The sequence below is a fragment of the Schistocerca cancellata genome, chromosome 2 (assembly GCF_023864275.1).
Source record: "Schistocerca cancellata isolate TAMUIC-IGC-003103 chromosome 2, iqSchCanc2.1, whole genome shotgun sequence".
In the NCBI taxonomy this organism is placed as follows: Eukaryota; Metazoa; Arthropoda; class Insecta; order Orthoptera; family Acrididae; genus Schistocerca; species Schistocerca cancellata.
The window spans coordinates 456890060-456962148 of record NC_064627.1 but is presented as its reverse complement, the minus strand read 5'-3'; positions in this window follow the sequence as shown (position 1 = coordinate 456962148).

Below are 72089 nucleotides of genomic sequence, written 5' to 3'. Positions count from 1 at the left end.
AGGGCAGCCGTCGAACATTTCCCATATCCAGAAAGGCCCGTACAGGACCTGCAACATGTGGTCGTGAATTATCCTGCTGAAATGTAGGGTTTAGCAGGGATCGAATGAAGGGTAGAGCCACGAGTCGTAACACATCTGAAATGTAACGTCCACTGTTCAAAGTGCCGTCAATGCGAACAAGGGGTGACCGAGGCGTGTAACCAATGGCACCCCATACCATCACGCCGGGTGACACGCCAGTATGGCGATGACGAATACACGCTACCAATTGCGTTTACCGCGATGTCGTCAAACACGGATGCGACCATCATGATGCTGTAAACAGAAGCTGGATTCATCCGAAAAAATGACGTTTTACCATTCGTGCACACAGGTTCGTCGTTTATACCATCGCAGGCGCTCCTGTCTGTGATGCAGCGTCAAGGGTAACCGCAGCCATGGTCTCCGAACTGACAGTCCATGCTGCTGCAAACGTCGTCGAACTGTTCGTGCAGATGGTTGTTGTCATGAAAACGTCCCCATCTGTTGACTCAGGGATCGAGAAGTGGCTGCACGATCCGTTACAGCCATGTGATGAATAAGATGCCTGTCATCTCGACTGCTAGTGATACGAGGCCGTTGGGATCCAGCATGACGTTCCGTATTACCCTCCTGAGCCCACCGATTCCATATTCTGCTAAGAGTCATTGGATCTCGACCAACGCGAGCAGCAATGTCGCGATACGATAAACCTCAATCGCGATAGGCTACAATCCGACCTTTATCAAAGTCGGAAACGTGATGGTACGCATTTCTCCTCCTTATACGATGCATCACAACAAAGTTTCACCAGGCAACGGCGGTCATCTGCTGTTTGTGTATGAGAAATCAGTTGGTAACTGTTCTCATGTCAGCACGTTGTAGGTGTCGCCACCGGCGCCAACCTTGTGCGAATGCTCTGAAAAGCTAATCATTTGCATATGACAGCATCTTCTCCCTTTCGGTTAAATTTCGCGTCTGTAGCACGTCATCTTCGTGGTGTAGCAATTTCAGTGGCCAGTAGTGTAGCAGCGCGCCTCTTCCTTTATCCGACCTGGTGCGGATCCGAAACACTCGAGAAGTAATCAAAAATACGTCGCACCATCTGCTATACGAGGTCTCCTTTACAGATAAACCAGACTTTCTCAAAATTATCTCAATAAACCAAAGTCAACCATTCGCCTTTGTTACCACAATATTCATATGCTCGTTCTATTTCAAACTGTTTTGCAGCGTTACGCCCAGACATTTTAACGAAGTCACTGTCCCAAGCAGAACACTGCCAAAGCTATGTCTCAACGGTACAGGTTTGTTTTGGCTAGTCATCCACATTACATTTTTCTACATTTAGACCCAACTGCCACTGATCACATCAACTAGAAATTTTTTTGTAAGTCATTTATATCCTCCTACAGACACTCAACTTCGACGCCTTATCGTACACCACAGCTTCACCAGCGAACAACCGCAGAATGCAGCCAACCCTGTCCGCCAGGTCAGTTATGATATACAAAACTACAGTGATCTTATAACATTTCCCTGGGACACTCCTGACGATACGCTTCTCTCTGATGAACACTCGCCGTCGAGAACGACGTAATAGGTTCTAATACTTAATAAGTCTTCGAGCCACTCGTATGTCTGGGAACCTATTGGTATGCTCGTACATTCGCTAAAAGTCTCTAGCGGGGCACCGTGTCCTTTCCCTTCATCAATAGTTCGAAAGATATCATGTAAGAAAAAGGTAAGCTGAGTTTCACACGAGCGATGATTTCCAACACCGTGTTGACTAGTGGACGTAAGCATCTCGGTCTCACGGAAATTTATCATATTCGAACTCAGAATATGTTCAAGAATTCTGCAACAAACTGATATTAAGGGTATTACTCTTTTATTTTGCCCTTCTTGTACACAGGAGTCACCTGCGGTTTTATTTTATTTTATTTTTTTTCAGTCGCCTGAGTCTTTTCGCTGGGAGAGTAAGGAGCCAGTGCCGCAGAAACCAGTTGGGATTCCATCCGCATTTGGTGACTTATTTGTTTTCAAATTTTTCAGTTTTTTCTCTAAGATAGGGATGCTTATTACTATGTCTTACATACGGGAGTCTGTTCGAGGGTCAAACGACGTTATGCCTGTGCGATTCTCTTGCGCGAACGATCTCTTAAACGCGAAATTTAAAACTTCGGATTTACTTTTTCTATCTTAAACTGCAACACCAGACTCGTCAACGAATGACTGGGTGGAAGATTCGACCCGCTTAGCGATTTCAGAACCAGAGGACAATGCGTACATATTTTCTTGGCATCCCTTCATCGTAGTACTGAGTCGATGGGGGTCACTGGAATCCGAGCTGTTATTGTAGAGAACGAATCACAGTTATGTGAACACTATGGGATAGAAAGCATATACTCAGAGTTTGCATTGTACAGTTCCTCAACCCAACCACCAGAGCGACAAATGAAATCAAACCTGTGGTGTCACCGCCAGACACCACACTTGCTATGTGGTAGCCTTTAAATCGGCCGCGGTCCGCTAGTATACGACGGACCCGCGTGTCGCCACTGTCAGTGATTGCAGACCGAGCGCCGCCACACGGCAGGTCTAGAGAGACGTCCTAGCACTCGCCCCAGTTGTACAGCAGACTTTGCTAGCGATGCTACACTGACAAATACGCTCTCATTTGCCGAGACGATAGTTAGCATAGCCTTCAGCTACGTCATTTGCTACGACCTAGCAAGGAGCCATTACCAGTTTATATTGAGATTGTTAGCAAATGTATCAACAAGAGCGATGTTCACCAATTATGGAATAAAGTTAAGTATTACATCAACTACCTACTTTATTTGCTATATTCATTACATTGTAATGTTCCAGACCTCACGCCAGTCTGCGTGAGCTTAACGCGTGCCTTTCGGCTACCCGTCACTGTGGATTGGCTATCTTGCCAGTCCACAACAAAACCAACGTTCAACAGTATAATTTAATGCCAGAACACACATTTCCGTGGAAATGTTGGGTGCTACACCTCTTCTTCTGTTCAAGACTTTTTCCTGGTCTCCCATTTTTGTTCTATATGTCAGCTCCTTTTTCATACCCCACAATCACAAGTCACAGGGTGTGAGATCCAGAAATTGGGGAGAAAATAACAACGGTCTGTCGTGACGAATCGAACGGTTTGGGAAAGTTTGATCAACGAAAGCAAGGATGAAACGAGCAAAATGGGGTGGTGTACCATCATGTTATAAATACCCTTCTCATACAAGCTTTGGGGGCATGTTATCAATGGCAAAACCTTTCATCATTTGGAAGTAGTCATGTGCGTTTGACCTTTGGGGTTGTGAAGAAAAATCGACCAAGTACACCAGTAGCGGCCACGGCACACCAAACATTTACGTTCAAGGAAGCACTTTCATGCTCAAGAACGATACGTGGATTTTCAGTACCCCCACAAAATTGTGTTGCGACGCTTAATATGACCACTGACACGAAAGATAGCTTTATCACTGAAAATCACTTTCCCAACACTGCCCTGCTGCATCCGTGACATTTCTGTCGGAATCTCACTGCGATCTACTTGTGACTGTTTCTGCCTAGTATTCAAACCTTGAACGATTTGTAGGTGATATGGTCGCATGTCAAGATCCTTGAATAGAATTCATTTCACTGCCCCCCGTAGAATGCCTTTCTCCAGACTGCACTGTCTCATCGATTTCGATGTACTCTATAGAATTGTCTCCTGCACTATAGCAATGTTTACACCACTTCTACCTGTTCCATATCGTCCCGAATTTCCTCTACTGCTACTAATCCAATTGCTAAAAACTTCTGGTATATGCGATAAATTGTTAATCGAGTTAGTGGCCGATTATATGCAAATCATTCTGTAAACTTTCGACGCACTTCTGTCGCCGACTGCATAACTTTCAATAAGCTTGCAACCACTCTCCTCTGCTCCAGTGTGATACTAACATGGATACTAACAACCTGGAACAGAAAAAGAAACCAAAATAAGATTTTTCACTTAATTTTGACTCACACTGTATCTGTATAATGTGTATTTCGTTGGTAATGATCAAGAATTTTTCCTGATATTGGGCTTTACGCAGGAGTAAATTATCAGTTAGTAAGAAGAATTAACATATTTTATGTGAAAATGTCGTGCCTAATCACATAGTAGTACTATGTGTAAAAGTAATGGATGTCAGATCAAATAAAAGAAAACGTAGGAGTTGCACTGAGCTGCCAACAGATATTAAAGGAACAAACGAGGTGCTTTTGCTGTGTATCAATACGAGCTTCTCGTCCAGGCCCTGAAGGCCCAAGGGATGTCGGCCGGCTACCGTGTCACCCTTTGCCTAGCGGCATTAAGCGGTTGCGGTATGGAAGGGAATCCCGTCAGCTCACTACCCTCTCGGCCCTTCTGCCGACTTTCAGGAGGATGGAGCCACTGCTGCTCAGTCAGGTAGGTCATTAGCTGGCATCACGAGTCTGAGTGCTCCCCGCACCATTCTTTCCATGACTGAAAAGTCCTTGGCACCACCGCAATCGAGGCTGGGCCCTTCGCATGATATCCATCTACGCCAACCACTCAGCTGCTCAGGCGGACTGCATCAGTAGGGAGTGTCTCAATCCTAGCCATATCTCGGCGAGTTCCCCGTGGTAGTGGTTAACCAAATGCACGTTCCCGCTACTTCGGAGGACACCATAAGTAATATGAAGCGGCTACATTCTGAAAAAGGTGTGACTTTTGAATTCAGCTATGAATGCCAAGCAAAGAACTCTTCTATAGCAGTAATGTCGAGTATAGCTAACAGAAGACTGTAATCATTGCACAATAACAAGAAGTCATGATATCAGCAGCTGTTTTCCAATTATGAACGTGTTAAAATGCGTACTCTGTATTGTGTTTTCCGTTAAGCAAACAAGAATGCACGTCGTGAACAAACACTAGCGTGAGAGAAATAAAAAAAGAAATCGCTCATGATTGCTAGATATTTAGCTAGAAAATCAGTGTTCACTCTAGGACAACAAAAGTGAATAGTTAACGTAATCCAGGTGCGTTGTCATAGAGACCCAATAAACTCAACATATGAGTATGTACTGATTTTAAATTCCTCATACCAGGGGATCCATGCAAAATTTTCGCACTTTTACAGTTTTAAATAATGACAGTATCTGGAATAAGTGTAGTCGATGGGATAAGGGTAGTTGTGGGAATAAAGATAAAACAGCTTTAAAAATGAAGAAAACCACGTGACATAATAATAATCATGAATTTATGATACATACATGTATTTATGTTTCCATGCACGCAATTTGAAATAAAATTCCTTACTGACCATTAGGCTCAAATATGGCTCTGAGCACTATGGGACTTAACATCTATGGTCATCAGTCCCCTAGAACTTAGAAGTACTTAAACCTAACTAACATAAGGACATCACACAACACCCAGTCATCACGAGGCAGAGAAAATCCCTGACCCCGTCGGGAATCGAACCCGGAAACCCGAGCGCGGGAAGCGAGAACGCTACCGCACGACCACGAGCTGCGGACTACTGACCATTAGAATACCTTGGCGTAAACCATATTTGACGTAAGAATTTAATCTTAGTGTGCTTCTGGTTTTTCATTTTCTTTAAGGGATTCAAATATATTAGTTGATTTAGTTAGCCTTGATACGGCTACATACAATTTTCCGTGAGTAATGCCAGGATTTGGTAAACACAATCTTGCTATTTGAAGCGTTTCTCCCTGAGACTTATTTATAGTGATGACAAATGCAATTCTAATAGGCGACTGCCTTCTTGTCAGTTGAAAAGGTGTCCGCAGCTCGTGGTCGTGCGGTAGCGTTCTCGCTTCCCATGCCCGGGTTCGATTCCCGGCGGGGTCAGGGATTTTCTCTGCCTCGTGATGACTGGGTGTTGTGTGATGTCCTTATGTTAGTTAGGTTTAAGTACTTCTAAGTTCTAGGGGACTGATGACCATAGATGTTAAGTCCCATAGTGCTCAGAGCCATCTGAGTTGAAAAGGCATGTGAAATATGTAGGTTAGAACGTAATGTTCACTTCTTACCTGATGTATCGCTAAACCTACAATGACCAATAATTTTATTTTGAAATTTTAACTGCATTTCATAGTTAATGTAAGCTGGTTAGGCCGTAGTAGCAATAGGTAAATCAGAATTCCAGGCGGGAGACAAATATGTTTGTCAACGGGTTTGTTTCTAAATAATTCTTCTGCTACCTGTCACGGCTTTTCTTTATTTTCTTTTTCATGTGACATCTTTCGGGAAATGATTCTCATTTTCAAGTGCGTTTTTGTGTGTATTATGTCTTTTGTAGGTAATGTCGATATGTGAGAGTCTGCTTCATTTCCTTGACTTTACTGCGATATATAAGAAACACGCGAGATTTAGTGGGTAATGGATCTTTTTGTGAAGTTAGTGGCGAAATTTAGAAGAATTTGTACTTACAGTTTTCTTATGCTCCATTTGTGCAGAGAGTCACACAAACTAAACATTACAGACAACTTTCTGCATACTTTAAACACCGAAAATATCTTACATAAAGAAAGTAGTTACAAAGAGATTCCTACAATAAGTAAACAGAGACACTACACACAAAAAAGGGCACTTGAAAATGGGAATCATTTTCTGAAACGCATCGTGTGAAAGGTAAAAAAAAGGAAAATCGTGACCGGTAGCAGAAGAATTATTTATAAACAAGCCTATTGTTTTCACAGTCGCAGGCTTTCAAAACAATTTATAATAGATCAAATCGGAATACGTCTGTCGTTCTGGAAAATAAATTCATTTATACAAGTCAGCTTGTGCGACGGGCAGAGATAATGGACCGCGACATGATCTCGGTTATTATCTATGACAATGCTGTACACAAATTATCCAGTTATTAAGTACTTTAAAGCAAATAAAACTGCATTTGTTGTAAGATAATATGAAAAGAGAGCCTCTTACTCGTGATTAATAAGTTAGCTTCATAAAGGTTCAAATGGCTCAGATGGCTCTGAGCATTATGGGACTTAACTTCTGAGGTCATCAGTCCCCTAGAACGTAGAACTACTTAGAACTAACTAAGCTAAGGACATCAGACAGATCCATGCCCGAGGCAGGATTCGAACCTGCGACCGCAGCGTTCGCGCGGTTCCAGACTGTAGCGCCTAGAACCGCTCGGCCACTCCGGCCGGCGCTTCGTAAAGTATAGATATAAAGTAGGGCACCCATGATGCCCTTTTTGCGTTTGGCACAGTGCGTCCGCAAAGTCTCTCAGCAGCGGCGAGCTCCGCGTGTCTCGGGGTTCAACGTCATCAAAATTAAAACAATGAAATTAATTAAGTATATTAATCACAATTAAATAGACTGCACTCACCAATATCACAGTAGGTACTGGAAATGTTTTCCTCTTTCTTGAAGGATTAGTACAACACATTTACGTTTTTTGCTATCCCTTTACTAATATTTCACATATAATCGGAAACAGTTAATCAATTATCGCTGTCTTCACTTCATCTGTTACCTTTTGGTTATTTTGATAGACAAATGTTTTAGCCACACCCCAAAGGAAAGAGTCGGACGGTGACAGATCCAGTGAGCTCAAGGCCAGACATCTTTCGTAATTACTCTCTTTCCAAAGATTTCATCTGAAAGTTGTAGGGACTGGTATGCTGCATGAGCAGTAGCTTTATCCTACTGAAAAAATGAATGACTGGTCTCATTTTCATTCAGCAGTGCAATAAACGGATCAATTATCTGGGAACAATATACATTGGAAGTGGCCGTAATATCAACGAAGATCGGCCCCACAATTCGCGCTAGAGTTACGGCAGCCAACACACCGATCTTCTGTGCGTGCAATGGCGTTTCTATTAAGGCATGTGGATTTTCTGATGACCAAATCCGTGATTTTGGAAATTAATATAGCCAGATAGGTGAAACCAAGCCTCACCAGTGAAAAGGTTCGATCTAAAACACCAGCTCCATGTCGGTTAACAACTCGCTGAAACCATTCACAACACGCTATTCGTTTCGCAAGGTCCATACAATGTAACTGTGGCACATCAGGAATTTTATACGGATACAAACAAAGTTTTGTTTACGGTCTTATGAACTGTCGTACGGGACACTTTAGCCCCTTGCGATAGTTCCCTCACTGATTTCGTCGGACTCGGCAACGTGATGTCCGAAATGTCTTCAAGCTTCCGTTCTCTTAAAATTGTGGGCCTACAATTCGTGCTGCAACACGAACTGAATGTGTTGTCTGGAATTTGCTACAGTGTCACCATGTGACACCCCGAAATAGGAAAATGCAATCTAAATTGCCGCCGCACCTGTTCCGCTAAGTTTCCTCCTCCACGGAAAATCTCATCCCTTACAACAATAACACAGCTAAGAGTTGCAACGCACACTCAACACTACTACGCCCACCCTACCACTGCAGGTCCAGGGAACACGCGCAGGCAAAATTTGAATGTGCTGTCGACCTCACGCGCCCCAAAAGGCGAGGCAAGCAAGACTCGCCGATGCGGAGAGCCTTCGCGGACGCGCGGTACTTAAAACACTCTTTTGCGTTAAAATTTCCTACAAACAGTAAATTTTAGGGCAAAATCGGTATGCAACGTCAGAAGCAGACTAAAACACTTTTCTAACGTTATCTCATACATCTCTGCACGATTAGTACCTGTGGAGAAAAAGGGACGTTGACTTTAGGTGTAATGTATGTCATAATGGCTGAAAAATTTCAGTAAGTAGTTTGCCTTATAGTTGAAGAAGAACTTCCAGAAACGTAAACACGGAATCATGAAAACCATTTAGACCTTTGCAATCGTTGTGAATTTCGTACTGGGACAAGTTGAATCATTAATCATTCCTCCATTTAGAGACTCTAAATTCTCATAAAGGGTACTTGGTTTCCCTTTGAGGTGGCAGGCTGAAATTGTATTAAGCAGGACAATGCAGTGGTAGTGGCCTGAAAAATACTGTTTGATGTTTTTCACGTGCGAGACAACCAGAACTATTTCCGTTCGTAGAACGCTGTCCTACGTCTAATGATTACTCTTCTATGTCAAGCACATCAAATTGTTGCGAGTGTAAGAGCGTGCAGGAATAGGTTCGAACTACACTGTCCGTCTGTCATCTAACGGTGGTATTCTTACTAAGCAGGCCATATTTTATCAAACGAAAAGTTTCAGCCTTCGAAATATCTTCTCTCAGTGTAACAACATTTTACATGACTAAGCTAAAACAAAAAAATGGCTCTGAGCACTATGGGACTCAACTGCTGAGGTCATTAGTCCCCTAGAACTTAGAACTAGTTAAACCTAACTAACCTAAGGACATCACAAACATCCATGCCCGAGGCAGGATTCGAACCTGCGACCGTAGCGGCCTTGCAGTCAAGCTAAAACATTAACAGCTGAAATTCCATCAGATGATGATGGGAATATGTTATGCATATCACATATCTTTGATAACGTGCCGCAGTGATAGTAATGCAACTATCACTGACAGCAGCTATTACGTGACGTAAACCTGGTTTACGCATAAAACAAGAAAACTAGATCATTAACAGGTTTCTTATACGCTGCTCAACAAAAGTTTGTAATAGTATCACAAAATGTAGGCCACGATACTATAGGCAATTCATGCATAATCTATTTAGAACCTATATACCGGACGGACGGTGCTTGCAACGGGCATGCTTTGTGGCCGTTTCCCAGTAGTGTAAACGTACCGCTGCCGCAGCGATACGCGGCGAGCAGTCGAATATCAACAACAGCTTCACTCACTTTGGGTTCAGCACTGCAGCAACACGCACTCAGTTTGTGTTCAGCACTGCAGTAACACGCCAAGTAGAGTCGTACAACAGTTCGATAGAGTCAGGATAGTGGCTTTAGTTTCAGCAGGTCATACATGGCAAGATGTTGCCGATTGATTACTTGTCACTGCAAATCGTGTGTCTAAGCCGTGGAGAAAGTGCACAGAGAAAGAAAATGTGAACGATACACCTCACATTGATCGTCCACGTATGATAGTCCCGGCCGGTGTGGCCGTGCGGTTCTAAGCGCTTCAGTTTGGAACCGCGTGACCGCTACGGTCGCAGGTTCGAATCTTGCCTCGGGCATGGATGTGTGTGATGTCCTTAGGTTAGTTAGGTTTAAGTAGTTCTGAGTTCTAGGGGACTGATGACCTCAGAGAAGTTAAGTCCCATAGTGCTCAGAGCCATTTGAACCATTTGAACGTATGATAGCACCAATGCAGAATCGTTTATTCCAACTGTCGGCTAGGAGGCGCCCAACATCACCTGTCAGAAATACCGGAAATGACTTTTCCCGGGTAACAGGGATTCGTATCTCAGACCAAACAGTGCGTCGAAGATTGCACCAGGATGGTCTTCATTGCAGAAGACCGATGAGGAGTTTTACACTGAATCAGCGGAACCGGCGCAGTCGAAGGCTTGGGCTCTTGCACATCAACACTGGATCATCGCAGAATGGAGTTGTGTCATATGGTACTGTAAACTTTCCCGGCGTAGTAATTCATGATATTCATATCGGGTCTCCAGCCGGAACATAACGTCATGTTGACACAATATTTAGGCCGAAAGAACTTCGCGGCGTAAGACTGCCCGCAAATCAGTCTCCGGGAGACCAATCTCCAGAGATGATTTACTAGTGGCCTCTTTCGCCAGGCGGTCAACATTCTCATTGCCAGGTATCCCAACATGGCCTGGGGTCCACACGAAGACCACAGAGCGGCCGCAACGCGCAAGAGTATGCAGGGACTCATGGATAGCCATCACCAGACGAGAACGAGGGAAACACTGGTCGAGAGCTCGTAAACCGCTCAGGGAATCGCTACAGATAACGAAGGACTCACCTGAGCAGGAGCGGATATACTCTAGGGCACGAAAGATGGCAACCAGCTCAGCAGTGTAAACGCTGCAGCCATCCGGCAAGGAACGTTGTTCGGAATGGTCCCCTAGAGTTAGCGCATACCCGACACGACCAGCAACCATCGAACCGTCAGTGTAAACAATTCCAGAGCCCTGATACGTGGCCAGGATGGAATAAAAGCGGCGGCGGAAGGCCTCTGGAGGGACTGAGTCCTTCGAGCCCTGTGCCAAGTCGAGCCGAAGGCAAGGGCGAGGAACACACCACGGGGGTGTACGCAGAGGTGCCCGGAAAGGAGGTGGAACAGGGAAAAACCCAAGCCCAGAGAGAAGCTCCTTGACACGTACGGCGACCGGACAACCCGACCGGGGCCGACGGTCTGGCAGACGGACGACTGACTCCGGGAACAGGACACGGTAATTTGGATGCCCGGGCAAGCTAAAAACATGGGCAGCATAAGCAGCCAGTAATTGTTGGCGTCGTAACCGCAGTGGAGGGACACCTGCCTCCACTAGTATGCTGTCCACAGGGCTGGTGCGGAAAGCACCAGTGGCAAGGCGTATCCCGCTATGGAGGATTGGGTCCAGCACCCGCAACGCAGATGGGGAAGCTGAGCCATAAGCCAGGCTCCCATAATCCAGACGAGACTGGATTAAAGCCTGGTAGAGCCGGAACAGGGGAGATCGGTCGGCGCCCCAGCGGGTGTGGCTCAAACATCGCAGAGCATTGAGATGCCGCCAACACGCCTGTTTGAGCTGCCGGGTATGAGGCAGCCAAGTCAACCGGGCATCGAAAACCACCCCCCCAAAACCTGTGTGATTCCACCAGTGAAAGAAGTTCGCCGTTAAGAGAAAGCTGCGGCTCCAAGTGAACAGTACGTCGCCGGCAGAAATGCATAACGCAGGTCTTGGCTGCCGAAAACTGGAACGCATGAGCTACAGCCCAAGACTGCGCCTTGCGGATTGCGCCCTGTAGCTGACGTTCAGCAGCTGCAATGCCAATAGAGCTGTAGTAAAGGCAGAAGTCGTCAGCATACAGGGAAGCGGAGACAGAACTCCCCACGGCCGCAGCGAGCCCCTTAATAGCTATTAAAAACAGGCAGACACTTAAAACAGAACCCTGTGGCACGCCGTTCTCCTGGACGTGGGAGGAACTATATGAGCCTGCGACTTGCACGCGGAAGGTACGATACGACAGGAAATTGCGGATAAAGATCGGCAGAGTTCCCCGAAGACCCCATCCATGAAGCGTAGAAAGGATGTGATGACGCCATGTCATATCGTACGCCTTCCGCATGTCGAAAAAGACAGCGACCAGGTGCTGACGGCGGGCAAAGGCAGTACGGATGGCCGACTCCAGGCTCACCAGATTGTCGGCGGCGGAGCGGCCTTTACGGAACCCACCCTGAGACGGAGCCAGAAGGCCCTGAGACTCCAGTACCCAATTCAAGCGCCGGCTCACCATCCGTTCGAGAAGCTTGCAAAGAACATTGGTGAGGCTAATGGGGCGGTAGCTGTCCACCTCCAAAGGGCTCTTGCCCGGTTTCAAAACGGGGATGACAATACTTTCCCGCCATTGAGACGGAAACTCACCCTCGACCCAGAGACGGTTGTAAAGGTCGAGGAGGCGTCGCTGGCAGTCCACTGAAAGGTGTTTCAGCATCTGACAGTGGATGCGATCGGGCCCGGGAGCGGTATCAGGGCAAGCGGCAAGGGCACTGTGAAATTCCCACTCACTGAATGGAGCATTGTAGGATTCAGAAGTTTGGGTGCGAAAAGAAAGGCTCCGACGTTCCATCCGCTCTTTAATGGAGCGTAAGGCCTGGGGGTAGTTCGCAGAAGCGGAACTCATAGCAAAATGCTCTGCTAAGCGGTTTACAATGACGTCGGAGTCAGTACAAACTGCTCCATTCAGTGAGAGCGCAGGGACGCTGGCAGGGGTCCGATAGCAGTAGACGCGTCGAATCTTGGCCCAGACCTGCGATGGAGTGACATGGAGTCCAATGGTGGACATATACCGCTCCCAGCACTCCTTCTTGCCTTGGCGGATAAGGAGGCGGGCCCGGGCACGCAGCCGTTTGAAGGCGATAAGGTGGTCAATGGAGGGGTGTCGCTTGTGACGCTGGAGCGCCCGCCGGCGATCTTTAATCGCTTCATCGATCTCAGGCGACCACCAAGGCACAGCCCTCCGCCGAGGGGACCCAGAAGAACGGGGAATGGCAGATTCGGCGGCAATAACGTTGCCGGTGGTGACCGATTGAACCACCGCATCAATGTCATCACGAGAGAGAGGCTCAATAGCGGCAGTGGAGGAAAACAAATCCCAGTCAGCCTTATTCATAGCCCATCTGCTGGGGTGCACAGAAGAGTGACGTTGTGGCAGTGACAGAAGGATCGGAAAGTGGTCACTGCCACACAGGTCGTCATGCACACCCCATTGGACAGACGGTAAGAGGCGAGGGCTACAGATCGAAAGGTCGATGGCGGAGTACGTGCCGTGCGCCACACTGAAGTGTGTGAAGGAACCATCATTTAAGAGTGAAAGATCGAGCTGTGCCAATAAATGCTCAATGGTGGCGCCTCGACCTGTTGCCACTGACCCACCCCACAGAGGGTTATGGGCGTTGAAGTTGCCCAGTAAGAAGAAAGGTGATGGCAATTGGGCTAGCAGTGCAGCCAGCTCATGCTGCGCGACATCACCATCCGGTGGAAGGTAAAGACTGCAGACGGTAATAGCCTGCGGCGTCCACACCCTAACAGCGACAGCCTCTAAAGCTGTTTGTAGAGGGACAGACTCGCTGTGAAGAGAGTTAAGGACATAGATGTAGACGCCACCAGACACCCTTTCATAAGCTGCTCGGTTCTTATAATAACCCCGATAGCCTCGGAGGGCGGTGGTTTGCATCGCTGGAAACCAAGTTTCCTGAAGAGCAATGCAGAGGAAAGGGTGAATGCTGATAATCTGCCGGAGCTCAGCGAGATGGTGGAAGAAACCGCTGCAGTTCCACTGGAGGATGGTATTTTCCATGTCTGTGAAAGGCATGACGGGACTGGGAAGGCAGATTACGCAGCTGGGTCACCTGCTGCTTCCGATTGAACACCTGTGCTAGTGCTATCCATGGCGTCTGAGGGACCGGCGAGATCGAGGTCCTCAGCGGACGCCAGAATCTCCACCTCGTCCTCAGACGCAGAGCTGGAAGGTTGCGGTGGGGTGGCTGCCACCGCGAGGTCCTTGGGCTTAGAGCTATTCTTCTTGGATTTCTCACGCTGCTCCTTGGGTTTAACTGGCTGGGAGAGCTTCACCAATTCAGTCTCCAGGACTGAGGATGATCGTGAAGCCCTTCAACCAGCTGATTGTGGGCACTTACGCCACTGTCGGTCATCAGCCTACCCACTGGTGGAAACCTGGGAAGGGAGGGACCCAAGGGACCTCTTGCGAGCGTGAGAAGCCGAAGAAGTTCGACACTTCTCCGGCTGAGAAGCAGGGACGGACGTCCCTGATGGGGGGCATGGTGTTGCTCCTGAGGTAGTTGGCGCAGGAGGAACCCGGTGGGTAGAGCCCCCCCATTGGCAAGGGGGCAGGAGGAGTTGTACCACTCATCGATCCGGCTGGAAGTCGCGAAACTGATGGGGCGAGCACAGGTGTTGTAGCAGCGGCGTAGGAAGATGTCATTCTCACGGGATGTAATCGGTCGTATTTCCTTTTGGCCTCAGTATAAGTCAGTTGGTCCAGGGTCTTATATTCCATGATTTTGCGTTCTTTCTGGAAGATTCTGCAGTCTGGCGAGCAAGGTGAATGGTGCTCCCCGCAGTTTACACAGATGGGAGGCGGGGCACATGGAGTATCGGGATGAGATGGGCGTCCGCAATCTCGACATGTGAGGCTGGAAGTGCAGCGGGAAGACATATGGCCGAACTTCCAGCACTTGAAGCACCGCATCGGGGGAGGAATATAAGGCCTGACGTCACATCAGTAGACCATCACCTTGACCTTTTCCGGTAACGTATCACCCTCGAAGGCCAAGATGAAGGCACCGGTAGCTATCTGATTTTCCTTCGGACCCCGATGAACGCGCCGGACGAAATGTACACCTCTGCGCTCTAAGTTGGCGCGCAGCTCGTCATCAGACTGCAAAAGAAGGTCCTTATGGTAAATAACTCCCTGGACCATATTTAAACTCTTATGTGGTGTGATCGTAACAGCAACATCCCCCAACTTGTCACAAGCAAGTAACCGTCGTGACTGGGCAGAGGATGCCGTTTGTATCAGGACCGATCCAGAGCGCATTTTAGACAAGCCCTCCACCTCCCCAAACTTGTCCTCTAAATGCTCGACGAAGAACTGAGGCTTTGTGGAGAGAAAAGACTCCCCATCAGCTCTCGTACAAACTAAGAATCGGGGCGAATACCTGCTACTGCCATCCTGAGATTTACGTTCCTCCCACGGTGAGGCCAGGGAGGGGAACGTTTTCGGATCGTACTTCTGAGCGTTAAAGTGAGCCCGAGAACGCTTAGAGACTGCTGGCGGCTGGCCACCAGCGAGAGACGATGTACCACGCTTCATTGCGGGTAGTCCGCCCTGATGCCACCTACTCCGACCAAGGGCCCTCCCCACGGGCGCCACCCAGCCACAGCAAAGGCCACCTGGCAGGATGGCCGTTGCCGGGAGTCCCGATACCCCAGGAGGATAGGCATCTACTCCTTGCCATACGTGGGGAGTTAACGGCGCAGGCATCAGTAGAGCGATCCCTGTGTTGTCAGTGGGCTACAACCAACAGGGTACATGGCGGCCCCACCACAACGGACTGGCTACCGTGCTGAAGGTTAGGTAACATGTGGTCCATGGTCGCCGTCAGTGCAGAAAGAGGCACTGCACAGTGCAAGTTGTAATCTGCACGCAGGAATGTAGTCACGCCCAAGAGATGGAGAGCGGGCAGGACTGCAATTCAACAGCGAATAAGCTGGCGAAAGGTCTGATCGCAAGATGGACACAATGCACCAAGTAAGGCGCCCTTCCCCAATCGGCTCGCTCTTCGGAAAATTTTGAGAGATGGAGGTCAAACCCAACACGGGACATTCACAGAAGGCCGAAAAGTTTGAGACTCCTTTTAGTCGCCTCTTACGACAGGCAGGAATACCGCGGGCCTATTCTTACCCCCGAACCCGCAGGGGGCCCCTAGAATATAATTAACATCGTATATAGTGATTACTTACGTAGAAGAATTATAAACAGAGACTAATAATACTTTAATAGGGCCATGTTCAGTGAATTATCACTTGTTTAGTTGTTTAAAGGCTGTAGTGGAAGAACATTAGCGTAAGGACAAACGGTAAGAGTAGCAGATTACAGGCTGACATTCAATGGAAGAATCTTAAGATAGTATCATTTAACCACGAAAGACGTGGCGTAAAAAATACGTATTCGAACGATTCTTGAATATTGTTCATCAGTTTTGGGCCTTTTTCAGGTTGGATAAATAGAAGAGATGAGAAGAAGCGACGAAGAGTGTAGCGTTCCTTTTGTGGATTGTAAGAGCATTACTGGGGTGCTCAGTTAACTATATTGAAATTTTGAGAGATTACGTTCAGGGAAGAGTCGGAAATATATTACTGCATCCCACCTCCATCTCACGAAAAAATTGGAGAAGGAAGATTTAGTACGGAGATTCAAGTACAACCATTCATCCAATAGGCAATTCGCGAATGCTACAAGTATCTGGGAAGGGGGAAGAGAGAGCGGGGAGATAGTGGTGCCGGAAGAGTTTTCCCCACGCACTGTATGATGACGATCGGAGTATAGATGTATGCGTAGATAAGGTGTCCTCTTGGTGATATTTATTGCAAAACTTACTATGTTCTGCTTGTGTTACTGTCAGAGGACCTACACCTATTTTTAAACATATGTCAGATGTCTGTCTCAGAATTATAAACATGGTAGTAATTTGTTTCGACCTTAACAAGTTACCTTCAGACTTTCATCTTAAAGCGATCCAGCACAAACTACCTTCTCTTCACGAGCTCATCTTTATGCTAAATCACTTATTTGTCATTGTCTTTTGCAGCATTTGGAGCAACCATCACTCGATGGAGACACAATTACACGTACTGGGGGAATGTTACACAGTGAAAGGTGAATAAAATTTATTAAAATATCTTTCAGAAAAAAAATCCAACTACAGTACCATTCTTATGCAAGATGCATCTATAATTAAGGAAAGGAGTATGCAAATGCAGCGTTTCTTCTATCTGCAGAGATTTTTTGATAGCGCAATTTATAAGAAAGGTGAGAATGTAGCTGGATGTTTAATGAAGACCTTTTAGGCCAATTACAAGGAAGTGATTGGCGGTAACAGGAGACATCAGAAACTTCCATCACTGGGCAGCTGTCAACATTGTGACACTATCAGTTATTTTCTTCCACCTACATATCCATTTTTTTAGACTTGTCGAAGTTCTGTACTCTGATGATCATTCTTGCAAATACTAAGCTTGTGGGTGAACGCCTGATAAGGAAGGAACGTTAGAGTCTGTTGTTGAGACAGGATAATTGGTTGGCAAGGAGAAGAGAGTATACTTGCTGTGCTAGTAGTTATTATTTACCGAAGGGACGGCCAGACTAATTACTATATGGTATTACTGTGTCCACTGAAAACATAAATCTGAAAGCAAGCGTTACGAATGGAGACATTTCTCTGTTTACATAGTGTAATTGTAGCGTCAGTATCAAAGGGATATTGACAATTTGACGAAGATTGCTGATGAAAGTGTCACTGGCACAGGGCACATGAACCTTTGATCGGCAAAGAACTTACTCATTGGTATGAAAAGGTTATAAAGTAGCCAGAATGAGATTTTCACTCTGCAGCGAAAAAGTTATCATTTGGCATTCATCAGTAGTTGGCAGTCTGAACTGAAGCCAGAAGTTTCGATCATACATAGTACTAAACTTCGCTCTTGACTAGCTTTCTACCAACGGTTTTGCCCATGTATGCATTTGACACATATACTGAACAATCCTACTCCCTCCCTGTGTCCTCCTCTTCTGCCCTCTGTCAGTCCACCTCATCCTCTCATCTCTTTCTATCTCCTCCCACTCACTCTCCCTGTTTCTTCGTCTCTTCCTCCACCTCTCTTTGTCCATTTCACCCACTCCTTCTCCTTGGCCATACCTTCTGCCCTCCTCCACTATATCCTCCTCCCCTTCTCCATTTCCAGCACCCCCTCACCCTTTTCTATCTACCTGCTACAGCTTTACACCTTCCATGTGCTCCTGCATCTCCCCCTCCTCCCCTCTTTATGTACATTTCCTTACCCCCTTCCCTCTATCAATTGCCTCCTCTCTCCTGTCCCCAGACCTTCTCGTTGGCACATGTAACACCAGCAATACCATTCAGTAAAGTAGGCCCATATGATCCCACAACATACCTTTCACACAGTGCAGGCTACACATCAGGCACCTGAAAAAAATTTATTTGCCCCTCATGCACAGGCCACCATGCAAAACAGGTTAATAAAGCAGGCCACTGCTATTCCGACACAACGTACCTCTCACGAAGAGTAGGCAACATGTTGGGGCCTGGAAACTTTCTTGCTCCCGACATGTAGGCTGCCCAGCAAAGGTTAACTTGGCAGGTTCATACTGTTCCCACACAACACAATATCATGCAGGGCAGCCTATACCAGGGACAGGAAAAAATACGTTTTTGCCAGAATCTCCATTCCTATTGGAGCTAGGAGATTATAAAACTTACAGTGTTGATGGTCATGAGAATGCTGTTTTTATGCAAAATTTGGTTGAAATCTATCTAAGGGTTTGGGAGGAGATCCCACATACAAATACACATATACACACTGCTTTATATTGACATGGTCCAGACACATTAATATGACCACCGCCTTTATTTGACATCAGTGTGCAATGACCACTCACAGAAGGTAGGTTGCAGTACTAGCAGTGGAGAGTATATAAAGCATGTTTGGGGGATGTTGAAAGCCATAGTGTGGAAATGGAATGATTTATCTAATGTACAAAACGGAATGAACATAGCCTTTCAGGCTAAAGGTGGAAGCATGGCTATGTTTGTAAAATGTTCACCTGTTCCTTTGGTTAAAGTGTACAATGCATGTCAAATTGGAGGTATCCAAAAATGAAGCCAAGCCAACTATGGTTACCATAGGCCATAGATGACAGTGTTGAATGACAGCTGCTGAGATGCATATGGGCGAATAGACATGGAAGTCTTCAGCAGCTAGCTGTCCAGATGAACAAAGGGACTACCAACAGTGTCTTCACAATGACCATTCAGTGAACATTGCTGCATATGGGCTTCCACAGCAGGCACCTGGTTCATGGACCCATGCTGAGTGCTGTTCATTGTTGATAAAGAATGGAATTTGCACACCATCAGTACCACAACTGGACGTCCGCTGAGTGGCGACAGGTGGCCTTTCCTGATGGGTCATGCTTTATGCTCCATTGGACAGATGGTCATTGGTGTTTATGGCGTAAAACATCTCAAAGCGAACAATCCTCAAGAATCGTCCGCCTGTGGAGTGTTTTTTGTGACGTGTTATGGAAGATCTCGTCATCATGGAACGCACAATGGGTAAATGTAAGTGTGCATCAATCCTTGGGGCCCAAGTCCAACTTTACACACAGTGTGATTTTCTTCAGAACAGTGCCATCTACTAACAGGACACTGCAACATGTCATGCCACTCACAGTGTACATGCATGGATTGAAAAGCAACAAGATGAGTTTACTGTACTCCCTTGCTCACAGAACGCTCCAGATTTAAACCCAACCGATAACCTGTGGGACCACCTCGATTGGGCTGTTCACACCATGGACCCTCAGCCGAGAAACACAACGCTTCTGGCCTAGTCGACATGCCTCTACATATCTGTCGGTACTTTCCAGAACATGATTGACTCTCTTTCGGCATGTCTCGCAGTGTTAATTCCACAAAAGGTGGTTATTCTTGCTTTCGACATATGGTCACGTTAATATGACTGGACAGTGTATAACAGGTAAGTTTTCCCAGGTTTACTAAGTAAAATTTTGCAAATGTAAAGTGTGTGTTGCGCTGTCATGATTTTTTGTAATCTGGTCTTATTTATCTCTTTTTATTAATTTTAACGCAAGGGCAAAGTATCCCACCACCTGCAGTCACTAATGTGTGGCAAGACGCAGCAAAATACACATGTGGCCCACTCTTTACCTGCCAAAGAAGGTCCCACCTCAGGCACTAACTCTCTACTTTCCACAGCCCAGCATGGCAACAGTACTCCTCTTCTTCCCTTATGGAATACGAGAAATTCAGCATTAGCAGATCGAACACTTGGCTTGCCAGTTAAACTAGCTGACGCAGTGACTGACCTGTGCTCGAAATGGCTTTGTAATCAACAGATTGTATCAATTTTAAATGACGCCCAGCACAGTGCACATCATTTGATAGGTGACTGACGTCACGTCCGCCTGCAGCAGCTCAGCACCACACTGCCATACCAGGTGGAGACACTGCAGCCGGAGCATCCCGGCAGGCAGATGTCCGCCATCTTTCTTCCTCCACCCCAGCAGTAGATGACAAAGCTGCAACTGTCCCTCTCAGTACACAGGTTCCACCAGCCATCCGTTCAGGGTTCTAAATCGCAACCACAGTTCCAGTGTTCTTAGGTTAGGCTGTAGCGTCACTAAAACATCACGTTATATGGTGAAGCACCCAACTAGCTCTGTCACTAACACAAATCTCCGTCAACTGTTATTGGAAGTTATTAATGTGGAAACCACTGTCCTCCCTGCTATTAAAGTGATTTCCCCAAATCGTTTCAGGCAAATGCCGGGATGGTTCCTTTGAAAGGGCACGGCCGATTTCCTTCCCAATCCTTCCCTAACCCGATCTTGCGCTCCGTCTCTAATGACCTCGTTGTGGACGGGACGTTAAACACTACCCACCACCACCACCTGCTATTAAAGGTAAACGTAACAACGAGAATGTTCAAAACATCTCGGATGTGTATGTAGTGCATGGGTCGAGCATATCATCGTCGTCTCTGAAATGTATGTCGTGCATTGATGTAGCCTGTCATCATCGTCGTCCAGTACACTGGCAAAGCAACTAAAATCAATCAGTTCAATAACTGACTGACAGCATAAGGTGAGTAATTCAACAATACACCATTTATCTTTTGGTCATTACAGTAAATCGCTTTACTTTCTATGTCATGATCAATAATGTCTTTAGTAGCTGAAAGTTGATAACCCGCCACACAACCTTCTTAATAGTTTGTCTATTTTTCCCTGTCTTCTGCGTTACTTGGCCTATCCATTGTCTCAGAGGTCTTCTCAGCGACCTTTTCCCTTCGACTTTACCTTGGATGATCATCTTTTTAAAGCTATCCTCCCATCGTCGAATTATGTGATACGCTGGAAAAAATTCCTGGCAAAATTTTCTCCACACTGAGTTCCTGAAGGATTGATTTATTGGTCCGTTTATTCATCCAAGCTATTCCCAGCAACCTACCATATGTCCACATTTCAAAAGCATTCATTATTTTGCCGTCACCTTCAGTTATTGTCCATGTTTCCGTGCCATAAAAGAAAACTGAAAATACCACAGAATTCAGCACTCTCGATTCAGTATGTCTGTTTAGGGCTCATTCCTTTGAAATAAGTGTCGGTTTAGATTCAACAGCCCTACCCAGACCAATCCTAGGTCGTATTTATAATGCAGAGCCACCCTCTTTCTGAACCACTGTGCCCAGGTAGAAAAAAGTGGTGACCTTCTTCATATTCTGACAGCACATTAGTAGCTGGTAGTGACTCACCTCTGTCACTTACCATGATCTTGATCTTTTTTCTTATTGACTGACAATCTAAGGTCCTCACTTTCTTTCTTAACTCTATCCTACATAATAACGTAAAATATTTATGTTAACAGTTAGCAAGATCGAGATTGACAATACTGATAGACAATTACAGGTTCTGGTAGCATCGTGCTACAGTATTGGCAACAATCCTTTGATGGATTTTATTTATAAACTGACAAGTGAATTACATAAATGTATACAGGGTGGTCCATTGATTGTGACCGGGCAAAATATTTCACGAAGTAAACATCAAACGAAAAAACTACAAAGAACGAAAGTTGTCTAGTTTGAAGGGGGAAATCAGATGGCGCTATGGTTGGCCCGCTATATTGCGCTGCTTTTTTTAAAAATAGGAATCCCCATTTTTTATTACATATTCGGGAAGTACGTAAAGAAATATGAATGTTTTACTGGTCAATTTTTTTCGCTTTGTGATAGATGGCGCTGTAATGGTCACAAACGTATAAGTACGTGGTATGACGTAACATTCCGCCAGTGCGGACGGTATTTGCTTCCTGATACATTACCCGTATTAGAATGGACCGTTTACCAATTGCAGAAAAGGTCGATATCGTGTTGATGTATGGCTATTATGATCAAAATGCCCAAACGTCGTGTGCTATGTGTGTTGCTCGGTATCCTGGAGGACATCCAAGTGTCCGGACCGTTCGCCGGATGGCTACGTTATTTAAGGAAACAGGAAGTGTTTAGCCACATGTGAAACTTCAACCACGACCTGCAACAAATGTTGATGCCCAAGTAGGTGTTTTAGCTGCTGTCGCGGCTAATCTGCACATCAGTAGCAGACAAATTGAGCGAGAATCGGGAATCTCAAAAACGTCGGTTGAGAATGCTACATCAACATCGGTTGCACCCGTGCCATATTTCTATGCACCAGGAATTGCATGGCGACGACTTTGAACGTCGTGCACAGTTCTGCCCCTGGGCACAAGAGAAATTATGGGATGATGACCAATTTTTGCACGTGTTCTATTTAGCGCTGACCCGTCGTTCACCAACAGGTTTCCCCCTTCAAGCTAGACAAGTTTCGTTCTTTGTAGTTTTTTTTTCGTTTGACGCATATTTCGTGAGATATTTGGCCTGGTCACCATCAATGGACCACCCTGTATATGTAAGTAACACAAAATTATATTTTACTGTCATTTCTTGAAGTACAATAATTTTTTTTATATGAACGGAATTCAAACACATTACTGTGGCAAGTCGCGTAACTTTTATAGAACCTTGCACTACACCTCAAAGTGACACCGGTACATGATAATACTTTTCAACGTAGTCACCGAGACACCGAAAACAGCGATCGAAACATTCTAACAGTCATTCAATTCCTCGATGACAGAAATCCGCTCCTTGATGCTGGAGCCGGAAAATCTGCGATAGCTGAGAATGAGTTACTCGATTCCCTGGGCATTGTTTTCTGTGGTCCATTTGAATGTCCATGGCCTCTCTCTCCGATCTGTTTTACAACTCTCTGTGGGGCCTGGATCCAACTATTGGCACTACTCAATTACGGCGACATTACGCGCTTCCTCCACTTACCGCAAGAAATTGACTGTGAGGTTACGTGCAATTTAGGCGCTTTGCCCACAAGAAACGTACTGAACGTGAACATCAACTTTCGAGTACGTTTCCAGTTTCCGAGCAATTTCACTGTCATAGTGTGATGCATATGTTACCAGTACTGAAGCACAACTCTGTTATGCAGGTTGGCCAGGACATGGTTTTCCTTGTGACAGCGCGCCACTCTTCTTTGGTAATGATCTTAACGTGGGACGACAGGGGTAACTTAGTTTCTCAGGTCCCTAGTATACGGCCCGTCTGCTGTTTCTTTATCGAACTGCAAAAAGCGGTTCCTTTTTTTCTGTGAAACCGAGCGAGGTGGCCCAGTGGTTAGCACACTGGACTCAGATTCCGAATGACGACGTTTCAGCCCCGCGTCTGGCCATACTGATTTAGGTTTTCCGTGATTTCCCTAAATCGCTTCAGACAAATGCCGGAATGGTTCCTTTGACAGGTCACGACCGATTTCCTTCACCATCCTTCCCTAATCCGATGAGACCAATGACCTCCCTGTTTGGTCTCTTCCACAAAATAAACCCAAATGACTGAGTGAGCAGTTTAGTGATCAGTTTCTTTCATCAATAATCCAACTATTATTGAAACTTCCTGGCATATTAAAACTTTGTGCCGGGCCGAGACTCGAACTCGCGGCCTTTGCCTCTCGTGGGCAGTGCTCGACAATCCGAGATACCCAAGAACGACTCACGCCCCGTACTCACAGCCTCATTTCTGCCAGTACCTCGTCTTCTACCTTGCAAACTTCACGGAAGCTCTCCTGCGAACCTTGCAGAACTAGCCTCCTAGAAGAAACGATATTGCGGAGACATGGCTTAGCCACAGCCTGGGGGATGTTACCAGAATGAAATTTTCACTCTGCAGCGGAGTCTGCGCTGACATGGTAGAGCACTTGCCTGTGAAAGGCAAAGGTCCCGAGTTCGAGTCTCGGTCAGACACACAGTTTTAATCTGCCAGGAAGTTTCATATCAGCGCACACTCCGCTGCAGAGCGAAAATTTTATTCTGGAATTATTGAAACATTTTATATGTTGGGGTAAAATTTGTGAAATACTACACATAAAACGTATAGTATTGTCTCGTCTTGAGGATTAATCGTATTGGCGACAGCGTTATATGTTTGGCAAGATCGTTTAGAGACACCAATATCATTCATCAGCTCATGTGCAATCTGACATCCAAGAAATCTACCACAGCCCTTGCCGCGGAACTTTCGTGATGCAGAAGGTTATGACAGTCTTCCTAGTTGGTTGCCTTAGCCTCACATTGTGCAAAGAATGGTGGCCATACTCTCATAGATACCTGACATTCATCACGATGCAAAAGGAATTAGTGAGATAGTAAAATATGTATAGAGTTACAGGCGACAAGGAAGATACAGATAACGCAGAAAACTGTGAGCATTGGAACACTATCATATAGGCGACAAAATGGCCCCGTATTTATTTTGACCAAATATTCTATATGGATAAGTATTTGCTAATCTGAAACAAGTGCACAGTAATTCCTTCTTTTCTGTCTTTTAGTCAGCTAAATTCAGTTATTGTAAATTAAAAAGAAAGACCTTGTAAGCAGGTGCAATAATACTTATGATTATATGATTAACACATGTAATCATCTAACCTCAGAAAGTAGTAGTAACTGAAGAGAAGTTCGAGTGGGTAGCTATTAGGTAGTGAACTTGATATGTAGGTAAATTTAGTTAGTAAGTAATTATATGTTAATAATCAGAAAATCATTTTATCTGAGCATCGATACAACTTTAAAGAGTAAAGGGTTTTTAAAAACTCTTAGCCTGCCTTATTTTCAAAGTAACACACTTACATATATATCAGCAGTACGTAGAGAATCAAATTTCCTGTAGGAGACATTGGGAATTCATAATAATTACTTATATGTAAGACACAATCATGCTAGGTAAATTAATTTTCTCATGTAGACATTCTGGCGAGAACGACGATTATCAGATCATCGACTACCTCGACCCAGTGCGCTACGCGTATGGTGTTTGGTCTTGAAACAAACCACACTAACAATTTTCACTAATTGGCTGGGCATCACAATTGATGTACAGCGTAAAAGATAAAGGTGAATCAATAATGCCAAAGCCACACTGCAGTCAATGGCACTCTTCCTTAATATGTAGTTCAGCTTTTCTTATGGAGCCACAGATAATAAATAGATTTCCTATCTCAATACAGCAACATATATATTCTCTTTCATGGAAGTGAAGAGAAATATATATAACCCGACTTATTACAAAATAATAAGGACAAAACACAAGAACACTATCGGGTTTGCAGCTCATGTAACACGTGGGTTATATTTCTTTGAAGAAAAATGTTAATTCTTTTCTGCAAACATGTTTTATAGTAACAGAGAAATACAGATCGAGGAACAGGCAAAGTTACGTCAGGTAATTACATGATTACATAACTGTGTATTGATGTGTCTTTCCTTTCATCTTCTTCCCAAGCTTTTTTTACCTAACCTATGGCTTAGGTTCCTGCTACTTGAACTGCAGTCAAGGATTGTAAATTTCCTTCAATTTTGCGCAGATCTCCTCCCATACACTATCTAATCAAAAGTATTCGGACGCCTATCAGTAGACTTTATTGTGGGATGTGCCCACCATTCACCTTTACGATGGCTTGTACTGTATTGCGGAAAGAATGTCTGTGGAGGAGTGGTAGCCCATTGTTCCTCAGAGGCTGAAACCAGATACGGTGATAATGCAAGACGCTGGAGTGAAATCGATGATCTAACTTACCCCAAAAATGTTGCAATGGGTTGAGATCGGGAATCAGGGCACGCCAATCCGTTTCAGAATCGTTATTGTCAGAAACCCATTGCTTCACAGATGATGCTTAGTTAGAGGGAGCACTGTCGTTGTGATACAATCAGTCATCGGCCATCTGCGTCACACAGTACTGAATGCTGTAAAATGTGTTCATATCCTTCCACATTTAAAGGCTACTTAAGGGAAATAAGGGGACCACATCCTAACCATGAAGAACTCCTCCATACTGTAACACAACTTCCTCTGTACTTCACTATTGGCACTGCACGTGATGGTGTAACGCTCTCGTGACAATAAGCAAACCAAAACACTTCCATGGGATTTCCACAGGATACAGTGTGATTCATCATTGATTTTCAGTCATCCACTGTCAAGTGGCGTCGCTCTTAACACCATCTTATAGCACTTGCTGTAGAAATTCTTGCCTTTTGAGGAACTGCCCGACCATTCTGCCAATATTTTCGACTCCCTACGCACAGTAATTGTCCTAGCTGGAATTCTGGTGGCACTTTGGTACTAACTAGTCGTTCCCTCCGCTAATTTTATCCGATGTTTTACAACCACTCGTCCCAGTGGTCGATGTTCACTGTAGGTACATCACGTCAGCCCAGCCTTGATTTAGCTATTATTGTTCCTTCACACTTCCACCTCACGATCAGTCACGAATAGTCGACCTGCTCAGTTTTACAAGGGATGAAGTAGCCCTGTTGAACTTGATGCCCATGTGGCTACCAATGACTAGTCGACATTCGAAGTCACTGAACTCTCCTGACCAATCCATTTTGCTGTAACAGCTTCTCTACTGGGAACATAATACTCCCCAGCTCCTTTTCTACTAACGAATATGCTTCTCGGGACATCTAGTGTTCGGATGTGCATTACATAGAAATGTCTGGATACATATGATTAGATAGTGTATGTGTTTGATCCCTCGTGCCACAGGAGATCATAAGGTGAAGCATACCCCTAAGGCACCCATTAATAGTTCGACTGATGCATCAACCTGCTCTCTGACCTGTCTGACTGTGTGTGGAGACAGGGGAGTGCTTGGTGGACGCTTCCTTCCTCAAGCAACGGATTGTGTGCTGGTAGGCAGCAGTTGGAGCTAGCAGGTAGAAATGTGCCAAACAAACCAAAGAACTGGGAGCATGGACCCAACTGTGAAACCTGTGTCCACGCACAGGCGAAGGGATTGGGCAGACCCATTGGCTGCTCGAGTCGCCCGACTAGTCGGCCTGTGTATGGGGGCCTTAGACGATATCACCCAAGGATTGTAAACAAGACGGTGCGACTGTGGAAGGTTGCATGAGGTGGGCAGATAGAAAGCAAAGATGGCCTCGAGAGGAGAATTGACAGGCCAGAGACGGACGAGCAGTGAGTGAGGGACCATCTGGATCAATGTGCTGAACAATATCAGCATATGAAAGACCTGAGTTTTGCTGGCTGCGACACGAAAAGAGTAGCGATCACTTTCGTCCACGTTCTGAGACATCTTAATGAGAAGTTGTGTTTATCTCTTTTGGCTACGTAATTCATTTTAATTATCACGAAAACCCAACAGCCTCGTATTTACAACCAGTAAGTAAGTAGAGAATTTATTTATATTATCATAAAAAACTCACAACCATACTATTACAATCCTAGGCCGGTATCGGCTAACACGTGGATCTTTGTTTGTGAAGCCATGAAGCAGCAACCCTTCTGACTCATTCTGTTTCAGAAAAGAACAGTGGCTCTCCATCAAACCCTTTATACTGAACTTATACAGTGTGATCAGCTGCACAACCTACGGGTTTTATGCAACTCGTAACCCTCGCTCGCTGTACTGGGATACGTTTTGGCTGCAGGCTACAGTTTTCGAATTATTCGAGAAAAACATACGAAAGTTACCTTCAAATGTGATTTTCTTCAATAAATCGGTAATTGTGGCCCCCAGTGAAAACGTTTCCCAGTACAGAATTTAACTACATTATATTTTCTAGAAAAATGTCCTGTCATTTTTTTGTGTAGGACTCTTAGTTTGCACGTGGCGAGAAAGAGAGTTTGAAAATTTGCATGTGGTATTGGAAGATATTGCCCATTACATAACACCCATAGATAGGGGCAGTTCAGTCACCATGAATGACTTTGATGACTGCTCCTGTTCCCTCTTTTTAAGTCAGTTTTATATAAAATGGATGGTATATCGGTGGAAAGAAACACCGTGTGTGCATAAGGTTCTTCATCCCATTTGCTTTATCTTTGACTGAAAGTAGCTTCGAGCACTTCTCTGGATGCATGATATGCTTATTCAGTGACTGTGGACTCAGATCTGTTCAACGAAATTAAGTATTGTTTTCATCCCTTTTTCTATAAAGGAATGTTGTTTCCTTCACATCAAAATCACCCACTAAATGCTGTGTCCCTTTGCTGTGTTCATAACGTTCCGTTTCAGTGTTTCAGATACGCTGAAGAGTTAGCGGCTGACTTTTCTCAATGTTCTGGTACGTGTATTTCTCGTTGACAGCGGTGCTTAGCTTTCTTGTATGATTCAGAAATCTTTATTGCTCGTCTTCAAAGAATGTCCACTCAGAAAACACTTACTGTGAACTATATTAATTCCCGTACTGGTAATGACCTTTAGCTTGGACTTAACAATGAGATAGCTTTTATTCTGCCAGTCACAGTTGTCACTAAAGGTCTTAATACACTCAACACCAACAAGTAAATATTTTAGAAACTTCAATAATGAGAAATTGTTTCTTGACAGCACCAATAAAACTTACTCACCTTCCTAATCCCCATTCTTAACAGATGTTTTTTGTTCGTGATTTTTCTCACAACAGTGCCTGAAACTCGCATCTCCTAAAAAATTTTCAAGTTAAGTGTTCATACATCAGCGATATTTATCACTGTGCACTGTCATGGTCATAACGAAATTAGTACAAGAAGAAAACGCAGTTACCTCTGTTGGTCACCAAGGAATATGTTTAAAATCAGATCTACTGCTACTTCTTTTTGGTGCTACATCTCACCAACTGCTAGACTCACAACTTCTTTCTCTGAATGCAGGACGTTCATACCCATTCAGTGCTGCACTCAATATCATATGGTGCTTATCACCATTGGCTTCTAGGAATCACATCGATTGTATCTGATGTGATCTGCTTCTCTCTTAAATTTCATCAACGCACAATGCTTTTAATTATTATTATTATTTATTATCTTCCCTGAACATACAAAAGACCATGTAATTCTTGTTCCTATGATTTAAATGAGTTTTCAGGAACTAAAATGTACATAGAAAGAGCATATCACAGGTTACCTAATACATCGGATTAAATCTGCATAAAAATTAACTTAATTGAATCAATATACTGACAATAAACTGTACATAAAGCAGAAATATAACATAGTCAATTTCACCTCGTCTTTCATTTGGTAATGTCAGTGCTAAAGTCTGAATTTGCAAACTACATGTTAAGTTGTGTGTAAGTATTTCCTTATCCAGACCCATATTTGCTGTTCTTAACAACAATAATGCTCAGATTATCGTTTCGTAAACTACAATGAATTTTCACATGACAAAGAGTGCCGATGAAAATGGTCCTGTCACTTGTGAGGCAATGAGTCGTCTTTGCTTGCCTCTATTACCACACGTATGCATACACAAACTAAGGCTATGAATACAGTAGTATACACTTGTTAGTGATAATTGCCATTCACTGTTAACATCGTATTGATACATGAACATCTATTACACGCATAGATGTTTCTGTTTTCCTATTCTCGTAGATGCTAATATTACCTCTTACTTTCACCAGAAAGGCAAATCTCGATCATTTAAGCGATATGATTTTATGTTAAATTTTTGCTAATATAAAATAAGCTCAATTACGTCTGCAGGTACATTCTAAGAGCGGAGCAAAAGGCGCACGACGAAGGAATTAACGGAATGGGACAAAAATCGGTGTAAGTGTTGTACATGTACAGATAAATTAATGATTACGAATTTTGAAAAAGTGTATGATTTATTCAAGAGAAGAAGCTTCAAAAATTGAAGAACTGAATAACTAGTTGGTTCTCTTCTGACCTCTATTCAAGGAGATATCGGATTTCCATTAACGGAGTTGTTGGATGTCCCCCTGAGGGATATAAAGCCAAATTCTGTAGAACTGGCTCGTTAGATCATGATAGTCCAGAGCTGGCTGCAGAGCTGTGTCCATAATGTCCCAAAACTTCTCAGTTGCGACAGATCCAGAAATCTTGATGGCCGTGGCAGGGTTTGGCAAGCATCAAGACAAGCAGTAAGGACTATCACCGATTGCAGGCGGACATTCCTTGTCGAAATGCAAGTCTAGGATCTCTTGCAATGAAGGGCAAAAAAATGGGGCCCAGAATATCGTCGACCTACGCTGTAAGGTTATTGCGAATGATAACCAGGGGAGTCCTGGAGTGAAATGATCCAGCACCCTATATCAACACTCCTGGTTGTCGGGCTGTCATGTTAGTATCACACTGCTGTTCGGGACGTCTCCAGAGACCTCTTCAGCCTGGAATCTCATCGACTGGAGTAGGATTGTCTTCAGTGACCAGTCCTGCATCGAACTGAGCGCCGATGACGAGCGAAGATGTGTCTGGAGACGTTTCGGACAGCGGTAGGATAGCAACCTGATTGTCGTCCGCCATATGGCCCGACAGCTAGGAGCAATGGTCTGAGGTGCCATTTCTCGTTGTAGGAGGACGCCTTTGATTGTCATTCTTGGCACCCTTGCAGCACAGCGGTATGTCAATAATAATCTACACCCTGCTTTGTTGCCCTTCATGGCAAGCCTTTCTGGGCTTACATTTCAGCAAGATGTTGTCCGCCGGCACCTGGCGAGGGTTTCTATTTTTTGTCATCGGGCTTTCCTGACCCTACTTTGACCAGCATGGTCGTTTGATCTCACCCAAATTCAGAACGTAAGAACCGTTATACACTCCTGGAAATTGAAATAAGAACACCGTGAATTCATTGTCCCAGGAAGGGGAAACTTTATTGACACATTCCTGGGGTCAGATACATCACATGATCACACTGACAGAACCACAGGCACATAGACACAGGCAACAGAGCATGCACAATGTCGGCACTAGTACAGTGTATATCCACCTTTCGCAGCAATGCAGGCTGCTATTCTCCCATGGAGACGATCGTAGAGATGCTGGATGTAGTCCTGTGGAACGGCTTGCCATGCCATTTCCATCTGGCGCCTCAGTTGGACCGTGCACTATTCAGTGTCCCCTCGACGATCACCAGTGGTGTACGACCAGTGTAGGAGATCGCTCCCCACACCATGATGCCGGGTGTTGGCCCTGTGTGCCTCGGTCGTATGCAGTCCTGGTTGTGGCGCTCACCTGCACGGCGCCAAACACGCATACGACCATCATTGGCACCAAGGCAGAAGCGACTCTCATCGCTGAAGACGACACGTCTCCATTCGTCCCTCCATTCACGCCTGTCGCGACACCACTGGAGGCGGGCTGCACGATGTTGGGGCGTGAGCGGAAGACGGCCTAACGGTGTGCGGGACCGTAGCCCAGCTTCATGGAGACGGTTGCGAATGGTCCTCGCCGATACCCCAGGAGCAACAGTGTCCCTAATTTGCTGGGAAGTGGCGGTGCGGTCCCCTACGGCACTGCGTAGGATCCTACGGTCTTGGCGTGCATCCGTGCGTCGCTGCGGTCCGGTCCCAGGTCGACGGGCACGTGCACCTTCCGCCGACCACTGGCGACAACATCGATGTACTGTGGAGACCTCACGCCCCACGTGTTGAGCAATTCGGCGGTACGTCCACCCGGCCTCCCGCATGCCCACTATACGCCCTCGCTCAAAGTCCGTCAACTGCACATACGGTTCATGTCCACGCTGTCGCGGCATGCTACCAGTGTTAAAGACTGCGATGGAGCTCCGTATGCCACGGCAAACTGGCTGACACTGACGGCGGCGGTGCACAAATGCTGCGCAGCTAGCGCCATTCGACGGCCAACACCGCGGTTCCTGGTGTGTCCGCTGTGCCGTGCGTGTGATCATTGCTTGTACAGCCCTCTCGCAGTGTCCGGAGCAAGTATGGTGGGTCTGACACACCGGTGTCAATGTGTTCTTTTTTCCATTTCCAGGAGTGTACATAGGCCCTCCAACCACATAAGAGTTTGGAAGATCTAATGCACCAGTTGGACAGAATTCAGCATGACATCCCTCAGGGCGACATCTAGCAACTCCCTCTGTCAATACTAAGCCGCATACCTGCTTGCATAAGGGCGAGAGGTGGACCAGTACGTTATCGACTTGCTACATATGTGGAGCACTTTCCACTAGGTAAGTCATCCGTTTCTCCTGAAACTGTAATCATTTGTTTGTTTGTATGTGTATATCACGTATTCCGATTTCCGCCCCATCCGGATAATTCCTTTATGATTAGTCGTTCTTGTTTTTTGTCTTAGAGTGTGTTACACGTTAGTAGTAGTTTGGAAATGAGAGCACACGAGCCTGGAAGCTAGGAAGTCATGAAACTGAGACCCTTGGGAAGAATCATTTTACGAAAATCAGAACTGTCATACAAGTAAGTAAATGAGAGAAAACAAGATGGTGCCACAGGCTTTTCAGTATCGTTACCAAAATGCGGTCATCCGATGTTAACTCTGAACGACTTGTATTCCAGGGAATTGTGTCTACGTGTTATGTGGCCTCTTGAGTGCTGTAGATATATTGGCTTTGCAGTGGTGCGAAACGTAAAATGTAACTAGCAGTGCATTCTCCCTCTCGGACTCCAACTACTAGTACCCGCATTTATTAGTGTCGAATTATCGTAATTTGTGTTATAATGTCATTCCGTGTAGTGATCCATACCTGGCATTGGCATAAATTACACCACTAGTTACGAAATTCCAATTTCGGGCAGGAAAATAAATTTGTTGTCTCAGGCTTTCAGAAACCGTCTTCTGCCTTGTCAACATTTGGCTGCGCAACAAATTGTACCTAGACTTGGAACAATAACCCTACTAATCAGTTATGGGCTGTTTGCTCTGGTGAAGCGAGAGGGCTCTTACCTTCTGTTCAAAAGCAGTACCCTACCATACTCCAATTTCTGTCGCAATATAGATCCACATCATTATCCACTAACTATTTATACGGTAGCATAAATCAGATATAATTTTTATCCAGATCACTAAATGACACAAAACGGAGATATTTTCAATGGCACGTCTCACATAATGTTTGGAGCATATAAATGTGTTACCCAACTAGTGAAAGCATCGTGCATGTCTACGTGTAAGCTCACCGGAGACTGAGCTGCCCAGCTATGATGAGGTATGTGATAGTGGCCGGTAGGGCAGACGCTAGCAGCCTCTTGTCGATGAGGAACAGACCGGAGGCCGTGAAACGCGGGGGCGGCGCCCGCTCCACGTGCCTCAGCACGATGCCCACTTCCATCGGTTCATCACAGACTGGATGCAGCTGGAGACTGCTGCTGGTGACGCTTGCGGGGAGGGGAGGGGGGCAACTGCATTGGAAGGTCCTTCAGATGCGGCTGGGAGCATATACATCTCTTGGTTCTGTAAGAGAAAACTTAGCAGTTCCGCAGCAGTGTGACCTGATTTGACTTTCATGGCGTATGTTGTACGAACTATGCCCCAATGGCATTGGCAATGGCAATGGCAATGACATTGCAGTGTCTTCGACATAAGTGTTGCAGAAATAGCCGCGCATGTCTTGCCTGATTCTGAATGCACCAGAATGACACCTTGTACACTGGAAATGGACGCGTCATGCAGTGACGTCGCCACTAGCGAAAATTTTGTGCATTGTTTAAGTCTGACGTTATCTAAGTCTCCGAGCACACCTCAGCGGCAAAAACATTTATAATTGCCAAACAAATTGATTTCCTACGCTGTTTAACTTTCAGAAACACTATTTATATAATATGTGAAAAGACGAAGTTTTTCTTGCCGTAACTGCGGAGTCTTATATTGATATGTCTGTTAGGTTCCGATCACACCACTCCTGGAACAATGGCGCGTCCTCCCATCTGCCGCCCTACCGGGCGAAATTGTTGTCTCGCTACCACCTTTAATAATTGTGAACGTTTTCAATGTTAGAATACCTCTAAGTAAGACCCGCAAAGAACGGTATCTGCCAGAATTTTACTTCTGTCCTTACTATCACAACCTGTAATATTATCAGGCACTACTTTGCCTCAGCCTTTTTATGTTAGTATAGACTCGTCCAAGCCATCGAAAAGAAGGGGTGTCCAGTGCTGCAAACTAAGGAGTATTTTCGGTTTGTGACACATTTCGTATCCGTCTGGCAGCCTTCGTACTATCCAGAAGTGTTGGCTGCACCTTCATGCCGCTGACTTGCTTTTGTCGATCAACACCAGCCCACTCCGTGTCACTCTCGGAGCAAGCTCGCTTCCATCACTTGTGATTTAAGATCGGCCAGCTGAATTAAAAAGTGAGTACCTCCTGATCCGTTATTCTAATAAAATTATCTATAAAGATAGATTTTCTTATGTTAGCTCAGTGCTTCTTTAATTAAGTTGACATATCCAACCATGGACGTGGAGTACCATGAACGTGGACAGTGGACTGCCGTACCAATGCGACGTCTCACATTCTCAGCAAAATACTCACGGCAGCGTACAGACACATACAAAGTTATTGGAATACATACATACGGTGACTCTATCTTGGATGACCGACTAGAGTTAAGAAACCAAATGTACCAACAACATTTCATTCAACTCCTATGATTTTGTATTGATAGACAAAATACGAATAGTACCATAGTTGGCTTAGATAGTTAATAAAAAAGGCAAATGAAATATTGTCCCAAAAATGCAAACATATGTTTTTCTTTGTACACATTGCTATTATTTTTAAAAGCGAAAAAATACCAGGATCTTTGTAATAATAGACAACACAAGTGTCAGAGGTATTCTATTACTATGCTGATTTGTTCTTTGACACAGACAATCAAATCACTACCTCATGTAATGTCAAATGTAAACTGATGTATGCACCATCTAGTCTTTAACTATGCTCATGGTTCAACATGATACTCAGTAATGAAGCAGATACTCACGCTGTAGATTAATAGGAAAACTTTTCTTCAAGTAAGCAGACTTTGCATGCAATGTAATAGCCCATTTTAACCATAAAATCACGAATATTTTGTTATATTTCAGTGAAAAAAACGTAAAATTTGTGTGATATATATTTGCTGCTGTGTTGTGGGTGGTTACAGATTTTTCTTCAGTAATATTTAAGAAAGAGCACTGGCAATTACAAATATACCTAGGGAAAACTGTGGTAGGTATATCGATAGATAGCCTCAGATGGTATGATCATTTCACACATTTAAGAAGAGTAAAACATGCTCTGGAAAAGTGCACCACACTGGATACCGACAAAAATCACTATTTCCAAAATTTAAGGCGCAAAATTTCTCAATGGTACGATCAAACAATAATTTATAAGAAGTGTGTGGAGAATGCAGTAAATGTCTTTCTAAGCTCAGTGCACTGTTAAAAGCGAATTTTCAGTAGACATTACCAACAGTACCCGTATCAGTAGCAAAGTCCACTAACCATAGGTATTACGAAGTCTTGACAGTTCGACAAAAGAAAAGAGGACCATAGTGAGATAGAATTTCTAAATGTTTATCGCTTACATCGAAGGATTTGTAGGTAGTAAAATTTAATTTACATGATTCTTCATATTTGTGTAACACATGCCAAATTTAGTGATCAATCAGTGAAATAGGTACATTAAGATACTAGCTAGAAGAATTTAATTTAAATTGTGTGTTAAAAACTGAGAGTACTATAATACAAGCATTGTCAAAAATGTCTGAGAGTTACACACTGCTCCTGTGTGCGTTCAGTTATTAGTTGTTGTATCATTTATTAGGCATCAAATAAACAGAACAGGGAGACTGTTATGAAACTGGAGAAAACGGATGTAAGAATTAGAACCAAAACATTAAATGCTCCAGTTTTAAAAATGCATTTAAAGAGTTTTTTGTTCTATCTGGACCATTTCTACAACAGTAAACAATCAATTATTCACACTAAAATACATGTTTGCAGTTATTACATTGACAGCACTGTCCATGAACATGGAACAATAACGAGGATTAACTTACATTTATCAATAAAAAATAGACCAGATGCCCAAATAATATTTTCTACCAGTGAACCAAAGCGTAAAATAAATATATCAGGGAGAATAAAGAGATAAGTAAAAGCAAAATACTGAAAATTGCTGTTCAAAGACACCAGTTATATAATTTATCACAAACAGTTCAGGATTATTTAGGTAATAGTAAATGATAAAATGAGTAAACAATGAAACATCTCAATCATTATAAGAAATATTTTCGCTGAATGAGTCATGTCAAAAAAAAAAAAATGGTTCAAATGGCTCTAAGCACTATGGGACTTAACATCTGAGGTCTTGAGTCCCCTACACTTAGAACTACTTAAACCTAACTAACCTAAGAACATCACACAAATCCATGCCCGAGGCAGTATTCGAACCTGCGACCGTAGCAGCAGCGCGGTTCCGGATAATGCTCCTAGAACCGCTCGGTCACAGCGGCCGGCTGAATCATGTCGCTGGAAAATAATTTGTTCAATATCTTTGACGGTTAATATGTATCTACATGCATCTCCCTCTGCTCAACGTCTCCTTCATTATGGATTGAGACTGATTCAGTCTTTCAGTGCGACAGATGGGAGATAAATGTAGACGGAAGTCGGAGGTACTGCAGTCGTGATGTCAGCTAAATGCATGTGCTTGTGTGTGTGTGTGTGTGTATATGTGTGTGTGTGTGTGTGTAATGATGTGTTTGTGTTGCGTGTGTGTATGTTTGCGTGTGTGTGTGTGCATGTGTGTGTGTGTTGGTGTGCAGTGTGGGAATTAGCTGATGAGATGTGAAAGAATAGAGTAATATTACTTTTAGCATTAGAGTCTTGTTTGTTTAAGATAATGTATGTACTAAAGAGCACTACACACAATGTACAAATCCTTGCAAAAGTAGATATGTAAGTAATTACATGTCTGTAAGTTTTTTATTGTCACTTATTACTTATACTTTATGCTTTCACTGAACTGAAGTGTATAGTGTAAATGACGACTTACCTCTAAATAGTTAACTAAACAAATGTACTTCATAAGCAACAGAATCTCGTGCTTTTGTCAGACACTGTTTTCATTCCCTCTGGTCTTAAGGGTATCTCAACCCAAATAACATACTGTTGCTTAAATCGATACTTGTTTATTTGTAGTTCCTTGTTCAAAATGTTCGTCGAAATTTTTGAATAATATGAAAGGTTTATTTGTCATTCTATACATTAATTTTTTTACAACAACGAAAAATTTTATAGAAACAATATGTTTTTCTACTCTAAAAGTCACGTTCGATAGATGTGAAAGCTATTATTCTATTAATTTGCATGAAATGTAAAATGTGACATAGCATATCACATAATGTCTACTTTTACATACTACAATACTTATTATAATTTATTTACTACCCCTATATGAAGGTAACTAACTTGTATGTTATTTACTGAAAACTTTATCTTGATATATTATCTACTCCAACTCCGTTATGTTCATTATAAATTCTTTTAATGATTAAATAAGCTCACTAGCGGCTATTGGAGGAGACCGACTGCATTACTTGGCAGGGTACTCGAGGACTATAAGATGTCTACGAAAGACAAAGAGTCTAAGACCTGTACAGCATAGGGGGTCCATACAGACGTGGCATAACAGGTGACGTAAAGCGTACACTAAGAAAGGTGTCGTGAGTACAACACTGTGACAGAGAACCAATAAAATAAGTGACTTTGAAGATAATCGGAGAAAGATTTTCCAATATCTCGTAGAAATATGCTTACAAAAATTTTGAAACTGTTTTGAAAACCAATATTGACCTATTACTCACATGACTCTCCTGTAGCTGTAGTGAAGAGGCAGTCGTATGGGTGTTTTGAAGACCCCTGAACTACGGAAACGGGGAATGAATACTTTTTGATAGAACACTTAGTTGACATTGTACTGTTTGCCTCTAGTGCGAATAAAGTTCAACAGAAAGTAGAAGTACCTAATACAGGCAATTCGCAGGCAGATTTCCACATCAAATGAAATAACAAACGAGTCAGTGGTCTGGGTATCCGCAGCTGTGGTAGTACATTTTGTAGCCAGAACTCAGAAAACAGCTGCATTTTGAACCATATTTATTAAGGAACTACTGGTTTCATGGTGTACAGCCACATCAAGAAATGCGTATCTGAACAACAAGAAACAAACAAACCATAGAGCGAAAGTAGGCACCAGACCAAAGCGAATGTATCATTGAGGAAAGAAGCAGAAGGCTTACCAGAAAGTCAGCGCAACACTGTGCCACAGCAGGGAGCAGCAGCAACCGTTCGCCACACCACACATGTGGTGCGAGGCAGTGAAGCCAAGTGTACATCGTGTATCGCACACACTTCGTTGCACCGCCTTGGCCTGAGTGTGCAGAGTGACTGATGGTTGCTATTATTCATCTTGGTTGCTCTGTGTTGTAGTGGTTTTTTGGTTAGCATTCTGCTTGTTCCCTCGATGATACATTATTTTCGGTCTGGTGTCTCACTTTCTCTTTTTCTTTATAGGCGCATCCTTTTTACATAACTTTGGATGTATTACGTAGCCCAACTTTTTATAAACTGAATTTTCGCCCTACAGAGATTATGGTTTTAACTGTGAAGGTTGGGGCTTTTACATTGCCCATTACCTATTTTACCATCAATTAATGTTTGTAAGTACACTAGTGTTTTTTTTATCTATTCTCTTTGTGAGGTTACTTAGATGTATAGGGGTTCAGTCACTGTCATTGGGTATGTCTTGTTGTTTAGATTTGTCGAAATTTTTATCCATTGTCTATCTGACTTCACGTTTTTAATTAATCAGGCTGCATCATGTTTTAATATTTGCAGAAAAAGTTTGCAGACAGTATATATTACTGTTTTTGGGTTGTGCTGGTGAGAGATTAAATTAGAATGTGAAAAATATTTAGCAATGGAGAGATGTACGCAAAAAATTAATAAGTGAGATAGGATAACAAACAAGTGAACCAAAAAAAGTTTTATAGATTTTATAAGTAGACGCAGTCGTAACCACAATGAAAGTGTAGTAAAGTTAAGTGGGATTTGAAGCAAGATAAACAGACTGAAGGAGAACCGAAGTTCTTTGCCGGAGCCCAAGAGATAAGACTGGGGATGATGAGTGAATGGGCTGGTATACAACATTTGAAAACATGTTGGAAACACGTTAATGAAGACCAATACGTTGAAAACATCTAGAAGAGGCTTTTATTTAGCAGTGGACATCGAATTGTCGCGATGATAATGATGATGCTGATAGGAGCAGTTTCTACTGGGATAAGCCGTCTTCAGACACTGATTATGCGCTGCTTCTGCTTTGTGCCACAAGACGTGTTGCGTCTGTGTTGACAGTGATATAGGCGTAGTTAAGTCTACCATACCCGTGGTACACGATATAAAACTGAGGATGTATGATTACTGTCAAACACGATCGCTGTCAGTAAAAATAATCCTGATATAAGATTTACAGTAAGTGTAGAAAGCTTTCATTGTCTTTGCTATGATCACTTTGTGAATATTTACGTAGAAATCTTCTAGCTGTTAGATTATCCTCCTATGACGAACTGTGATAAAAATATAAAGGAGGCAAGTGCTTATTTTTGAGGATAAGGCCAATTTTTGAGGGTGAAGCCAACTAATACAGCAATAAATTAAATTTATAGTTAATATGTGTTATTCAGTGAAGACCGAGCTGACCCAGTACAATTAGGTATGTGATGGCAGCAGAAACAGCAGAAACCAACAGCCTTCTGTCAATGGGCATCAGTCCAGATGCAGTGAAACATATTGGTGGTCCACGCTTTACCTGCCGTAAGAAAGCCTCCACCTGAGGAACCGTTTCTTCAATTCCCACAGCTCGGTGGAGCAGCACCGATGCCTGCACCTCTTCGTCTTCCAGTATGGAACAAGACACCGTCATTGCAACCAGGTCGAACAAATGGTGAACCAGCCAACACAAAGAGTAGCTCCTGGATGAATAGATTATCATTCGTTCTGCTTGGTTTTGTGCCTCCGACACTACGAGCAGCTCGTAAACGCTATAAATGATGCCGACAACACTGTACATCACGTGGAAGGTGACAGCCGGTGTCACGTGTGCCTGCAGCAGCTCTGCTGCACGCTGCAACACCAGGTGGACGTGCTGCAGCCGCTGCAGCCGCGCAGCCAGGGCTCCGCCATTTTCTTTCTTCCGCCAACCCAGTAGCAGCTGAGACAACTTTGGCCGTCCAACACATGACAACGACTCCAACAGCTGACCGTTCAGAGTTCTTAAGCGTGACCACAGCTCCAGCACTGAACAGACGAATTGAGAAGTTAACATGACGTCGCAGAACATATTGTATGACAATATTAACTGGGTTATAGTGAATCTCCTGTCTATATTGGCGAGCGTTATTTGTGATGTGACTACAGTGGTTCCTGCAATTATCGTAAGAATGGTCACGATAAAAGCTCCAAATTTCTTTGAAGTGTAACCACTATTTGGACATAGCATATCGTCAACACAGTGCAGTGCATCCATGAAACTGTTGAAATATTTTAGTTTGTTCAGTGAACACATGAAAAAAGCGCTGCAGAAACGGAGATTGAAAACAGTTTTCATCAGGAAGTCAATGAATACCATTTCTTTCGAAATACTACTGTAATGGTTTTCAAACGCAATGTTGAAATCTATAATAAATGTACTCGCACTTAGCAAGAACCAGAGTGATGATGTTGTCAGGTATTTTCTTAATTTCTCTGGCAGTATTTTGCTGTTGTTTATCTCTATACAACAACTTGGAGCAATTCCCATAAACTGCCAAAGTCTATAAATCACTGCTCTGCTCATGCAGAATTTTACATGTATCATCTTAGAACTAAATGCTATTTTTTCAACCACAGCTCACAAAAGCTTCGCTCATACACTTTGAAAAAGTGTTTAATTTCCCACTATATTCTCCTATAGTGCCCCAGTTGGTGGCATTGTGTACATGGCAACTGTCTGTTGCATTGGATACGAAAACTGAAGACATGCAAATGTAGTTGATAACGAACTGCTACTTTAGCATGGAAAGCCTTTATGAAATGGAATTTTCATCATACCTCAACTTGTTACGCTAATCACTTTTCTGTCATAACAATAGCCCACTTACATTAATTACTAAATTCTCATTCCAGTGGGTTAAGTGCCAGTGTGTGGCAGTTAAGAAGAAACAACTCTTCAAAAGCCGTCGCAGTTATTAGTGAGATTACCAAATAACATTCTCATATACAAAGCTTCTAACTTAATTGTCTTCATTTCAATAAAATCGGTGTTAAAACTGGGTTGTAAGAAAAAGAACGAAAGATCAATAGCTGCATGGTTAATCATAGTAATGGAAACAGTAAGTTGAACACCATTAATGAGTTGTCAGACTATCTACACTCAATTTTACAGTTCCTGTTTGTAATGCAATGGATGCATCAATGTTGTTAATAGCCTTTGTGGTAATTTTGTACCATCCCTAGTTCAGCATTTTATTCCATCAGATATGGAAGAGGAGAAAATATGAGTACCACTGTCAAATTTTATATTAGTTATTGTTGTACATTGAAAAGCAATGTATCAGTTAGAAATAATAACTTTCGATACAGACGTATTCACAACACATTTCTCCACATTTATTAAGTGTTTCAACAAGCACTAATCAGTTTCCATGGAGCCTATGTCGAAGGAAAGTGTTCCCATAGGAAGTGAAATGGCATAATTTCGCTGTCAATCAAAAATGGTACGGTCTGCATAAGTTTGTGGTGTGTGTAGGGTAGTGAAAGCTTTTCATTCTACAATAAAATCAAGAGTATCAGTGAATACAGGTGCATGACAACGTATTTCTGAGGAAACAGTGCAAAGTGATTTGCCTGCTATGAACATTTCAAGACGCACAACTCATAAAATGGCGTTACTCACAATGAAAGCTAAAACTGCAAGCTGCAGAAACTTTAGAGTGGCTGACTGAAGAAATGTAGTGTGGCTGAAGCGCTGCCACTTTTCCCTTTTCTAAAGGACGTTTTGGAGATGTTTAGAGTTCCGCAATGCGGGTCCACTTATTTGGATTACCATGAACATGAACTCCAATATTTATTTTAACATTCTTGGAGCCCAAGCGATGATATTTTTCCTAAATCTTCGTGGTGAGTGTGCAGTGGACATTGCCATTTTCCATGATGATAACAGCCATGTTAACGTGACTGCAAGTATGCTGTGAGTGAAACATGGCAGTCATCCATCCCCTCCATTTGGTAGCTGTGTGGGATCCGATCTTCAAGGAATGGTCTCAAATGGATGTTGCATAGCTGCAAACCATTTTTGAACTCACTGTCTGTCGCATAAGTGATGCCATTATAATGGTTGGAGACGATGTTACATGGTGTTAGAGCGATGTCTGCTGAAACATAGATCGGTGCTCCTCCCAACGGCATCTTAGAGTAGGCAATGGAAGCGCACGTTTCCGATAGATCTAATAGCAGTGGTGCAGTCATGCCTTCAACAGCTCCGACAACAAGCGCCCTCTGCCGCCGCGATATACTATGGAGGATGGTTGGCGTCACTTGCACGGCCCAGATAGATTAGATTAGATTAGATTAGATAAATACTTGTTCCATAGATCATGAATACTACACTTCGTAATGATGTGGAACCTCTCAGGTTAATAAAAGATGTCTGTACAAGATATTACATTACACAAAATATTGCATGACACTAATGTTTAAGTTTTTTTTCCCCTTAATTTATATCTAAAATTTCAGCCAATGAGTAGAAGGAGTTGTCATCTAGAAATTCTTTTAATTTATTTTTAAGTGTTAGTTGGCTATCTGTCAATCTTTTGATGCTGTTTGGCAGGTGACCAAAGACTTTTGTGACAGCATAATTTATCTCTTTCTGTGCCAAAGTCCGATTTAACCCTTCATAGTGAAGATCATCCTTTCTCCTGGTGTTATATCTATGCACACTGCTATTACTTTTGAACTGGGTTGGATTATTAACAACAAATTTCATAAGTGAATATATATATACTGTGAGGTTACTGTGAGGATCCCTAGATCCTTAAATAGATGTCTGGAGGATGACTGTGAGTGGGCTCCAGCAATTATTCTGATTCCACGTTTTTGAGCAATGAATACTTTTCTACTCAACGATGAATTACCCCAGAATATGATGCCATACGAAAGCAGTGAATGAAAGTAGGCATAGTAAGCTAATTTACTGTGATTCTTATCACCAAAGTTTGCAGTAACCCTAATAGCATAACTAGCTGAACTCAGACTTTTCAGCAGACCATCAATGTGTTGCTTCCAGTTTAACCTCTCATCAATGGACACACCTAAAAATTTTGAAAATTCTACCTTAGCTACAGACTTCTGTTCAAAGTCTATATTTATTACTGGAGATGTGCCATTTACTGTACAGAACTGTATATACTGTGTTTTATCAAAATTTAAAGAGAGTCCATTTGCTGAGAACCACTTAATAACTTTGTGGAAAACATCATTTACAATTACATCACTTAGTTCTTGGTTTTTGGATGTTATCACTATACTTGTATCATCAGCAAAAAGAACTAACTTTGCATCTTCATCAATGTGGAATGGTAAGTCATTAATGTATATCAAGAACAGTAAAGGACTGAAGACTGAACCCTGTGCGACCCCACACTTAATAGCCCCCGAGTTTGACGAATCAGCTGTTGTTTTAACGTTACATGAACCAGTTATTTCAACTTTCTGCATTCTTTCAGTTAAGTAGGAATTAAACCATTTGTGCACTGCCCCACTCAAACCATAATGATTTAGCTTATCTAAAAGAATTCCATGGTTTACACAATCAAAGGCTTTTGAGAGATCACAAAAAATACCATTGGGTGATGTCCGGTTATTCAGAGCATTTAATATTTAATCAGTGAAAGCGTATATAGCATTTTCTGTTGAAAAGCTTTTCTGAAAACCAAACTGACATTTTTTTAGTACTCTCACTTGCCGTCTTCAACAGTCTTCAGTCGTACATTAAATGTATTCGCAGTTGCGAATATGGATAACCATCAGCTCTATAATGGAATGATGACAATGAATATTTGTGCTTGACTGTGAATCGAACCTGGGTTTCCGGCTAATTATGAGCCGGTCGCCTTACCATTTGGCTAGCAGAAGGCGACTCACGGCCAAACCCCAGCCTACATGCATTGTCAACCATGTGTCTGCAACCTGCCCTCGTACATGCATGCGCCTTCGAAGGAACGTTCCATTATACTTCTGAAGAACACAAGCACTCCAATGTCGTATTTATCCGCTGATAATGGGCAAGCGATTTTCAATTAAAAAGACTCTCATGTATGGGAGTGTACATAAAGAATGAAAGAGGGCAGGCCTTAGACATATGGTTGACGACATATGGAAGTTTGGGTCTTGCCCGGAGCGGTGCTCGGATAAGGCGACCGCTAGCAATAAGCGAGAGGTTTAGGTTCGAATCCCAGTCCGGCACAAATTTTCAATCGTTATTCCGTTATGCAGCAGTTGGTTGTCCATATTCGTAAATTCCATAACGGATGTAGCCACCGCAGTGCCTGTTTTTTCAGTCATGCATGCATGTCCAAAGAAACTTTGCATCGTATTTATGAAGAACACAAACACTGCTGTATCGTATTTATCCGCCGATACTGGGCAAGTGACTTTCATTTAAAATGTCTCCACTGTATGGTAACATGGTAACATACACAATGAATGTACGAGTGCAGGTTGCAGACACATGGCTCACGACGTATAGAAGTTTGGATGTAGCCATGATTCATGCTTAGATAGACTAATGGCAAGGCAACCGACCGCGGAAAGTGATAAATCGGGGTGCGAACCCTGGTCTGGCACAAAGTTTCATTGTCGGCACTCCATTATACAACTGATGGTTGTCCATGTTCGCAAATGGGAATAATTCGGATGTATTTCTGGAACGTTTCCTTTCTGTGAAGTTCTTCAACGTCTTGTAATTTCTGTGGTAATAATACCCATACAAGAATGAGATTTATATTTGACTTTAATTTTCATGTGATCATTATTGCTCTAGAAATGCCTTGTCGAACCGCAGATAGCTATTTAATTTGACGCACATATACAAGCTCTAACTTACTGTGCCGACGTCCAAATACTGATGCAAGAGAAGTTTTTTTTCCTTTCGTACTCAATTATGTGGTAGGTAGCACAGGATCGAAGTACTTAATGAACGTAAATGGATAGTGAATTCCACTTTTTTTAATCAAAAATCATGGAACTTCGTGTTAGGCACCGAACTGTTCTGGAAATTCAGCACCCTTATTTCTGGTTAAACTACACTCTTTTTTTCATTTATCCGTAACGACAGCAACAGGTATTTCCAAACTTTGCTGTCTTTCCCTACGAGTTGCATACGTCACCAGGGCTTCCTAATCCCTTTACTTTTTATTTTAATATTTAACCATGCGTCTTCCTGTAGTGCAATTTACGTTCAGCTGTTCGTTACTTACATTATTGTAATAATTGAACACAAATTTTCGTTTGTTTCTCTACTATCTCCATTAATTGTGAAGTATTTCTATCGATTCCAGCTATTTGTCTCTTTAACAATTCTCTTTCTTTGACTCCCAGTTCCCTTCTTCCATACTTCTTGTTTTTTTTTTAACTGTGTGACGGTATAAAGTCTCCCTAGTAGTCCCAAACATTTCGATAAGCACAAAAGCAAATTCTGCCGAAACTTATGTGGTATTTGATGAGTTTACTATTGAGGTCAAATTTATACACCGCTAAGTTTTTTGTGAGTCCTAATTCTCCGTTTCGTGACAATTCATGTTGCTGTGTGTGGCGGAGGGTACTTTGTGTATCACTTTCTCTCTCCCCCCTCCCCCCTCCCACCACCATCCACCGTCCTCCCTCTCCTTCCTGATACAGTTTCCAATGACGCGTAGGAAGGATGACTGACGCTAGGCGTCTGCGTCAGCTCTACTTTTACCTTCATTTTAAGAAGCAATATATTGACTGAATCTTGTAGGCATTTTAACAGTAAATCACGTAGTGATTCATTACGCCCCTCCTGTAACATTTGTCGCTCGAGTTGAAAGAGCATTTCATTGACGCTTCTGCTGTTAATAAATAAACGAACGTCTTTCGAAACATGCTCCTGCCCTTTAGATCTTCTCTACTTCTTCTATCAGCTATTTCTAGTAGTAGTCCAGGATTATATGCATTAGCATATTGCATATGCATATGCATATTTGGCTGATTTTCACCAGTTATTGCATATTTTAACTAACGATGCATATTTTCGCTCTACGTTTACAATATTTTAAAAATTTAGTTGGGCGGTTTCTTGCTCGATCTAATTTTTATGTCTCTCAGATTGATCGCGAGCTAGGACTGCTAGCCGAGAGGCCACTGCCTAGCGAAATCATTACAGAAGAGGAAGAGGAAGAGACAAACAGAGTGAATTCTCTTGCGCCCGCCCTTCCGGCTAATCCCCTCCGCTTGAATACCGTGCGCATTGGCAACGATTAAATTAAACTACGCAAGCTTTTGGTCGCACGTCCATTGTTTCAGTTTACCTTTCTATTTATGACGTATAATGTGTAGCATGCAGTGCACCATGCCGTCCAAAGAAACGAAACGTATTTTCGTGGATAGCTGAACATCCTGGAACATTTACATATGATGGAATTGTTTTATACTGTCGAGTTTGCAAGAAAAACGTTTTTTGCAAAAAAAGTTTCACACAGACCAGCATGGCAAGACTAGTCTTCATATTGCAGGAATGCAGAAGAAAGGACCACAACAACTTCTGACGACAGCAAGTTGCAGTAGCAGGGATTTGTACTAAGCTAACCAAAGAAGTCGGTTTAACATGAATCTATGTGAAGCATTCATTGCAAGTAATATTTCTCTTCACAAACTTACAAGCCCTATCCTCAAAGGCTTCCTGCACAAATATTGCTTAAACCAAAATATATCAGATCAATTAACACTGTAAAAATTACGTATCGATAATTTACGTAAATGTTTTGGAAGAAATACGCAATGAACTCAAGGTCAGCATTATCTGGATTTCAGTTGATGAAACTACAGACACTTGTGGCCGTTATATTGCAAATTTCATTGTTGGCTCTTTAAAAGAGTAGCCTTCTTCTTTCTGTTTAGCAGCCTGCAAAGAACTTAAAAATCATTCTACGATAGCCAGATTTGTGAATGAGAGTATCAGAAAAATATTTCCAGAATTTTCTGCAGATGAAAGTTTGTGTTTATTCCAGATGCTGCTCCCTATATGATTCAAGAAAGAAAAGCCCTCCTAGCATTTTATCCCAATGTGATTCATGTTAAGTGCTCTGGTCATAGAGCACATAGCCTTCCTCAAGAAGTACGTTCTGCATTTGTGAATGTGAATAAACTGATTTCATCCACAAAGAAAGTGTGTCTAAGGGCTCCTGCTCGTGCTCGCATCAGGACCTACAAAGAATGACTGCTAAATGTGCCTTTACCTCCTGAACCAATGATAACTCGTTAGGGTACGTGGATCGAAGCTGTGTTGCTTTACAGGAAACAATTGGAGTACATTAGAGGGTAGTAAATGACTTCGATAGTGCAGTATTAAAAAAGATATTGCTGTGATTAGCGCTCATTTTTCCCATAAGACTGCAAGTATTAAAAAGCTTGAAACTCAAGGTTTGGCGTTGAATGAATCTGTTCAGTTAATGAATAATATTATTCATTGCCAGAAGTATTCCCAAGAAAACGTAAAGAAAAGTTTGAAAACAATTTAAACAATAACCCACGCTTTGAACGGTTGTGCCAAATTAATAGTTTTATTAATGGGATGGGTGAACTTTTACTAGAAACAATAATGCCAATGTAGCACCTACATTGAAATACTGCCTAGCTACCTCGGTTGATGCAGAATGGCCGTTTTCTGCTTACAAAAATGTTTTGATTGATCGAAGGCACAATCTTACTACCGAATATTTGGAACAGTCATTGGTCGCTTATGTTCACAATAGTAGAAAAATGTAAAAGAAATTGTAATTTTGGTCCAATAGTATTAATTAAAAGTTGATGCTGTTTAAAAAATTCTTGTTTTTATGTTGTTTTTTAAATAAAATATTACGGAGTTTCTAAGCATGCCCCTCTGTGTGCGATGTATCTTGAAGTTGGTCCTGTACATATCATTCGTTTTGCTGCAACTCACTCGCATCAGACAATAATAGTAAAAAAGGAACAGTTCTTGAAACACAGTATGCATTCCTATTTTGCAAACTTTTAGAAAATAATCCCAGAAAGAACCCCTTCCTAATCTCTTCCAGAAAGTATTCATAAAAGACATCAGCGTTCTAAATGTACTGATTTTTCACTGATAATTACAGGTTCGATTTGGAGATATAGTGCACAGAATAACTACCATGTTTTTTATTATTTGATCTTGCATATTTCAACACATCTCATGCATTTTTAAGCATTTTTCGTGCCTAGTTGCATTCATATTTTAAAGTTTTTATGATGCATGTAATACAGTCTCTACAGTCATGGGTAATGTTCAAGCATTGATTGAATAAAAGTTTGGTAAAGTAACTGTGTCATCGATTGACTACACTTCTTGACGATTCTCCTAATAAATTTGTCAGGCATCAGCCTGATCTACACTTAGTTTTGTATGACCGTTCAGTGCATAGTAGGAAATAGAGTAATCAAGCAATAACGCATATTTCGCCTGCTTATACTAAATATGCCACATTTGTTTATCTTGATGGTCAACTCCCAACCACTGCACATATCTTAGATCCTTTGCAGGTCTTCGAGCATCTCATAAGAATTTATGCACTGGAACAGTATCATCTGTGATTAGCCAAATGGAGCTACCGGCGTTACACACTAGGTCGTATAAGGATGTCCCTCCAAAGAGTCATCAGGTGCATTTTCTCTGGTGTTTCGACAGATACTTGCAATTTTCATTTTGCAACGTGTAGCCCAAACACATGCTGCTCCTCACATCTTTCATGCAAGGCCCACCGTCAATGGAATGCGTCGGTTTGTTTCATGTAACAAAAAAATATATTTTTAAAATAGTGGTTTATGAGCGCATTCTACTGGGCTGTCCCAAATTAGTTTTACCGAAATGTATTAACAAGACAGTAAAAAGCGACCAATAACCAGCTCTCCACTAGCGACCCCACCATATTGACCAGCAATTATTGCTACCTGCTTGCAGAGGTGTGTTGCTTAGTCGCTGCTGGAGTACCTGTTACTGCTTGTGTTTCCTGGACTTGCTAATATATGCATATCGCACTAGATGGTAGGGCTGTATACAATGGGCATGTCAATCACTTATTTAAAAATAATATTGTTTGAAACTGGAAACAAATCGCCACATTCCTTCGACGCTGAGCATTGCATGAAACCTGTGATTGGCGGTATTTGTTGGGTCTGAAACCACCTACAGAATCCAGAAAGGAAACTGGAAAAATCTGCCTAAACATCAGAGAAAAATGCACTTGGCGAATCTTAGGAGAGATATCTGGTACATACAAATAGTAATGGTCTTAAAACACCTACTTGGAAGTATAACAATAATAATAATAATAATAATAATAATGCCCTACAACCCACCAGCATGGTGCAAGTTTGATAACTTTTTTAGTTCAAAGGGCGACTACTTTTCTCTCCTTACAGCCTTTCCTTTACAGCCACCATAAATGATTTCTTTGAATTGGTTTTTATCTGCTACTTTTGCATACTGTGTCTCCTGAAAGGGTGCCTCGTTCTTCAATGTAAAACAAAGAAACCTTGCAGAAATAAAAACAATTTCTTCATTGTGATTACTGTCCAAAGGAAACTAAAATTTCATACTACATCTCAGTAACAAGAGAACTGTGGTGGAAAGGAACTGCACATTTGCATTTTAAAATGACGTGTTGCAGATATCGACACATTTTGAAACAATGGACTGAAAGATTTCTCAGGAAAAGCAGATAGTTTTAACATAATAAGAATACACAAAAATGCCTCTACAATCATAGCCATAACATCAAGGCTTCGTCAATAACCAAAATACACCAAAGAATGAATGTTCTTATTCTTGAGTAGGAGAGAGAGATCTTATACATTTTTGCAAATGGAAATAAATTTCTTCCTGAAAGGTGTGCAGTAAATGTAAACATAGATATGCTTTGTCTCTCAAACCAAATGCAGTATCCTTCTAAAAATAAATTCTAAGTACAAATGAACACCTCAGTGGAATCAATGTTGTTTTTTATCATGGTTTTGCAAAGTTCATCTAATGAATTAATTCCCATACCACCTCTAGCACAATAATTATAAGAAGGAATATGTAATTCAAATGGCAGTTTGATAATTAATGTATTAACTAATCTTTTTCCATATTTTGCATTTTTCCAAAACGTGTGTAGTAAGTTACTCAAAAATCTAATTCAATAAGGAATTTCCTTTGGGTTACTAATAATAAAATCACTAAATTTATTCTTAAATATTTGAGTAAATCCAACTTTTTAATTATGATAATTTTTATTTTCAGCTAATTCTTCATAATGAATCACTGTTAATCTACCCATTAAATTATGAACATCATTCATCCAAATATATTCGATTGCTTTTTCTGAATGTTTTTTTAACTAAACCATCACCAACATTTTGAAAGGAATAATTAAGATTTCTTTCTGAAAAGCTAAGAAAATAATTTTCAACAATTGTTTTCATCAAGTTATTAGACAATTCATTTACATGAGTTAATTTTATATGGATTACTATCAAAATATGCAGCATTTGGGTTGAATAAAATTCTAGCATAATTTTGTAAATCGACTGAATTAAATTCGTCACCTAAATCCAGAGTCCAGAGTATTTTGTTTTTTAGTTTAGAAATATATTAATCCATCCATAGCTACATGTTCCAAAACTTGTGTCTTAACTATGATTAACATAATTTAATATTCTTTCATTTTTATTTATTTTTTAACATTCTATGATTCTTCTTTCTTTTTTAATTTTTTCTTGCTTTCTCATTATTCTCTAACAAAGTATTTCATTCTGACTCACTTAATGTATAATCTTTTTCATCACTACCATACTGTTTAATTGTTGGCATGTCATTAAAAATCTTATAAATAATGTTGATTGTAAGAAACTATTTTTCAACTTTTCTAGTTTCTTCAATTATTTTAAATACATTATTACTGAATCCTTCAATTCCTTGTTTACCTTTTCAGTTCCGTCGATTCCTGTTTGATCTTTTTTATATTTTTCGTATTGGGTTCTTGGCTGTTCTCCATTTCTAAACCCTTCAGTTAATAGTTTTTTTACTTTTCTATTTCGATTAGCATTTTTAATGGTGTCTTATTTAGAAAACATTTGTTAAGGATAAAAAATGATCATTTTTATTTTACATTAAGAGAAATATATCCACTAAAGAAAGGCAATATACATGCAAAAGAGATAAAATTTTAAAAATTTTAATGTTCAAGAATTATATTGAACATTATATGTTTCACGTTCTTATGTTCATTGTTTATGTTCAATGTTTAAAAATTCTTGATCTTTTCTATATATTCTTCATGATTAATTTTTATCATATCTACAGTAATGAAATGAAATTCATCATTATTCCAACATTTACTACACATTTCTTAACAATAATTTAATTGTAAATCACCACCTACAAATTAATGATAAATACAACTTACACTTGTATCATCCTGTCTAAAAAAGGTTTAAAAACTTAAATTATCTCCAATTGTTTTTGAGTATGTTTGAATTAAATAAAAACAATTTGTTTCTTCCTGTCTATCTCAAGTAAAACAATCTGTAACTAAATATTGATTTTGAAAAAACTAAAACTGAAGTATTCTTACATTCATCTAACAAAGTAATTGCATCCTGATTTTCAGTAAAAGTATTTATTTTTATTACTTTTAATTTACAATTCTTCATATCTTGTTTGACCTTAACTTTTCAAATAAACATGTAAATGATTAATTTTTCATCCCAGTTTCACGATCCTGGTGGTAGAATATAATTATGTCATTGGTGTAGTTTTTCTACACTTGCTTTGTCCTATTATTGAACATTGAATAGAATTTGGTAAAAGTTTCTTGTGTTTATTTTTTAATTCCTTTTCTGGAATTATTATTTTTGGTTACCAGTCTGTCGTTAATTTACATAAATTTTAGTAATATAAATCATTAGATTATTTCAATTCATCGAAAATTTGTCTTTCCTGAAGTAGAGGTTAACAATTCCAGAAAGGGAACCATAAAAATGCATTTCACAACCTCGTTTTTATTCAACATTTTTTAACTCCAAAGAAACAACCAAAACATTGTTGTTCATACAGTTTGGAAAATTAAGAAATATATATTCAATTAAAAAAACGCAATATACATGTAAGAGAGAGAAAATATTAAACAAACTTACTATTGAAAGGGCTGTTAAATTATATATAAGTAATCAGGATTTAATTGGAGAAATTTTACGTTTTGATGATCAAATTAATGAAGCTAACGCCAGTAAAATATTCCTAAAATTATTCCTTTTTAATTATTAAATACAAATTTTAATCAAGCTAATGGAATTTTTGTTAAGCACCATGGCTATTTTCATAGAGAAACTAATATTATTCCTTCATGTAAACCAAACGCTAAATTTGATTCAAATTATCCTGTAAATATTCCAAATCTTGATACAATTCAGAATTTGGACATAACTATATCAGATGAAGTTGATAATTTGATTGACTAGAATGGTCCTTGTGTAACGATCATTTGGAAAAGTATGAAAAATATTTTCCTTAATAAATCATGAACAGAATCGTGTGTGATCAATTTTACTGATTTCCTGTTAATGAGAAAACAAAAATTATTTTAATACCCCAAAAAAGGAAACAGAAATTAATATCAAAATTGGTTATGGTTGGGTTCATTGTAATTATGCCCAACTACATATTGCATTTGATTTTTTTCACATAGCTGGAACAGATATTCAACTTATGATTGTGAATCAAACATTAAACTAGTTGATAATTATGTGTGTTAAAATTGTTCAATGCTATTACAATTAGGAAGTTAAAATACTTTGGCTAGAATATAACATCCACGAACTTCATGAACTCTTGTTCAGTTACCTTTATCTCTATTAAACGAATTAACTATTGAAGGAATATTCTTAAGAATCTTTAAATTGAAAGCAAAAATAAAAAAACAAAAAATAAATAAAGTATATTATGCATTAGAATTATTTGGTTTATTTTTTATAGATTATAAGGAAATTATGTGGGAAGGAAATTTTAGGGTAATTTTCACCTGGAGTTCAAAAATGTTGAAGAATATTCTACTCTTACGTGGGTTAGTTAACATGACAATAGTGCACTTCCAAAAGAATGTAAAATTGTTGTTGAACATATGAAAAATCATGTTAGTGCTGTTAAATGTGAACCTGAATATTCACTTTAACTAGAACAAGAAAGATGGAAAATTTAAAAAATTCAAAAACCTTTCTTTAACTACAATCAACAGTGACTGCTGGATTAAATGGGAAAAAATTGCACTAGATATTACTAATTAATATAATTCTGTTGAATTCGTGACTCCCTACTTTATTTTCATTGTTTCCCAAATTAATCGAAAAGGTAATGAGTTAAGTAATTCTTGTTTATTCGATCAAGTAATATTGCAAAATATCTGCTTAAAAATGGAAGAAATGAAATTTTTCTCAAGAATTATACAATCTTGATAAACTGAATATCATTTTAAAAGCTTATGACTCTTTTAAAAGATTTTAATGTATAGCACTTTGAAATTGCCATGTTCATGAAAGTCCCTTCTATTTTATTCAAAATTATCTGACCTGTGTAATAAACATGTTTAAAATCATGAACACTGTAAATACTCAAAAAACAACAATACAATTATGTATATTTTTGATTGAAAATATACCATATAATACAACTGAATATATAATTTTGTGTGTGTAAAAAAAACTTATCATTCATTTGCTGAAAATTAACATAATAAATATCTTGTAAATTTTGTATTTTAAATTTTAGAAATTTGTATTTTTTTAAGCTTGATAATTAAATATCATCAATTTTTTGAAATTAAATTTGAATATCTACATTTTTCTATAGATATTAAAGCAAATCAAAAGGAATATAAATGACAGCACTGACAATCTACGAAGTGAATTTAACAATTATAGTAACTATTATGCTGAAGTGTTCAATAAATTAACTGACATAAAAAAACCTCACTTTATAACCTGAAATTTTGGTAACTAAATATTGTCAAAAGTTTTATTACTCTTAGATGATAAACATACAATTATTCTTCCAGATCGTTACAGTAAAATCTGTTCAAAAGGTGTTGACAAATTAGAGAAAACTGTTGGGTTGAATTTTATGTATCAAGACAAAAATTAAAATAAAGGTCTTTCAATTCATTTTATTGAATTTGAGTAAGTTTTGTAAATGTCATATACATTTAACTTTTTTGATATTTCCAGGGTATATGAGTGAAGAATCTGAAATTTAACCTAATAAATTTAGAATGTTGAATATTAAGTATTAATTAAATAAATTTACCTTTTCAAATTAAACGAATATTTTCTTTTTTTGTATAGATAAATCTTTGATTGCAGGATGCAGCAATACTAAAATATCGATTTTATAACAGGGAATTTTTTAAAAAATATGCGCTTTGGTCTGGAACTCTTATATTTGTGGTACTCACGTTCCTATCAGAAGAGAATATACCTTAAAATTCTTACAATTCACTGAATAACAAGAAAGTAAACAAAAACTCATGACTGCAGCTGTTTGTAGCAAAGTCAGCTTCACAAACCCACAGCACAGAAGACACATAATGCAAACCCCTCCACATGGCTGCAGCACACTGCTCAACATGCTGACAGGTGTGCAGCCAGCCAAGTACTAACTGGTGATCAGCGACCGGTTGAGAGCCAGTGTTTCCAACGCGACAGGGGTATGTGCATGACTACTTTGACATCTGAAAATTACTCTCAGTTAAGTATTACATGCTGTCCTACACTTGATAGGAACTCCTGTACAAACGTGGACCGATATTCCGTAGACACATATTTTGTTCTCTAGGTGGCAATGAAGAACTCCATTGCACACATGCCGGAAATTAGGGAAAAAGGACTCAGTGTAGGTGTGGGTTTCTACTGCCTTCTGCATCTCATTTAAAAACAGAATGAACTGGGTTTCACACAGTCTTTGTTTGCAGAAACTACGTTCACCAGTGAAGTGGAAGTTTTCTGCCTCCAGAAACATCATAGAACTCCATTGTTTTGAATATGGATAAATCAGAGCGGTTGAATTATGAACTTTACATACATTACTTATGTAAAAGATAATTCATAAACATGCTTCATACTTACGCTTTATCATGAGCTGCAGTTGATGTATTTCCTATGTGTAATGTGTTTTATGATTTATCGACAGTTCCATTACGAAATTACACTGCCTTATATTTCTCTGTGTTTCATTTTCAGTTACAGGTTTTAGGTACAGAACAAGATAGAAGCAGGAAATTACTCTTCATTGTCTACTGTGAAACTCAATTCCTCTATTGAACAATTGCTCATAGCTCTTGCATCTAAGAGTCCAAGTTTACTAGACATTTTTTTCTTCTTTCAGTCATAGCACCGCCTCTGAAAGTTGTCTAACCTACAGTCGCAACAACAACTAAATCAGGACATGTATTCCACTACAGGAGGTATCAGAATGGTTTTCTCTTATAGCTTTCCACTCGTTTCTTTCCTGTACATTGAAACTTACCTCAAATTTCATCCTAGAAAGTGTGTACCATCTTCATACATTCACCCTGTGTATGCACATATTTACAGTTGTCGACACCTATAACTTTGATGCTCTGTAGCTTTATTGGATTACGTTTCTGGGCGTGGGTTCCTATCCATGGCTTGATCTACTAAGAGCCCTCTGCAACCTCTAGAAGTGAGTAACATGAACTATGAAACACCCTGTATATTTCTCTATGTGCCATGCTGTGAAAGCTAACAATGTTTGAAAGTAGTGTGCAGTGTACGTTCTGATGCTGTAACAATAATTCTCATCTTTCATAATGTAGAAATCAGTAAATGATTTTTTATTTCCCTGCAAAGATGGATTATGGTATAATTTCCATTATACTTTCATTTAAACGCAACTCTGATGCATTATTGAACGGTGCACAGGGCCACAATGTTACTGTTCTTTTTCTGAAGCATTTATTGAATTTCCTCACCATCCACACTATTTCCAAAGAGCTCTTTCTCCATATATATTTATGGGTTTTCCTCTCTGCCCTTCGTGGGAACTGATACTACACACTTGTTGTAGACTTCTTATCGCAGCAGACTGCTTATTGCAGCCAAATTTGTAGCGAAATTTCAACTTGGATATTGATCGTTTACATATACATTTTATTCTTCCACGTATTTCTGTCAAATACCCTTCACCCACTGCTCTCGGTTGTTATGTGACAGCTTCCTTTACTCTGACTTTCCTCAAGCATATAGACTTTGGTGAGCTTGAGATCTTACAAGCCTCCATAAAAAATTGTGTGTTAAAGGGTCCATACATAACAAATTATGGTGTTGTATTATTTGTTTCATTCTGCAAGCTTAAGATGCAGCAGCAATTTAGTTTACTGTATTAGTTTAGTAGCTACACATCTTTACTTTTTTAAATGTGTTAAATCCAGAATAGTTGATAACCAGTACTCAGTGCTCATATGAGCATCTGTTACAGTTGTTGCTATTTAACTGTTATTTGATATGTCGGTAATATTAATTTCGTATGTCCAATATAAGAAAAAACACATTTTGGATGTTAACATAACAAAATCATTACAGAAAGAAATACCAATTACAAATAATTTTACTTCATTGTATGTAACTTCCAACATTCCTCTCATGATTACACTTCTGATTTTTTATTCTCTGATTACATTCTTGTCTAGTCTAAATAAGTAAAAAATCATCACCATTTCGGCGATGTTAAGTCTATAACTGGTGATTGATTCTGTACATCTGACCAAAAGCTCTACAATCTTTCACATGTATACAGTTTAAAGGAGGGAAAGTAACTCACACTCGCCTCTCTGTCTCTCTCTCTCACTCTTTCCCTCACATACACTCACTTACACATGCACTCACAAACACACCCACCCACCCACCCACCCACCCACCCACCCACATACACACACACACACACACACACACACACACACACAAACACACACACACACACACACACACACACACACACACACACACACACACACTCAGCAAGCTGGACAAAGCGAGCATCATAGTAAGGTCAAAATTTTAAGTATTACTTATTAAGGAGAATTTAAGACTGAAAAAACTTTCAGTAGATTTGCTAAATCATTGAAATTCAGAGAATTCTGCTGTAACAATAATTCTCATCTTTCATAATGTAGAAATCAGTAAATGATTTTTTATTTCCCTGGAAAGATGGCTTATGTTATAATTTCCATTATACTTTCATTTAAACACAACACATTTGCATTATTGAAAAAAAAACGTGTTTCAGACTGTATGTGAATTATATACACACATATATTGTGATCACATATTTGAATAATTATAATTGAGGAAATGGCAGTAGCTTCACAGCACCTCAAGTATTCGATCAGATTTCTCATATTAAAAATTTTGTCATTACTTTTAACTACACATAACACTGTTTTGTCAATACACTTTGAAAATAATCTATCACAGAAAATAATTCTCATCTGATTCCCTCTGGTGTCCAATAGCATGTCACAAATATGTCATTTTATTAAGATTTGTGAATTTCAGTACTTCATTTTTGCTTCCATACAACACATAAATTATGTAACTAATACAGTCAATAGTAATTAAATATTGAAGACTTTGGGTGAATGACACAACCATTGCTTATGTCATTACGGTAAAATATGTCAACACACTCCATGTAAAGATCTTTATAGGACCTATTACTTAAATGTTATAACTGTTTTAGCTGAAAGAAAACTATAGTTCAAAACAATGAGTACTAAACAATTTGTTATATGTGACATGTTTGTACTGGAGACTGTTCTACTCAGTCTAAATGGCTGTTATTGAACCTAATAGTCTATGACAAAATGTCAAAGACTCCATTGAAAGATATGGAAAAAGTTATGTATAGGGTCTGATTTAGGCAAAACGTAAGGTAACCTAGTCCACACTTAAATACTGATTAAATACCTCCATGAATTATGACAAAGATATTGATAGCATTGTCTTCAATGTGACTGGAATCTAATGTATACAAAATATGTAAATACATGTATAGTTATATGTTCACTTGGGAATTAAGGATTTAAATGAATGCTTACAAGTGTTGTAGGATGTGAAACTGGAGGTAATTTTAGTCTCTTCAAAGTACATTATATAGTGGGCTTATTGAACTGATATAGCTGAAGACTTGTGAAGGTGTTAAAAAACATAATAATGTCTGCAAAAATGTTTCTATGAGCAGATTTATCAAGTTACACTTTGTTTGGCGTTGTATACTACAGGGTGTTTCAAAAAGAATCATCCAATTTGGCATGTCCATTTTTCTGAAACTAATAAACATATACACTGCATTTTGATTTTTGGTGAAAGAGAAAATCAAAATGTTTGTTTTTCATAACTTTTCATAGATGTTCAATATGCCCCCCTTGAGATGCATGGCATATGTCAGTGCAGTATTCAAATTTTTTCCACACTGCTGTGAGCATGTCTTGAGTTAGAGCTTCCTCAGCTGCTGTTATAAAACGTCTCAGTTCTTTCATTGTTTCTGGTAAAAGAGACACATTAATAGAGTCTTTTACAAACCCACACAAGAAATAGTCACATACAATCTGGTCCAGTGCTGTTGGAGGCCATTAATGTAAGGCTGAACCATTTGGTCCAGTGCAACTGATCCATCATTCAGTAATCGTTTGATTTAAAAATCTCCACATTTCCAGATGCCAGTGTTGCGGTGACCCATCCCGTTGCTAAATGAAATCGTTCAAATCAGTCTCCAATTGTGGCAAAAGGAAGTTCTCAAGCATAACAGTGTTCTCGGCAGAGGAAAATGGACCATACGTCTTTTCCATTTAAATTGTGCATAACATTTTTAACTTTGGAGAGCCCCTCTCAGGCTGTACAACTTAACATGGTTGTTCTGTTCTCCATATTCTCACATTATGATGGTTCCTCTTTCCATTTAAATAGAATGTTGCCTCATCACTAAACTCTATGTGCAAGAAAACTAACGAAATTACAGAACTCTGTTGGTCACCTTCATGAAGACCTTGCAAAAGCTGAATTTTGTATGGTTTCATGTGTAAACGTTGACTCAACACACTCCATATGGACATAGGGGGCATGTTGAGCTGTCGAGCTGCATGGCGAGTGGATTTCTGCAGACCCATTGTGAAACTATGGTTGATGTGTTCGACGACTGTGTCAGACAATCAGGGATGGTCCAGTGAATTGCCATTACACAAACAATCTGTTTCTCGGAGTTGCTCATGCCATCATCCAATGCTCAGTGCTGTAGGAGGATCTACACCATACCTATTACGAAAGTCACGCAGAACAGTTGCTACTGACCCACACTGCACGAAATGTAGAACACAAAACACTCTCTGTCATCCAGACACATTTTTACTAGAACTGAAGTTTGCACACACTGCTGCAACCTAGTGGGAACAATGTAAAACTCGAAAGTTTGCTCTTTCCAACAGTTCATTATTGATGCACATACCTCAAATAACATAATAGTTATAATTTTTTAAAAATCTGTTGATTCTTGTTGGTATACCATGTATTTCATTTTTTGAATATATGTTCTATTTATTTCGAATGAACGTACTCAAAGTGATGAAGTGACATTATGATTAGCTTTGACCGATGCCTAGTGCAGTATTGAGATGAGTAAAAGTGAGATGGCTTGTTGTTGTGTGAGGATGGGCGAGGGAAGAATCAAGGTGGGCTGGACAACACCATAATGTTGTCCAGACACTTGTGGACACAAATACTTGTGAGCCTGATTTGACCACCTGCATGGTGGGTTTTATAACGACCGAGGGTTGGCTTTTCGCTCATTACAGTGGTTATGTGTATCGTAAAGTGAAGGAATCTAAAAAATGTGTGTAATGGGTGCTTCCTTATGCCGACCACCAGACCATCGTTTGGGAAAGATGGATTAGAAGTATGAAGAAGTCCTTAACGTTTTAGAATTTCTCTATATACTACCTGATGATGCAGTGCTGGATGTGAAGAAACAATTGGAGACAGTGAAGAAGAGGACTCGAGAAGGAGCTACACAGTTACCTGGTATATATGTGGATGAACCGGGGAAATCTGCACAACAATGGTTATGACTTTGTATAGTGATGCCTAACTCAGAAGCTATGAATCAAACCTTTGTCATAAGCAGAGTCAATTGTGGAGAAACTAACAAGGGTCCAAGAACTCTTATGAAATTTATCTTTATGAAGATATCTCAAAAACTGGAGCTAGCAGTAGTTTTCTTCTAGAAGATGATAGTTTACAGGGGAGGATAATAGCGTTTTACTAGAAAGAAAAAAATATCATCCTATTTTGTTCTAGTAGAACATTTGAGAGCGGTTAGCAAGCTGCATACCATAGATGCAAACTTATTAGGCCTGGGGGTTGATCAAATATTCATTCTGCTGTATTTGGGCTGCTCCCTAATATGAAGAAAGACACATATGCTCTTCTGTTCCTTCTGATGAAAGAAGCAATTACTCAGTGCTCTCCCACAGAAGAGAACATCGATTATGAGACACCTGTGATAACAGTGGTGTGTCAAATTTTCCCCTCATCTGAATTAAATGGATGTTATTTCAATATGAAGAAGAGTTTATGGAGGAGACTTCAAGATCTCAGTCTAAAGAGGAATATCGCCAGAACGAAGATTTAAGACTTCATATCATCATGTGTGCATTGCTGGTATTTGTAAAACCGGAGGATGTAAGTAGTGGATGGGTTGAGATTCATGCACAAGCTCTTCATAATGGAAGGCCCTCTGAATCTTTTGACTACTTTGTGGGAAACTGGGTACAGCATGAGGATATCCACATAGCAGTATCGAACTGCTATGAAAAAATGCACCGAAAATGAATTCTGTAGAAGGGTAGCCCAGCAAATTTGAAACCCTCACCCTAGAATCACCTATTTAGTGAGTACTTCAAGAAGGAAGTGGAATTCACAAACTGCATGCACGTGAAGTACAAGTTAAATCTTGAAGAGAAGAAGAAGCAGATGAAGTACTTGAAGTTGGACGACATAACTGCAAAAAATTATGAAGAGACTTACTATATTAGTTCCTGCTCGAAAGAAACTGTGGAAAAATGTGCTAAGAAGTAAAACATTAGGTAAGCTATGAAGACCACTGAGTCATCACAGATTTTTTAGTTAAAGTTATTAAGTACAACGAAGCAGCTTTATTTTCTCTGATATTTAGAAGTAGTTATACCTACAGTGCAATGAAAATCTTGCAGAAAAATGATGAAGCCTATTTTACCTGATTTTAAACACCGCAAAATGGCAAATGGTGCTTTATCTCTTTGAGAGTTCAAAGCCTGTACAGAGGATGCTGGGAATTTGCCTTCATTAGCTATAAAAATTAAACCGTTTTTCAATATTCACAACAATCTCCCTAAATAGCTTAATGACGAAATTAGCTGGTTATAGCTGAGTTCACCAAAGTGTAACCAACAGGCAGTGGGGTTTCGCTTAACAAAGCCAACACAAATCTTCACTCAAATGACCCTCCTGTCACCAGAAATTACAGTTACATTTAACTTTTTTCAGTTGTATTTTTCTATTTAGTAACCAATTTTCTTTCTCTATGTTGAACATTGCTCTGCAACACATAAGTGAAGGATTTTTGGGCACAGGGGATACCTAATTTTAGTGAGTAAATTAACATGGTGTATGTCATTCACTTTTCAACCATCCTCACACCTGCTTCTTCGTTCCTTATTGTTTCTTTGACTGTCAGGCAAGGTTATTAAAATAGTCACAAATGCAGTGTCCAAAATGTTTAATAAACTACCCCATTGCTTTTATATCAATCCTTTCCTGTTCCTCCCATGGTGATGAATTATTTCTCTGCAGTCAATAATTGCATGACAGAATTAAAATACAGAGAGAGGGAGGATGGGTCTGTATTTATGCTTGGAAGAACTAATTGTGTATTGACATAGTCAATGATATTTCTTTTGTTTCCTAAAAGTTTAAAATATTTAAATTCCAGATACTTTATATTTGTGTACAATGGAATGGTAGTTGAAAACATGTTGGCATTAGATACAACTACTATATCTAAAATGCACCTACATAGGGGGGCATAATCAGTCATTGTATCAGTATTTTTAGTTGGTGACTTATTTCAAGAAGACAAAAGTTCGAAGAAAGAGGCTGCTTACACACCAGCTGCGTCAGGCAAGATGTAGAGATGGGGGGCCGAAAGCAGACATGACGAGTAAGAAGAAGTAATAACCCTTGCCTGATGGATTGCTGCTCAGAATATCTGCGAAGGGAGGTGACAGCAAATATTGGGCAAACCCTGCCTGCCACAAACTTCCGCGATCGCAATGGTCTGGCATTGGCCACAATGTGAACAAAGTGGCCCAAGGCCAGCAGATGTGCAGACAGAGTGCAGCACTGGGAAAATCCCAAGGCCAATGTGCCTGGTGGGAGAGGTCTCATGCGAGAGGCAATGAACATCAAGATGTTCTGGCCACTAAAAGTGCTTTACTGAGATAATCGAAAAACCACTGAAATACTCAAAAACGCCTACAGCTGACCTATCACGAGTATACAGATATAACTGAAATCGGTAGAAGCCATAGAAATCATGGACGTCGTACAAACTTGTGTTTAGAAGTTACTATAGATTAAAAGTTTATTTATCCACAAGCAAGTAATAATAATTTGTGAAATTGTTATTAAATCATATGGCTCACCTATGGTTGGGTAATGACTTCAGCTATATGTTGAGCAAGCATGGGTGTGCAAAATGCACAGAACTAAACAGTTAAATAAATTAAATAAATCATATGGCTCACCTATGGTTGGGTAATGACTTCAGCTATATGTTGAGCAAGCATGGGTGTGCAAAATGCACAGAACTAAACAGTTAAATAAATTATTTGTAGTATTTAATTGAGCTGTGGAATAGCAAATAAGTCCTCACATGCTCACTACCAATTAGGTTTAACATGTTGACCTTTCAGTAGGTACAACAATGTAACAATTTATATAAATAGAAACTATTATGCTATAATTAAGAAATGTGCTTTGGGTCACATAGTGCCGCAAAGACGAGTAGAATGCTGATATATACTCCAATAGGATCTGTGACTTTCTCTCAGATTGAATGCAAAATAATAAATTAAAAGGATAAATTCTAGACATTATATAAATAGATTTATGAATAGGTTTATTAAATATGTATAACGTGCAGCAGAGCACTGTAAATGTGTATCACATTGGTAAGTTGGCCCTGGGAAAGTAGCAACTTTAACAGCACTGGCTGAACTTGTGAATGCATTCTGGAACTAGCGATTGTTGAGTTCCATATGTTGAAGTTACTCAGTATAGCTGTATTATGTGGACTTTACATGATTTTTATATGACAACATGGAGTGAGGAGTAGAGCTGATAGCAATGAATGAAATAGATTGATCCTTTAGAGAGTTTTTACAAGCCTTTGTGAACATTGAAGATGATTAGGTATATTATTTATGTTCTACAAACTGTGGGACTAGTTAATGTTAGGAACTTTTGTATGTCAGTCTGCTTATTTTTTTCTGCTCTGTCGATTGATTAATATCAATAATTGCAGCTTTTTAGAATTCGATGGCCAACTTTTGTGCAGATTTTTCATCCTTCTACTCATAATAAGTTTACAAGCTGAATTTAAACCTGTGTATTATGCAACATCACTGTTCTTTGGAATCCAGTACCACATATAATTTTTGATCCCTCCACCTGATTTGAAATGTATTTTGATAAACCTGTGGCAAATCGTATTAACATTTCAGTAAGTATTGCGATACGCCACACAAGTGTTTAAATGTTATTTGGGCCAGAAAACAGCAGTCCACAATCGATCCTTATATATAGTCGAGCCAGAGCTATTGTAGGTGGTGTGCTTGCCCAATTACTGCATATTGCTTTTGATAGGGTCACAGTGAACACAGTTTTCTTTTATGAAGTAGTATCCAAATGCATTTGCAATGTGAAAGCTAAGGCTCGATAATTGAGATATAAAGGTAATGAGACTTTATGTCATTTCCTTGATTGGTTGCCTTCTGCTTACTGTGAAACTGAAGTGCATGTTCACACTTCAGTAGGCTAAAATCATTTGATTTAGCTCTGCACTGGTTCTCCTATTTGTTATTGAGACATGATCTTATTCTCTATTTGAACATAATTGCAAACAGTAAAATTTGGCTGGTTTCGAGTGCTCAGATTTATACAAATGACTTTGTGAATGCAGTCTAACCATATTTGGGTTTCATAATTAACACACAGAGTCAGTAATCACTGAGTGGGAATGGAATATACCACTGATTGTTAAAGGCTGCAACTAGATATTAAACAAAGAAATATTAATTTATTTTGTATTTCTTTTAATCATAAACTATTTCTCAATTTTGTTGAGAAATATGTGTATCAACATATCACGAAATTCAGAGATTAAATAATTTCTATATCATTCAGCAGTTTGGAATATTAGTATGTTCATCACAATTTATTATCTTCAGTCTGAAAAACTTACATTGGGGCATTTTCAGTTTTATGTGGTAAGGCCCATTGTGGACTGATGAAACAGTTCTGTTTAAAGCAGGCTTCTTTGATAGTGAAATGTGACGTTTCATAAGCCTCACTATAATCGTGAAAAATTTAATTCCGTGTTCGTTCACAATGGTATGCCTTAAGAGTGTTTGGTTTAATCAGAAGGAGCATGAAAAATTAAAACAGTGATCTGATTGACAGTATAATTCCAAAACCTAAAGTGACAAACATTGTTCTGAGATATACATAATGGATATATTGTATAAAAGTAGCAATTGTGGAATAGTTAAGCTTATGGACAGTTTTGTAAAATTAAGTATAAATGTTCCCAGAGAATTACAGAAGGTAAATGTAATCTATTATAGTTGTATTACTCATTGGTTAACTCCATGAATTAAACACTAACTAAAGAAAAAAGGTTTTTAATAACTGGTTGAAGGTGTTATACAAATTTCAGCATATGGATTTAAAAAAGAAGAGAGCTATAACACAGAATGTGAAACATAAGAATAATCATAGATATAGTCCACTTAATAAAAGTTTTTTAAAGTATTGGGAACAGAAAAGTCTTCAGTAACTTTTTATATTGTACATAGTCAGTTTAAGGGCATAAATTCCTACGAGTAGCAGCATGTCCAGCTAACAGGTATCGTATTAGACACAGAGAACTTACTAGTGCGTTGCAGTGCTGACGACAACACATCCATTAAAGGTTACAAATTTCTTATTTATTTTTCGTTCTCTACAAGATTAGGGAACATTTTACCACCTAGTTTAAGAGCCTACTTATTCAGTGCTAATTGTGTTAATTCGTTAATATTATTAAGTTTGTCTAATAATTTGAGTAAGAATTTATTTTTAGCATGAATGCTAATAAATGTGTTGAACTACATGTGAATATTAGTTAGAGATTTTCGATAAATTGCCTAGTATATTCCTTCCAGTCTCTGTCACAGCTGTGTAAAGAAAAAACTATTATATAGTTTTATCATTCATGTTAAAGAGGGAAGTTTGCATAAATAGTGTTATACAATGAATTATGCATTGTAATACGATTGTAGATTTCTTATATATGCCGAAGTATTGTCTGCTTTTTATAAAGCTAGTCCTATGAACAAGAAAATTTGTAGCTTTCCTGTGTCTACATTTGACTATAGATTGTGTGTAACTAGAGAAGGCAATGGCCGATTACTTACAAGGCACTCAGAGATAGTTATGTGGGATATTCACTCTGTTGTTGTTGTGGTCTTCAGTCCTGAGACTGGTTTGATGCAGCTCTCCATGCTACTCTATCCTGTGCTAGCTTCTTCATCTCCCAGTACCTACGGCAGCCTACATCCTTCTGTATCTGTTTAGTGTATTCATCTCTTGGTCTCCCTCTACGATTTTTACCCTCCACGCTGCCCTCCAGTACTAAATTTGTGATCCCTTTATGCCTCAGAACAAGTCCCACCAACCGATCCCTTCTTCTTGTCAAGTTGTGCCACAAACTCCTCTTCTCCCCAATTCTATTCAATACCTCCTCATTAGTTATGTGATCTACCCAACTAATCTTCAGCATTCTTCTGTAGCACCACATTTCGAAAGCTTCTATTCTCTTCTTGTCCAAAGTATTTATCGTCCATGTTTCACTTCCATACATGGCTACACTTCATACAAAAACTTTCAGAAACGACTTCCTAACACTTAAATCAATACTTGATGTTAACAAAATTCTCTTCTTCAGAAACGCTTTCCTTGCCATTGCCAGTCTACATTTTATACCCTCTCTACTTCGACCATCATCAGTTGTTTTGCTCCCCAAATAACTAAACTCCTTTACTACTTTTGGTGTCTCATTTCCTAATCTAATTCCCTCAGCATCACCTGACTTAATTCGACTACATTCCATTATCCTTGTTTTGCTTTTGTTGATTTTGATCTTATACCCTCCTTTCAAGACACTGCGCACTCCGTTCAACTGCTCTTCCAAGTCCTTTGCTGTTTCTGACACAATTACAATGTCATCGGCGAACCTCAAAGTTTTTATTTCTTCTCCATGGATTTTAATACCTACTCAAAATTTTTCTTTTGTTTCCTTTACTGCTTGCTCAATATACAGATTGAATAGCATCGGGGAGAGGCGACAACCCTGTCTCACTCCCTTCCCAATCACTGCTTCCCTTTCATGTCCCTCGACTCTTATAACTGCAATCTGCTTTCTGTACAAATTGTAAATAGCCTTTCGATCCCTGTATTTTACCCCTGCCACCTTCAGAATTTAATATTCACTTTACGCCATTTAATATAAACCTTATTAAGGAAATTAATCTAAGTATTGTATAAAATTGTGAAAGTATTGTCTTATCATAATTGTTTGAAACGACTCTAGTTACGTAGTGAATCTGTACTTTATGTTATAACGTTGTAAAGCTTTGCAGTCGCACAGTGAAACAAGTTTTCACTAGAAGTGTTCTGCGTGTTCACCATACCTGATGCTTCCGACATCGAGTCTGTGAACTAAATCATAACACATTCAAAGTAACAGGTTCACGTCAATCTGTTCGAAAGTATTCCTAGTGCGACCTCGCAGTTCTAGTAGGTGTGTTGGTAAGGAGCGAAAAATATCAAAATCTATCACATACTTTCTTCAAAACAATAACACGATGTTACATTCGGTGAGCGTGGAAGAAATGGCAGGAATTTTTCATATTGTCCTGTCTTGCTAATCAAAACCGTGAAAATAAGAGGATGTATGACTGGTGAAAAGAAAGTCTGAACTCAAAAGAGCTATAGCTGGTCAAGTTTACGGCCATTTGTGATAGGCCTTTCTGAGGGACAATCAAAAATGATTTTCCAGGTATTTACAGTCATTCACACATGTTACATAAAAACGAATCCTTATAAAGTACAGGAGATAGCCGTTTGAGGAATTGTTAATGCCGTATTCAGTTTTGAATAAAAAGAAAATGGGACAAAATGTTAGTCCTGTAATAACAAGGAGTACTAATGAGCATATACCTCATGCAAGCTACCCACATAACATCAATGTATGAAAAGTAATAGACCAAGGGTGGTATTCTGAGTATTACAGGCGCTAGTATCTTTTGGAAGCCTGCTAGTGCTTACATTACTAGGTTCTCTGTGCCCATCAGATGCCAACATAGATTAAAAATATTGAATTACAGTGGCTGATTACTGTTGTTCAGAGCATAAAACCTTCGTAATTTTAAGATATATACGACATTTTTATATTATGGTGATATTCGTCTCAAGCCTGCTGGATTGTAACGTAGTTACTGTTTCAGACAGAGTAAAAGGGTAAGCAGTCCAGAATGTTTCAGTATTTTGAGCACTACATATCAGTATATAAAACGACCAACGGTATGTATGCAGTACATTGCCGGCCGAAATGGCCGTGCGGTCCTAGGCGCTGCAGTCTGGAACCGCGAGACCGCTACGGTCGCAGGTTCGAATCCTGCCTCGGGCATGGATGTGTGTGATGTTCTTAGGTTAGTTAGATTTAACTAGTTCTAAGTTCTATGGGACTAATGACCTCAGAAGTTGAGTCCCATAGTGCTCAGACCCATTTGAACCATTTGCAGTACATTATCTGACAAGTCATTATAAAACAAGATGGGGATTCTTGTGTTGTCAATAGAGAAGCAGAAACAGCAAAGTGAGTGGCTCAGGAGAGCTAAGTGACTTCGAATGTGGACTGGTCAGTGGATGTCACTAAGTAACAAACGCATCACGGACATTTCGTTCGTGCCATAGCTGCCCAAGTCGACTGCTGATTATCAGATTCTGAAGTGGAAACTCGATGGATACCTAAACCAAGACCAGGCAGATTTCATGAACTGGTGGACAGGGACCTCCGACCATTGCGGAGGATGGCTGTAAAAATCGCCTGAAACCTACAGAAGAAATTATTCGCGAGTTCCAGAGTGTTGTGTTCTGGCCACTCGTCTTATATGGGGTATCTAGGAAAGGAGCTTTCTCGGGTCGCTAGACAACAAGTAAAGCAAATAGTATTGCTGTTGTTGTTGTCGTTGTGGTCTTCAGTCCTGAGACTGGTTTGATGCACCTCTCCATGCTACTCCATCCTGTGCAAGCTTCTTTATCGCCCAGTACTTACGGCAACCTACATCCTCCTGAGTCTGCTTAGTGTATTCATCTCTTGGTCTCCCTCCACGATTTTTACCCTCCACACTGCCCTCCAGTGCTAAATTTGTGATTCATAGATGCCTCAGAACATGTCCTACCAATCGGTCCTTTCTTCTTGTCAAGTTGTGCCAGAAACTCCTCTTCTCCCCAATTCTATTCAATACCTCCTCATTAGTTATGTGATCTACCCATCTAATCTTCAGCATTCTTCTGTAGCACCACATTTCGAAAGCTTCTATTCTCTTCTTGTCCAAAGTATTTATCGTCCATGTTTCACTTCCATACATGGTTACACTCCTTACAAATACTTCCAGAAACGACTTCCTGACACTTAAATCTATACTAGATGTTAACAAATTTCTCTTCTTCAGAAACGCTTTCCTTGCCATTGCCAGTCTACATTTTATATCCTCTCTACTTCGACCATCATCAGTTGTTTTGCTCCCCAAATAGCTAAACTCCTTTACTACTTTTGGTGTCTTATTTCCTAATCTAATTCCCTCAGCATCACCTGACTTACTTCGACTACATTCCATCATCCTCGTTTTGCTTTTGTTGATGTTCATGTTATATCCTCCTTTCAAGACACTGTCCATTCCGTTCAACTGCTATTCCAAGTCCTTTGCTGTCTCTGACAGAATTACAATGTCATCGGCGAACCTCAAAGTTTTTATTTCTTCTCTATGGATTTTAATTCCAACTCCGAATTTTTCTTTTGTTTCCTTTACTGCTTGCTCAATATACAGATTGAATAACATCAGGGATAGGCTACAACCCTGTCTCACTCCCTTCCCAACCGCTGCTTCCCTTTCATGCCCCTCGTCTCTTGGTTTCTGTACAAATTGTAAATAGCCTGTTGCTCCCTGCATTTTACCCCTGCCACCTTTAGAATTTGAAAGAGAGTATTCCAGCTGTGCATCACGGCGTCGGAAGGTGGATGTTCGCGCTGGGTGGTGGAGCGCCCATGTCCTCTCGCTTCAGCATTGTTTCCACGACTCTCTCGCCTCTCATCCATCTCTCTGCTCAACTCCTCTTCGAAACATTATTCCTTTCGGCGTTGTCATTGGCGGACAAAATTTTCTATGTAGCCAAATGACATATCATCGTTTCAACGCCACGCCCTTTGGTGCAGGGTGGAAGTTTTCTATCTGGCATGGGCTGGCGTGTGCCTCATGGATTGGCATCTTTCTGACGATTTCACGTTCTTAAGATGTTTTCCTACATTCCGAGGCTGTTGGGAGAGCAGCTACACAACACTTCTTTATAACCGCTCTCTGTGTGTGAGCCCTGGACAGACTAACGTTTTGGTTCCGCCTCCAGATCTACCGGCGTGCGTCATTTACAAGGAATGTCCTCACTGTTGCGGAAAACATCTTCTTAAGAACGCTGGCTTCTTTCACACGCCACCCTACGCCGATTCCCCGAGCTTTTCTCACGCTCCTCCCTGTGCCCGTGGGATGCTGGAATAGTCGGCACATCCCTGTTTTCTAAGGCAGGTAAAACGCCTGCCGCCAGGCCAGAAGAACTCAGATAATTTTCGCATACATTCTTGGCGTTCCGTCCTAATGGCTGCAGTTGTCCATCAGCTCTCGGCACGCTTCTCGTTGTCAGACGGGCCCTTCGCATCGTGTCCCTTCTTGAGCGAGACGAGGACGTCGGCCCAACTTCCTGCTGCATGCTTGCAGAATGACTGCACCCGTGGGCTCGCCCAAGGGAGTCTAGCACCTTCCTCCTCCACAGCCGCTCGCGGCGACATGGCGAAAGTGGCTGCGGTATTACAAAGTCTATGTGCACACGGCGAGATGGTGATTGTGACTTAGGCCAAGCAGAGAATCTTTGTGGAGGAGCAGACTGCCTTTCCGCACATGCGTGACACTGTGACATCATCTGTTCTATTTGGGTGTCCATACACTGCCAAGTACAGTGTCGACGCACTGTTTCGTACGAACAGTTCAAAAAATGTTCAAATGTGTGTGAATTCCTGAGGGATCAAACTGCTTAGGTCGTCGGTCCCTAGACTTACACACTACTTGAACTAACTTAAGCTAAGTTATGCTAAGAACAATTCACACACCCATGCCCAAGATACGAACAGTCCCCCAGTGTCCGTGGTGCAGTAACTCGAACACTTCTTTTTGCAAAGCTTTAGCGATCAACACACGTGACTGGCCACTGTCATTCTGAACAAGAATCACCCCTTTATGTATAACCAACCTACGCCGACTTGCAAAGTATTGGCGCACTGCACAGTTATTTGTGTTATGCAAGGAACGAAACCAAGACGTGCAAATGTATGTTAGCAAAATGATCAAATCTGAATCAGATTCAGTAGCTTGTGCAATCATCTTATAGTTCAGAGGAAAGGACTGAAGCAATTCAGAATCCTGAACATCGATGTGACAACAAAATGCAGCAGAAGCGTCAAAGTCTGTATCAGAGCCAATCGGAAGACGTAAAAGTGAGTCAGCACTACTACGTTTAGCCGTCAGACGATACACAATCTCGTACTGGTATTGAGACAACAACAAGCCCATCTTTGCAATTTTTGGGCATTTCGTACAGGAATCGGCTTTTTCGGATGAAACAAGGACTGTACAGGCTTGTGATCCATTAATAGTAGAATTTTCTGGCATGCAAATAGCGGTGAAATTTGGTGACGCCATACACAATAGTCAATGCCTCTTTCTCTATT